We start from the raw sequence: 60,648 nt of genomic DNA, 5'->3' as shown, positions 1-60,648 counted from the left end.
CCAAGGGGAAGCCACTTGCACATGTGTCCATCAAATGTGGCATATACCAAGGAGACTCACTGTCCCCACTGCTGTTCTGCATAGGCCTGAACCCTCTCAGCCAAATAATCGACCGCACTGGCTATGGATACCGACTCAGAAATGGGGCCACCATCAGTCACCTCCTCTACATGGATGACATCAAGCTGTACGCTAAGAGTGAGCGAGACATCGACTCACTGATCCACACCACAAGGATCTACAGTACAGACATCGGGATGTCATTCGGGCTTGAGAAATGTAGCAGGATGGTGACAAAGAGAGGGAAGGTAGTCCACACAGAGGGGGTGTCACTCCCAGAGGGAACAATAGCAGACGTTGAGGACAGTTACAAGTACCTTGGTATCCCACAAGCAAGTGGCAACCTCGAAGAGGCAACAAGGAAAGCGGCTATGGCCAAATACCTGCAAAGAGTGAGGCAAGTCCTTAGAAGCCAGCTCAATGGCAAGAACAAGGTGCAGGCAATCAACAGCTACGCCCTGCCAGTGATCAGATACCCTGCAGGGATTGTAAGCTGGCCAAAGGAGGAGATACAGACCACAGATGTTAAGACACGAAAGCTCCTGACCATGCATGGAGGGTTCCATCCCAAATCCAGCACCCTGAGACTGTACGCAGGCCGGAAGGAAGGGGGCCGAGGACTAGTGAGTGTGGGAACCACTGTCCAGGATGAAACATCCAAGCTCCTTGAGTACATCAAGGACAAGGCCCCAGCAGATGAGGTGCTCAGAGAATGTCTCAGACAGTGGGGTCCAGAGGAAGAGGTGCTGGAGGGACCATCATGGCAGGACAAACCCCTACATGGGGCGTACCACCGGAACATAACTGAAGTGGCTGATATCAAGAAATCCTACCAATGGCTTGAGAGGGCTGGTCTGAAGGACAGCACAGAGGCACTGATCCTGGCTGCTCAGGAGCAGGCCCTGGGCATTCGAGCAATAGAGGCCCAGATCTACCACACCAGACAAGACCCACGGTGTAGACTGTGCAAAGAGGCTCCTGAGACAGTCCAGCACATAACTGCGGGGTGTAAGATGCTGGCAGGGAAAGCATACATGGAGCGACATAACCAAGTGGCGGGCATAGTGTACAGAAACATCTGTGCAGAGTACGGGCTGGAGACCCCAGGATCAAGGTGGGAAACACCTCCAAAGGTTGTGGAGAATGACCGAGCCAAGATCCTGTGGGACTTCCAGATACAGACTGACAGAATGGTGATGGCGAACCAACCAGACATAGTGGTGGTGGATAAGAAACAGAGCAGAGCCGTGGTGGTTGACATCGCAATACCAAGCGATGGTAATATCAGGAAAAAGGAACACGAGAAGCTAGAGAAATACCAGGGGCTCAAGGAAGAGCTGGAGAGAGCCTGGAAAGTAAAGGCATCAGTGGTGCCTGTGGTGATCGGAGCACTCGGGGCTGTAACCCCCAAACTGGAAGAGTGGCTACAACAGATACCGGGAAAAACAACGGACATCTCAGTCCAGAAAAGTGCAGTACTGGGAACAGCAAAGATACTGCGCAGAACTCTCAAGCTCCCAGGCCTCTGGTAGAGGACCCGAGCTCAATGAGGGTGAGAGAGACCTACCACCGTGGAAGGTGAGAAACAAATTTTTATTTTTTTTATATATATATGTTATATATATATATGTGTATATATATATATATATATATATATATATATATATATATATATATTGTGCACTTAGGCTTGCTGTAGTTCTCAGAGTCAGTTAATAAATATGCCAAAAAGCAACTGATTAAATTTCATCTTTTGTCTGCACTTTTTCACCCGAATGCAACGGTGGCTGTAACTAAAGCACACCGTAACTCAACAGGTTATGGGCCCAGAAGTTGTTCGGAAGATAAGTTAGTTTGTTCCAAAACGTCTAGAAAGTCACAACGGACCACGTGCTAACGGGACTGCTAATGGAGAAAAAGAGCAAGCTAACATGGCGGAGCAACGAAAGACAAGCAGGTTGCCTCAATTGACATTCGACGAAGATGAGACCAAGTATGAACTTTGGGAGACTAAAATGTTGGGACATTTTCATTTATTAGGATTAAAGAAAACAGTACTAGAAGAACCAAGGACAGAAGACGAAAGAGCAGCAGATCCTGGGATCAATAGCATTCCCATCCCTGAGAAGTCTGGAGTAGGTTGTGTACTGGCTTTGTGAGGCTGACAAGACACGATCATTTTTCTTTTGAAGATACTGGTGTCTTGTACATAGTACCAAAATAGTAGACATATACAGCACACAAAACCAGGCAAAGGAAAGTTGTTCAGACGTCTTTGTGCGAGGGCGCACAGCACCTGCCACACCATGTGCACTCTCCGCAGCCATCTCCCAAGTGAAGGTCTGTGAATGTGTGTGAAAGTCAATTCAGCTTCCCTTAGGTAAATCAGGATAACTCTACAAAGTGTTACATGTTTACTCTCAAAACTTTAATATAACTCTTGATTTACGGGTTAAACAGGAACTTTGGTCCAGTGTTACTTAATTAACATTTCCAAAAATGTTTAATTAACTCTAGAACAGATTGGACTCATGTAAACCCTGAGAAAATTTGAAAACTGATTCTGTGAGAGTCAATTTTAACACTCCACTTTAGTAGTTCCCCGCACACACGCACCCACACACACACACACACGCACACACCCACACACACGTACACACACACCCACACACACCCGCACACACACCCACCCGCACACACGTACACACACACACACCCACCCACACACATGCACACACCCACACACACACACACACGCACACACCCACACACACGCACACACCCACACACATGTACACACACACCCACACACACACCCACCCACACACATGCACACGCACACACTTTACACTTAGTCTGCTGTGGTGTTGTATGCATTCTATTGTGTTGTACTGTGTTGCATTGCTGTATCTATATGCTTATTGTATGTTGCTAATAAAAAATAAAAAAATTTATAAAAAAAAAAAAATAAAAAATGTGTGATGCTGTACATTTCACAGTGGATTTATTCAGTTGGATCATTAAAACTGTGACAGCCACAGACTGTGCAGATGTGACCGTACATTTCTTTAGAGTGGACACAATCTGGAGATTATTGGAATTACAGAATACATTCATGTGCACATTATGCATAGCTTCAATGGGAACACAGTTAAGTCTCATGTCAATAATAATCTCATGCTCAGTGTACAATACCACATTGTACAAATACATTTAAGTATATTTCATATCGTTAAAGGGAGAGCATTCTAGACATCCACAGATTCCACAGTCAGAACAGGTTGGAAATCATATTAAAGGAGAATATATATATATATATATATATATATATATATATATATATAATATATATAATATATATATATATATATATATATTTTTTTTTTTTTTTTTTCACATGGTTTCCAAATAAAGTGTGATTGGTGATGCTGTATTAAAGCTGGGGAAACCAACTGCTTTGTTAGAACCAAAAGTACAAATGCATGTTTCCCTCATAGAATATGTTAAAAACAGCACTCTGTGACGACATAAGCGCAGTCTGCATCCAACACCAGTGAAGCATTTGAATGATCACAAACCCAGAGTCTGCAGGCTGCCCTAAAGTGGAACTAACTCTGAAGTCTGCCTATATCCATCTCTGGAGGACTAAAGGGGAGAGTAAGACTGGAGGAGGGGCAAAAGCTGGAGGACAAAAGAGAGTGAGGGGTGAAGAGAGGCAGGGTCTGGAGGATGGACAGGAGCTTGTTTAGGGCTTTCTTTTCAGCCACAGATGAGAGTGAATCATGCTCTGCACTCACTACAGATCAAGCCCTCCTCGCCAGCTTATTCTTGAGGCTTCTTGAGGCTTCCTCCCAAGCAGACCACAGCACTAAAAGGGACACTGGAGATGACTGCCCTGTAGAACATGAGCAGGAGCTTCTGGCAAATTGGAGCTATGTCACGTGTCAATCACAAGAGTCCTAGGCAGATTCAGCTACGTTTGGAGAATGACCATCCTAATCAGCAGCAGGAACAACAGAGACATCATGTGACCCTACCGCTGTTTCATAAAAAACAAAACAAAACAAAACAAAAAAACTTCAACATCCACAAAACAGACTACAATCAGTGCTCCTCATTCTCCTCCTCTGCTCTAGTTTTAATGGCATTTCAGCCTAACACTGTACATAAATGACACCAGTGTTTACATATGATGCTTCTGTTGAATAAGAAATGTCTGCAATAAACCCCACAAACTGATCTGTAAACATGAACCATCACCTGTAGCTTCCCATTACAAACTCTGCAGCAATTGGCCATATTTGGAAACCTTCAGAAAACATGAGCAGTGGATTGTGGGATGTCTCATAGCTACTTACAGCTGGTTGGAAGCTCCCAATGTTCCTTAAACTAAAGATGCTCTGACAGAAAGCATGCAGGCTCCTTTTCCAAACTCCTTCCTAACTCTGGACTATTCAGACAGTCAGTCAGACAGGGGCTATGTTCCAGACTCAGGGTTTGAAATCAAGTACAATACAGAGCTTTTAAAATCAAGTCGACTGAACACATGGCAATGCCAGTAAAACAACAAACTGCCATACTCAGGTACCCCAGCTTTAAGGCAAGATAAATTTGTGCTAGTCTGCTAGTGTTGAACTAGTACATCACAGCAGGTAGAAGAAAACTCCCTCATGTTGTCCTTCACTCCAAAGTCCCCTGCTCTGGGCTCATACTGTCCATCTCCTGCTCCTCCCTCTGGACCTCTTTGGTGTTCACTGGGCTCTGATTCAGGCTCCTGGGGCCGGCGGCACGGTGCCGGCCCCTGCAGCACTGCCTCAGTCCAGCCCTGAAGGACGGGGAGTAGAAACCGTAGATGAGCGGGTCCAGGCAGGAGTTGAGGTTCCCAAAGACAAAGAGGCTGTGGTGGACGTATTCCGGGGTGTAGTCCAGGACACCGGGCTGGAACCAGTACCACACGCCCAACAGGTAGTATGGGGTCCAGCAGAGGACAAAAGACAACACGATTACCACGCTCATCTTCACTGTCTTCATTCTCGCTTTAGGGATCATGTCTGTGCCTGAGCGACGCAAGCTCCACTCTCCAGCTGCAACAAAGAGGACAATGTGTGAACTGTGTCTGTCCCTCACACTCATGTGGCACTGGACTTTAATCATGTGATGTTTGTGAACACGTCCACTTTTTGAAAATATGTTGGGACAGGCTGTCATTTTTTAAAGGTCCTATTGTTGCACTCTCAAATAATCCACACAAACTGTTCAGCTTTGCAACATTTAATTTATCCACTGGTTCAATACATGTGAGGCATGCAGGGTTACAACACCTGAGCGCAGCCAGGCCACACTCACGACCATGGGTAGGCATGTCTGACTTACTTTTAATGCTGAACCCCCAAATATCAGCACCACCCATTTCCTGCCCACACATGATGATGCTACATCAGTGTCATATTTACTATACAAATTTAATGACTTATCAGTGTTTATACTTGATAAATACCATATCATTTAACAGCAACATTGTATCAAAATATATTATGTAGCTGGACTACACTATATTATCCAAAATGTACTACTGTGAGCTTTAAGTCATGTTACAGTGTTGTTGCCACATCAAAAACTGACCTGGATTTGTGTTTTGTTTCATTCACACGTTTGAGTAATCCTTTATTATTAGTCTGTCTACATCTCAGGCTCGGGCGAACCTAACAGACGGAAGAACAGACAAAGGACGGTTGGGATAAGTGGCATGTTGTGTGTCTGGCATCTCTTTCCGTGGAGGACATCGAAGACATTTACCTATTCTGTACTATGATTACAGGACTTCTGCTAAATGAATTAGGCATTGCCCTGATTTTTCGAAAAGTTCAGATTACCGAGGTGGATGTTCTACAGTCCACTTGGCTGCCCATACTGAAATTGGAGGTAAAGCTGTGAGCTCTCAAACTGTGACTATGAGCTTATTTATTACTAACTTATTAGTTACACCACATTTTGGAAAACATCACGGAAAGGTTTGGGGTCATTGACTGGAACTTGGATGGGACTGTGGCCTTGGCGTCCGGATGGCTGCTGCCATATAGATAACTCCACGCCCCTCTCCTCCCTGGTGTCAAGTTTAGATGTAATGTTTTTACTCTGAGTTGTTTTTTGTGCACTGGTCCCATATTATGCCCTGAAAGGAGCACAGTCTGGGGGCTATCATCTTGTTTTCCTCCTCCCCCTATCCTTAAGTTATGCTGCAGTGTTTCTTCCTCAGCTCCCTGTCTTCAGGTCTGGTCCATGTCTAGTCTTCCTATGTCATATTGTATTGTGTGTTTGTAATGTACGGATAGGGTGACAGGTCCCATTTTGATTCCTCTGTATCTACTACATCTGAAGATATTGACAATAAAGGCATTCATTCATTCATCTCCAAAGCTCAACACGCCCCTTTCCACCTTGTGATGTCATGTAGTGGTAGTTTTTAAATTAACAGCTTCTATTAACTTTAGTTCAGTAGAGATTGGCATTTCCAGGTCTGAAATTATCCAAATGATTTTAGTGAAGGTGTGTGGAGTTTAAACACACTGTGTTAATAAAACAAATCATAACTCCAGATCTGTTTGTGAACATGAGAACTACATGAGAACAAAGATCAGAAAATAGTGCATATAGGACCTGAATCTTTTTCTTTCTATTTTGTGTATTCTATTTTTGTAATTTTCTTTTTTATTATTACTTAAAGTGACCAAATGTGGACAAAATGACAAATATACAAATTGGATTTAGTATGAGCATTGTACTTGTCAACATAATTCTACCACATGTACATAAATATAATTTTCTTTCACCAAATATTTATTTACTTATAATTTCTTGGTCTTTTGATTCTTTTGATCATGCATCATTCTCAAGTCATGTTAATTTAGCACATTTGGTGCAGCAAGGCTGGAAGCGTTGAGCATGCAGCACACAGTGCCAGCACGTGCCATTGGTCTGAGTGCAAGCTACAGATCCTTGCATTTTACAGTGAAAAACTACTACAAAAAACATTGCGACTGTCGATTGCAGCCAAAACAACTAGCGCCTGAATAACAACTGAGCTGTTATTCAAATAAAAAAATTTAAATTTGCTGTACCTTTGTGGACTGTGGCCTGGCGCTGGATGTGCAGAAGGATGCAGCTGTAGCACCACACCATGACCACCAGGGGGCAGACGTAGAGCGTGCTGAAGTGGAACATGTTGTAGAGTGTCTCTTGCCAGCGGTGTGAAAAGCTGCCGTGAGTGGCACACTGCGTAAAGTCCACATCCACCGCTTTACTCAGCCTGAAGAGAAACAACTACAGGGGGACAGCGGAGGAGAGGGGAGTGGAGCGAAGAGGAGGAGGGGAGAACAGGAGATAACGGGAGGAAAGAGGAAAGAGGAGGAGGGTAGAGGAGAGAGGAGGACGGGGGGAGGAGAGGGGTGGAGAGGAAGAGAGAAGATGAGAGAGGAGGGGAGGAGAGGTGGAGATTAGAGCAGAAAACCCACGGTGCATCTTAAAATAGTTTTTCACACCAGCCTCTTTTTTGATGCAGTGTTTTTTTTGGTGAGTCCTGTCAGATTCCTGTCATGACCACCAGAGGGCGTTTGAAAGTCTCAGAGCTCCAAGAGGGTCTGTCCCAGTGCTGCAGGTGAGTGTTTAATCAGAGAGGAATGTCTGCCCGCTGTGCACTGCGCTAATGCTAATGCTAATGCTCCACGGGGCCCCAGGAGGAATGCGGCGAGGCTGGACCCAGGACCCGCTCCTGTCACTGGGGACTGCACCACATTTCCAGGGGCCATTAGAGGAAGCACTAACACGGTCTGGGTGATTCATACATGACGCAGTACCAAGTTGATGGGTTCACACGTCATAACATGCAAACCATCTTCAAATAGGTAGATGGCAGGTGAACAAAGCTCACTTATAAAGCAGTAGTTTCCTTTTACCTTTAGTTCAGTAAAGATTGGCAGTTCCAGGGCTGAAATCATCCAAATGATTCTAGTAAAGGTGTGTGGAGTTTAAAAACACAGTGGCGATGAGTGATGAATGTTTTGTGTTTGAGAGAAGAAACCAGCCTAAATCTTCAGGGTTTGTGTGTTAAACGTGTGAAAGAACCTAAAACAACTCCAGGCTTGTTTGTGATGAGGAAACTACATTGGAACCTACAGTAGATCAGAAAAATGGGTAAAATGACCTTTAACTGTCACAATGCAAATATTTGGTCCTTTGTGTTACTGTCTCTGTTACTACTTCTCAAAAATGTTCCACAGAGATTCTGAGTGGGCTCGCCTGTCGACAGACCTGACCTGTAACATAGTCTGATGGCATCATCTACTTGATGAGTTTAACATTATATTGTGGAACATTCCAGGCAATTGTGTACATCCTACATCTTTAACATGGTAAGTACTGATCTCATCAGCAGTGGATTTTCTGATTGGACTTTTCCCATAAAGGCACACAGAGCCCTGCCCTCCACCTGAGATCATAAAGTCATCTACAGTAACAGAGAAGCCCCTCCTCAGATCAAATACACCTAAAGACTGTGTGCTCTGGAGCTGTGTTGCTATGGAAACAAAGTGCTGGAGCTACACCTTTTCATGCGCTGTCCTCTCTGTGCTTTCTCTCCTGCGTCCTTCTGTGCCTCCTCCAGTCCTGCTCACATTCACATGTTTTATTCATCCTGATGCATATCTCATATGACAGTGACGTGTTCATGGCTTTTCACTGCGCCTCAAATCACAGTAACTGCAATCTGAAGGCATGTTCTGTCCAAAACAAACACAAGACCTCCTGTGGGGGGGGGGGGGGGGGGTCCTTAGGCAAGACACTTCACTTTCATCGTCTAGTCTGAAAGTGGTGTGTGTGTGTGTGTGTGTGTATGTGTGAGTGATGGTGGTGGTCAGATGGTGCAGTTTGGCAGCTGTGTTTCTGTCAGACTGCCCCAGGGCAGTTTTGACTATAGTAATAGTTTATCACCACTGAGAGAGGAGTGAATGAATAATGCTCTGTAAAGTGTCTATGAGTGTCCAGAAAACATATGCATTATTATTATTATTATTATTATTATTATTATTATTATTAGTTACCTGTGGTGTGGCTAGCAGCACACTGAGCACCCAGGCGGCAGCGAGCATGCGACGATTGCGTTGGTGTGCACTGAGCGCGTGCAGAGGGCGCAGAATAGCGTGCTGCCGGTCCAGGCTAATGACGATGACCACATGTGCAGACGCGTGCATGCACAGCAGCTTCAGAAAACACAGGAGTTTGCACAGAACAGCGCCCCCTCTCCACTGCACTGTGATGTTCCACGCCGCGTCCATGGGCATGACCAATAGCGCCCCCATTAGGTGAGCCCCGGCCAGGCTGAGCAGCAGGGGACGCAGGTGAGAGGCCAGACCACGCGTGCGCCACACGCTCACCAGCACACACGTGTTACTGAGGGCGGCAAACACACACAGCACCAGTGTGGCCACCACGCGACACTGCGCCGCCACTGTGAACTCAGGCACCGCCCACCCATGCTCAGGCACCGCCCCCACCGAGCTGTTCACAGGTGTTCTCCCAGTGGGTGTGGTCACCGGAGGAAGGACCAGGAGGTCACCTGACATCTGTAACAGACAGGTGCAGACACAGCGAGGACAGAGTTACAGTGAAGTTGACATTAGGAGCAAGGTCCCCTTCCCCCAGTACAGGTAGAGTCTCTACTCTTAGGCCCAACCAAAGTCCAGTCAGTCACTTGTTTCTGTGTCCTTCTTTTACCCTGTCATCTACTTCTCAAACTGTCCACTATATTTGCTGCTCTTCCCCTTATGCGGGTCTTGTCCCTGTCCACTTGTCTCCTGTCTCCCTGTCCTCTTGTCCACGTGTGTAGGTCCTCTTTTGTGGCCCTGACACTGAGATAAGGCGCTCACTGAAAACAACAGTGATGCTAAAAGTGTTTCCATGACGACAGGTCAATCCACAGACAGGAAGAGGCAAGGCATGACAGTCCTTGCACTATCTGTGTCCTCTGCCCTGACCTTCATCAGATAAGACCTATGGACTCTTCAGTCCTGTCTGTCCTGTCTTTCTGTCCAATTGTCCTCCAGCCCCTCTCCTCTTCATCACCCCGTCTACCCCCGTACAGCACAGTATAACAGTACTGTTACTTGAGTAAGTTATGGTTTTATGGTTTCTCTTCCCACTGTGAGTAAGTCTACAGGTAACAAAAACTTTATGTTCCAGAGAATAACAAAAATGACACAGATATCAGCAGAAAACCAGCGTGTGGGGCTCTTCTGCACAACAGATTTCTTCAGCCATGGCCAGTTCTATGTTGCTGCCAGCAGAGTTTTTAGATCAAATAAACTTTGAATTCTTGGGCTAGATGAAGAAACTAATAAAAATTATTCAATTTCTGAGTAATATAGTTTATAAAAGCAGCTTTTAAAGAAGTCACAATGTAAAACATACTCTCAATCTCTGACACACAGTACAAACCCCTCCACAATCTGACCCATTTTTATTTGTGCTCTTCTAATAAAATCCACAGCTTTATTTTATTAGTGTCCACCTGTCCCCCTGGCTCCCTGTCACCCTGTCCACTTGTCCATTTGTCCACTTGACTGTCTTCTTATAATCAAACAGAACATTGCAAACCAAAGCCTTCCTGACCTCTCATTGATAAATTACTTTGTTGCATACCAGTAATAGAGTGTACATCTCCTGTTGTCATGGCGACTAAGGACAGAGCATTAGCGGAGAGTTAGCATATTAGCAGCTCTGACTTCTCTGTGTGTGTTAATGATGAGAGCCAATAATGAGGAAGAGGAGGTGGATATGAATTGCTAACAGATGTAAGCTGCCTTACTTAAAATGATCATATAAAATCATCATTTATTTTTGAATGTTTGCATTATTTAAAGGTACATTTCATAACTTTTCTGGCCTGACACCATGGACATGTCATTGGTTTGCCTAGAATGCTCCACACCTGGCTGATTTTAATAATGAGATTGTGTTCAAAGTTCCCATTTTAAAAAGTTTTATTTTTTTTATTTTTTTTTTTTACTTCTGAGTGGTAAGACATTATACATTTTTATCTTCGTGTTGCCTTTTATTGTTTTGAAAATGTTATATTCACTTAAAACCACATATGTTTTAAAAGCAGCACTTTTATTTTGACCTGATAAGGCTGTTAAAAGTCATATATTAATCCATACTAAATAGATACTCAATACTAAAAAAGTATTTTCCTGAAAGTCTTTAGAATGATGTAGAGCTGTATCAGAACAAGTAGAAGAGCATGTAGACTAGTATACACACATGGACCAACATGTTTGGTCTACTGGACCACTGAGGATTACACACATAAAAGGACACATGGGAATAGAAAAGAAAGTTCTGTGGTTTAATGTTGAAAATCACATTTAATTGGCTAAATAAAAAGTGTTTTTTAAATTATCATCGTGGTAATGGAATTGAGTATCGCGTCTGTTCCAAGTTTGAAATTTTAATATTGTGACATTACCAAGACTACCTGATACTAATTGTACTTGTTAGGATCATACTTTTACTTTAGTACTGTAGTTTTAATTGTACTCTAGTGTTGTGGCTGCAGCCCTGTGCGTCAGAGGAGCACATCTATTCTTTTATCACAAACGACACACGGCTGTGCTCCGGCTAAAAATAGCCCCCGAGCTGCAACCTGAGAATAGCCCCTCCCCTTACACTTCAACACAAATCTGATCTTTACACAATATTACAGTAACATTTATGTCATTCACCCACAAACTCTAGAACCCATTTTATACCTAATTAGACACACTTATTACTTATTTTCATATGAAACAATGACAACAATTGACATTTATTTGCTATTTAATGTCAAAGGGCCCACATTACACTGTTTTCTGATCTATATTATAATCATTGAAGACATGTTCAGCACACAAACCGGGCACATTTACCTTAGCTCTTCTCTCAAACAGAAAACACACTGTTCCTCCATGTGATGGCAATGCAGGAAATGCTCCACTGTGTTTTTGAACTCCATATACCCACACTAGAATAATTTCAGTCATTTCAGTCTTGGAATTGCCAATCTCTACTGAGCTACATTTAAAAGGAGCTGCAAACTTGAAAACTACACCTTTATGACATCACAATGTGGAACACAGACTAATAATAAAGAATTACAAGAGTCAATTTTGTATAATGTAGAGCCTTGTACCTCAAAAATGCTTACAGTGCCCACAGACTGACAAAGAAAAAGTCCCCCCCAACCCCCTGCACCCCTGCACATGCTGCCTGTGCTACTTCAATGTCACTTTTACCACAGAGCCTCTACAAATAGAACAGCATCTGCAAACATCTATTATTTGGTATAAACCTAGCTGAGTGCTGGTTTAGTCCTGGTTTATTCCTGGTTTAGTTCTGGTTTAGTTCTGGTTTAGTCTTGGTTTAGTCCTGGTTTAGTCTTGGTTTAGTCCAGGTTTAGTCTTGTTTAGTCCCGGTTTAGTCCCGGTTTAGTCCCAGTTTAGTCTTGGTTTAGTCTTGGTTTAGTTCTGGTTCAGTCCTGGTTTAGTCCTGCTTTAGTCCTGCTTTAGTTCTGGTTTAGTCCTGGTTTAGTCTTGGTTTAGTCCTGGTTGGTTTAGTCCAGGTTTAGTCTTGTTTAGTCCCAGTTTAGTCCCGGTTTAGTCTTGGTTTAGTCTTGGTTTAGTCTTGGTTTAGTTCTGGTTCAGTCCTGGTTTAGTCCTGCTTTAGTCCTGCTTTAGTTCTGGTTTAGTCCTGGTTTAGTCCTGGTTTAGTCTTGGTTTAGTCCTGGTTGCTTTAGTCCAGGTTTAGTCTTGTTTAGTCCCGGTTTAGTCCCGGTTTAGTCTTGGTTTAGTCCTGGTTTAGTTCTGGTTCAGTCCTGGTTTAGTCCTGCTTTAGTTCTGGTTTAGTCCTGGTTTAGTCCTGGTTTAGTCTTGGTTTAGTCCTGGTTGGTTTGGTCCTGGTTTAGTTCTGATTTATGGCTTTACCTGATCAGCGACTCAGCTCAGAAGTGCTGTTCATGTCTCAGTCTAAATGTGCAGGCTCTAGGGCTTCAGAACATCAGGAGAGGAGATGGTCTGGACTCAGTGGAAATGGTCTGGACTCAGTGTAGAAGATCTCGAAAGCAGAGAGAGTGAAGCTGAAATGGAAATGCACCTGCTTCTGCAGTGAGCCAGAGGGAAGGATGGGTGGGGCTTAGTGCCAGAGCGAAGGAATAGAGCAGGAGAGAAGGATAGGAGGAGGTGAGGAAAAGGGAGAGGAAAAGAGAGTGAGATGAGAGAGAGGGTGACGAGGAGAGAGTGAGGACAGAAAAGGAGAGGAGCGGTGGAGACAGGGAGGGGAAAAGGAGGAGACAGGGAGAGGAAAGGGATTGATAGGAGAGGAGAGAGAGGAAGAGGATGAGAGCAGGAGAGCGGGATGAGGGTTCAGTCTCACTCTGCAGGACAGTTTACAACAGAGTGAGATGTGCTGATGAAGCTGCACAGCACACGCCTGCATTTCCTCTGGAAACTCAGAGAAGTAAACCAGAACTAAAGCAGAACTAAACCAGGACTAAACCAGGACTAAGCCAGGACTAAACTTAACCAGGTCTTAAACAGGACTTACTAAATAATGAATCTGTATGAACCCAGAGCAGACAGTGTTAGTCTGCTGAGAGTGGAACATGAGGGCAGCGCCCTCTGCTGCGCACTGCGTCCAATTACAGCAACAAGCTGGAGCTGGAGCCGAGCATACCCGTGATGGAGCTTTGTTCTCTCTCTCTCTCTCTGTCTCTCTGTCTCTCTGTCTCTCTGTCTCTCTCTCTCTCTCTCTCTCTCTCTCTCTCTCTCTCTCTCTCTCTGTCTCTCTGTCTCTCTCTCTCTCTCTCTCTCTCTCTCTCTCTCTCTCTCTCTCTGTCTCTCTGTCTCTCTCTCTCTCTCTCTCTCTGTCTCTCTCTGTCTCTCTCTCTCTCTCTCTCTCTCTCTGTCTCTCTGTCTCTCTCTCTCTCTCTCTGTCTCTCTGTCTCTCTCTCTCTCTCTCTCTCTCTCTCTCTCTCTCTCTCTCTGTCTCTCTCTCTCTCTCTCTCTGTCTCTCTCTCGTCTCTCTCTCTCTCTCTCTCTCTCTCTCTCTCTGTCTCTCTCTCTCTCTCTGTCTCTCTGTCTCTCTCTCTCTCTCTCTCTCTCTCTCTCTCTCTCTCTCTCTCTCTCTCTCTCTGCTCTCTCTCTCTCTCTCTCTCTGTCTCTCTCTCTCTCTCTCTCTCTCTGTCTCTCTCTCTCTCTCTCTCTCTCTCTCTCTCTCTCTGTCTCTCTCTGTCTCTCTCTCTGTCTCTCTCTCTCTCTCTCTGTCTCTCTCTCTCTCTGTCTCTCTCTCTCTGTCTCTGTCTCTCTCTCTCTCTCTCTCTCTCTCTGTCTCTCTCTCTCTCTCTCTCTCTGTCTCTCTCTCTCTCTCTCTGTCTCCTCTCTCTCTCTCTCTCTCTCTCTCTCTCTCTCTCTCTCTGTCTCTCTCTCTCTCTCTCTCTCTCTCTCTCTGTCTCTCTCTCTGTCTCTCTCTCTCTCTCTGTCTCTCTCTCTCTCTCTAACTTTTTCCCTCTTTAAGTTTATGGAATCGTGTAGGTTTGTGGCCATACCGGCTTGTCAAAGCCTGATCCGTCAGATCTCAGAAGCTCAGCCGGGCTGAGCCTGGTTAATACTTGAATGGGAGACCACTGAAAAAATCAAGAGCCACAGGGGGGCCCCGTTTGTAAAAACTGTCACTGTGTCCTTGGGCAAGACACTACACCCACATTGCCTAGTATGAAAGCAATGAGTGCATGAGTGTTGGTGGTGGTGGTCGGATCTGATGGCACAGATTGACAGTCTCGCTTCTGTCAATCTGCCCCAGGGCAGATGTGGCTACAATAGTAGCTTACCTTCATCAGATATGGAGTGAATGAATAATGATCTGTAAAGCGTCTTTGAGTGTCCAAAAAAGCATAAAATTAACTGATGCATTATTATTATTATTATTAGCAAAGAAAAAGTTAAAAGTGTTAAAAAAACTCAACTAAATATTCTGAATATTTTATACTCAAATCCTCCCAGTATCTTTGCTTTGTGGACAGTGCTGCAAACCTAAACCATGAAGTCTCCTGAAATGTTTTTTCATTTCACAGCTGTGCCATGTCAAGGTGAAGAAATACCCAAACTGCAAAGCAGGGTTCTCATATTGAGTTTATCTTTTTGTTTGTTACATTCCATTTGTGTCAATTCTTGAGAGTGAAAATGTCATTTTCTGTTTTGTCCTGCCCTCAAAATTACAGAGATCTTTCTCAGTTGCTTTGGTTCTTTTGCATTCACTTAGTGCTTTTGTCAGAATAACCTGGATGGTTCAGCACAACACCATGGATCACCTGCAAAAGCTCAGATCTGTCCCAAAACACTTTACCCATGTGTCAAAACTAAATTCCTTTGTCATAGAAATAGTCCCTCCATCCATCCATTTTCTTCCACCTTCTTTCTTCTTCCCCGAGTCGTTCCCAGGCCAGCCGAGAGACATAGTCCCTCCAGCGTGTCCTGGGTCTTCCCCGAGGCCTCCTCCTGGTGGGACATGCACGAAAACCTCCCGAGGGAGACGCCCAGGAGGCATCCGGAACAGATGCCCGAGCCACCTCAACTGGCTCCTCTCGATGTGGAGGAGCAGCGGCTCTACTCCGAGCGCCTCCCATGTGACTGAGCTCCTCACCCTATCTCTAAGGGAGCGCCCAGCCACCCTGCGAAAAAAACTCATTTGTGCCGCTTGTATCCGTGATCTCGTCCTTTCGGTCACTACCCAGAGCTCATAACCATAGGTGAGAGTAGGAATGAAGACTAAATTGAGAGCTTAGTCTTTCGACTCAGATCCCTCTTCACCACAACGGTCCGATACAGCGACTGCATCACTGCAGATGCTGCACCGATCTGCCTGTCAATCTCACGCTCCATCCTCCCCTCACTCGTGAACAAGACCCCAAGATACATGAACACCTGCACTTGAGGTAAGGACTCTCCACCCATCTGGAGAGGACAAGACACCTTTTTCTGGTCGCGAACCATGGAGGTGATCTTCATCCCAGCTGCTTCCAGTGCACATTGCAGGTCCTGGCCTGATGAAGCCAACAGGACAACCCTGACTGCGCCTAGAAATTCTGTCCATAAATACAATGAACAGAACCGGTGACAAAGGGCAGCCCTGGTGGAGTCCAACATGCACCGGAAACAGGTCTGACTTACTGTCGGCAATGAACACAGCTCCTGCTCCGGTCACACAGGGACCGGACAGCCCTTAGCAAAGGACCCCGGACCCCAGACTCCCAGAGCACCCCCCACAGGACACCACGAGGAACACGGTCACACAGAGCAGCCCCACCAGGACACCACGAGGTGAGGCCAACTATATCTAGTCGGTAGCGCTCAACCCCCCGCACAAGCTCAGGGTCCTTCACCCCCAGTGAGGTGACATTCCATGTCCTCAGAACTAGTCTCCATGTCAGGAGATCCTGTCGGCAAGGCCCCCGCCTTCGACTGCCACCCAGATCTCTCTGCACCAGGCCCATATGGATCCTCCTGCAGGTGGTGGGCCCATGGAAGGGCGGTGCCACGCTGCTCGTTTGGGCCGTGCCCGGCCGGGCCCCCTGGAGGAAGGCCCGGTCACCAGACGCTTGCTGTTGAGCACCCACCCCAGGCCTGGCTCCAGGGGGGCCCCAATAACGTCAATCCGGGCGATGTAACTGGCCTCCATGTGGACATCATCATAAGGGACTTCTGAACCGTTCTTCATCTAACCTGTCCCCCAGGACCTTTTTGCCTTGCCCCCGACAACATAGCTTCCGGGATCATTCAGACACTCAGACTCCTCCACCACGATAAGGTGATGGTTCAAGGAGGGGTAGAAATAGTCATAGCCCTCAAAATGCATCGTCCATTTGGCCTTGTGTCAGCACTGCAGGTCAAAAGGCTAAGATGTTTTGTCACTATGGCAGAGGTCGAACTAACACAATACAATTATGGATAAAACTGAAAAAAATATATTCACAGTAAGATCAGCCTCCAAAGTTTGACATCACACACACTGCTCTCACACTGCCAAGAAAACTCTAATAATTTTATTCACACACATAAAGTCACTTTCACACATCAGAGTACAGAAAAAGAAAGCATATACAGTATTCTGTACATGTACCAAATATAAACACAAACCAAAAAAAAACCAAGTTGTAATCGCATCTTTCCAAACGTGTTCCTGGTTTGTGACGTAACGTGAATAGAACCTATAGGGTATTACTGCTCAGAGCTATCTTGAGTTGCTGTAGTGGCCACTCACACACTTCAGTGAAAAACTTTTTCTCATGTAATCACAAAACCTTTTACCTTTTAGATCATAAACTTTTTCTCAGCTCAAAGTCCTTCAGTTGTCTTAAAAACAGCTTTTTAATCATTACTTCCGGCTCCACTCTAGCTCTGATTGGTCAAAGTGAATACGTGATACACAAGACTGCGCTCCTTGTGCATGCTCATGTGCTTTGGCGTGTGCCCACAGGAGAACGCACAGATTTGCATGTTCAATTGGCAGGGAGCCACCAGAACCTAGACATGCACCACTGAGCTAGGCCCTTTGACTTGAATAGGTGCCAGATTCAAGTTTCTTTAAAAAATGCCAAAAATTCCCACCAAATGCATGGATGTGACGGAGTTGACCGAAAACTGGAGTTGTCAAAATGAGTGAACTCTACTGAAAACTGAACAAATATGTTTGGATCGAAATGAAAACAGATACCACATGTTTAACACTAACAACACTTCACAGGACTGACTATTATTTCACTTCTAACCATCAAAATCATTACAGGAAAGGAAAGCCCACTCTCCTCCTCCCTCAACTCCCAACTCCCCGTCTCTCAGTCACTTTGAAGTGCCGGTGTGTGTGTGTGTGTGTGTGTGTGTATATATGTATACATATATATATATATATATATATATATATATATATATATATATATATATATATATATATATATATATATATATATATATATATATACATATACACACATACACATACACACGCGCACACACATTTTTAGGAAGTGTCTTTTCAGTGTTCAGGAGCTGATTGGTGGAGGAGAAAAGGAAGCATGTGTCAGCTGTCAGTGACTCACGACGTCCAGTGTGTTCCATGTATCTCTTGTCTCAGTCTCTGTCTTTATGTCTCCAGCTCTCTGCAAGCCTGGTTGTCCCACTGTCCCTCTGCATCCTACTGTCCCTCTGTTTCTCTCTCTGTCCTCGGTAGGAACATGAATCCATGGGTGTTGGCTCTCCTGCTCTCATCAGCCTCAGGTCAGTACACTTACTCACTCAACTATGGAGTAAGAAAGCTTTCAGAAATGTTTGTGCATAGAATAGAAATCTGTGCGTATTTGGGAATTCTGTGCATATTTGGCTGTAGTTGTGCATAAAATAAATATTCATAAACTCTCGAATGAGTCCAGTCGTACATAAAATATATTGTGTGTATTTTATCCATCAGAATACGAATTGAAAAGTTACAACATCAAGAATTACAATTATGAAATGAAAATTTAAGATTACGCTTACATCAGTACGAACACGAATTCACACACAGGACTTTACTGTCAAAAATACATCATCACTTCACAGACATTATTTATCGAGCACAAGAAACATCAATCGAGATCAAGACTGCCATCCATCCTTCCATCCATTTTTTCTCGCTTATCCGGGGCTGGGTCGCGGGGGCAGCAGTCTAAGCAGGGACTCCCAGACTTCCTTCACCCCAGACACGTCCTCCAGCTCTTCCGGGGGAACCCAGAGGGGTTCCCAGGTCAGCAAAGAGACACAGTCCCTCCAGCGTGTCCTGGGTCTTCCCTGGGGCCCCCGTCCAGAGGGACATGCCTGGAACACCTCCCGAGGGAGGCACCCAGGAGGCATCCGGAACAGATGAATGAGTCACCTCAGCTGGCTCTTCTCGACGTGGAGGAGGAGGACAACAAGGTGTGTTGAGCTCCTCACCCTATCTCTAAGGGAGCGCCCAGCCACCCTGCAAAGGAAACTTATTTTGAGCGCTTGTATCCGCGATCTCGTCCTTTTGGTCACTACCCAGAGCTCATGACCATAGGTGAGAGTAAAAGGGAAGACTGACCAGTAAATTGAGAGCTTCGCCTTTCGCCTCAACTCCTGCTTCACCACAACGGTCTGATACAGAGTCCGCATTACTGCAGAAGCTGCACCGATCCGCCTGTCAATCTCACGTTCTGTCCTCCCCTCACTCGTGAACAAGACCCCGAGATACTTGAACTCCAGCTGCTTCACACTCGGCTGCAAACCGTCCCAGTGCACGTTGCAGGTCCTGGTTCAATGAAGCCAACAGGACAACATCATCTGCAAACAGCAAAGATGAGATCCTGTGGTCCCCAAACCAGACCTCCTCCGGCCCCTGACTGCGCCTAGAAATTCTGTCCATAAATACAATGAACAGAACCGGTGACAAAGGGCAGCTCTGGCGGAGTCCAACCTGCACCGGGAATAGGTCTGATTTACTGCCGGCAATGTGAACACAGCTCCTGCTCCGGTCATACAGGGACCGGACAGCCCTTAGCAAAGGACCCTGAACCCCATACTCCCAGAGCACCACGAGGAACATGGTCGAATGCCTTCTCCAGATCCACAAAGCACATGTGGACTGGTTGGGCAAATTCCCATGAACCCTCGAGCACCACGACCAGGACGAAAACCACACTGCTCCTCCTGGATCCGAGGTTTGACTCAGATCCCACCATCACGACTTCATCACCTCCTCGGAAGTCGTGACGGTGGGATTGAGGAGATCCTCAAAGTTGTCCACCACTAGACAATGTCCCCAGTAGAGGTCAACAGCTCTCCCCCCCGCACTGTAAACAGTGTTGGTGAAGAACTGCTTCCCCCTCCTGAGGCACAAGATGGTTTGCCAGAATCTCTTTGAGGCCATCCGATAGTCCTCCTCCATGGCCTCCCCAAACTCCTCCCAGCTCAGAGTTTTTATCTCAGCGACCGCACAGGCTGCACCCATCAGCTGCCTCAGGGGTCCCACGAGCCAACAAGACCCGATAGGACTCCTTCTTCAGCCTGACGGCATCCCTTACTTTTGGTGTCCACCACCGGTTTTGGGGATTACCACCACGACAGGCACCACAGACCTTACGCCCACAGCTCTGAGCGGCCGCATCGACAATAGAGGCTGAGAACGAAGCCCACTCGGACTCCATGTCCCCAGCCTCCCCCGGAATTTGGGAGAAATCTGGTCCAAGAAGTCAGAGAGTTGAAAGTCCCTCTGACAGAGGGCTCCGCCAGATGTTCCCAACAGACCTTGTGGGTTTATTTTCTTTCATTGATACTTCACTGTTAATTGAATCATATCAAAATGTTTCTTGTTATGTTTTCTTTTGGTTGCTGCCCTAAATCAAGGTCCAAAGGGGGGCGTATGTGAACCTGGTAGCCTGATCAATATGTCTGCAAAATATCCTGCAAAAACAAGTTTTATCAATATGTATGTGGACTTTCTTGCTAAAATGAGCTAATCATTAAGTTAATATTTCAACAAGATGTCATGTATCAGAGCTGTCTACTCTGCTGTCATTCAGAGACGCTGGCCACCGAAATCCTGTAATAATTTGAATTGAGTTCTGTAAGTTGCCTGCGCTAAAATAAAGAGATCGTAGATTTTTCCATCTCCTGAGGTTTTTTGCTTAAGAATTACTTGCGTGTCGCGTCTGGGAAAACTGACAATTTGGTGACCGCCGACGTGATAACGTCACCCAGACATGACCTAGATTAGACGCAACAAAATCAATACACCAGTCTCCCACAAATTTCCTGAAAAGAACATCACAGAAGAACGCGTTCAACAAAGAAGCAACCAGACAGCGACCTTTTTCTCCATAACTCTGTCTATTTGGTAGTTATAAACAAAAAGAAAAAGTGATTTTGCTTTTGGGACTTTTGTGCTATTTTAAGTGTGTGTGAGTGTTAATTTTAAAAGAACTGTAAAAATTAGTAATTGATAAATAATTGACTGTTAGTAGAATATGTGGCTTTAAAGCCAGGAATCGTGTATAACTTCACGGAAAAAAAAGTTGGTGAATCTAAAAAAAAAACAATAATAGTATGTTTTAGGCTTTAAATAATGTAAAGCATAATTAACAAAGTTAGTAATTAGAAAAGTGCCGTGTTAGGCTTTGCACGAGAGAAAAGGAAAAGCTTTTATAAGAAAACTATGTCTGTGGTTAAAAAAATTTACACAGAAAATAAAAACTAAAATTTTAATTAAGTTTATAATAAAAAGAATAAAACAAGTCGCACACAAACTAAAAGAAAGTAAAAGAAAATAAAGAAAGAAAAATAAACTAGAGCACGAAAGAAAGAGAGACTAAGAAGTAACATTAAGTAAAGAAGCAGTGCTGTGAAAATAAAATCCAAAAATGAGGCAAATGCTATGTTTGTTAGGGTTACTGACTACCCAGATTTTTATTATAAGTGCTAAGTCAGTAGAACAAAGTTATAGTCAAAATAAGCACGAAAGCTCTTGTCATTGTAAGATAAATTACGTATCGATACAACTTATTGGGGTGTTACATATCTCCTGCGGAGCAGAGGATATCGATGTAGTAAACGTAACAGGTAAAAAGGAAGTGATCGCGACCTACTCTCCTCATTACGGTGCTTTGTCGGAAGAGTGTGACTCTGTAAGCGTTATCAAACACCCCCAAAATGACAATACCGACATTAACTTCCAGTGTACGTGGAATAAAAGACCGAAAGAAGCCAAAATGTGATGTGTGTGTGTGTCCATACCCCAAGAAAAAACAGAGACGCATATTGAAAATATTTGCAAAAATAATACAAGTATATACGCTGTAAACACTACTACTAAGGTGAATATAGAAAATGTCACCACAGAAATGAATTTTGTAACCACGTCAGAGACAGACACAGAGGAGAGCGCGTCTAAAATAAATGTCATGCCATTTCCCATAAGATTAAAACTAGTGAAAGCAGATATAGAATCTTAAATTATCGAAATATTATCCACAACACCTGAATTTGTAACTGTCGAACCTACAAACCCATCAACTGAAAGAAGTAATTCTACTGTAACTGACCTACCTCCACAATTTGTAACACTAAATGCTACGTTTGCACGTAATACGACAGATGAATTTTTTAATGACTTAACGACTGCTTTTAATGGATCAGATATAACAAGTCTGTTTGATATCCAATCGATAAAAAATAAAATTAGTACTTTCATGGAGAAAATTACGTCTAGGAACAGGTCATAACCCAATGTACATGCAGGATGCAGATTTGGAGACTATGACTAATAAATTAAGAAGTGAACTATTGAAAGGGTTGTCTGAAAATATAACAAGAAATTTATGTCCCATTAAATATACCACTGAAATATTAAAGGACTTAAAAGGAGAATATGACATGTTAAAAAGTATGGTGGGAAGGAGTTTTGGCTATGCTTTAACTGCCTTAATTTTTTTTTTCTGATTTTAATTAGCATATTAATTATTGCTGTAATTTTGTGTATATGTTTGCCAAAGTTTGTTATAAACGGAGAGCGAGATTTAGATAGAATTATGTTATCACACCATCCTGATTTTGCTTCTGTATCTAGTTGGGATGAGGAAATAATAGATGAAGGCAGCTTAGAAGTTTAACTGGGTAATTTTTGGGGCATAAAAAGATTAAACAAAATAAATAGGTATTTATAAAACAGTGAATTTGACATTTCAAAATTGATTTGCGTCATAACCATATTTGGCCAGTGAGATTATACTAAATATACTGGAGTTGTCCACCTTTGCAGATAGACTATAGAGACTACATTTAAAATTCTTTGGTGACATTTTTTTTAGGTGCACTGACATTATGCCCGTTGGTTGGCATGGCTGAAAATGGCAAATTTGTGTGCTGTTTTTGTTTGTTGTGCGGCTGCTGCTGTGATATTTTGTATGTGTTTTCCTGTCTGTGTTTGTTGCATATGGTGAGCGGCATATAGCGTGCATACGGGGAGGTTAGAGTATGTACGCGGAAAGCTTAAGAGTGTGTGAGGCCTGGGAGGCGAGGACGGCAGAAAGAATTAGTAAGTTGATAAGTGGGTATGCGGTGTATAATATGAGTTTATGGGAATTCAGAAAAGTTGACGAGAGGGAGGTGCGACGTGTGCTGGAGAAGTGTGAAATGAATGAGGGTGTGATGAATCATGGAAATAAGCAAGTCGGTATGAAGGTGTGTGAAGTGGGTCAGCAGAAATGTAGTAGGAATTAAGTAAGCAGAGATGATGATATGTGAAATGTGTAATGGGGCATGGATACACTCTTGAGAAATACAACGTTATTCTAATTTAATTATATTTAATTGCATTTAGGGTATAGAATAACTTTAACCTATTTTGTATTTGCTTGTTTTCCTTAAATTTTAACCTCGTATTGTTAATTTAATGCTGACTAAGATTGCCTGTAGCTTTTATGTACGATTTATAGTTTAAATAGACAATATTGTTGAAAAATTCTAAAACAATATTAATATATTAATCAATGATAATTGGTAAAAAGAGAAGCTTTGAGTAGTCTTAAAGCAACATTTATTTTGAATCAAATTGACATTATTGCTTTGAATTTAGGGATAACCTGTTGTCACAATTAAACTGATAAAGTTCTTTCACATTAATAACAACAGGCTTGTGTGAAATTAGCTGAACATTTTTATTAAATCTAACATTTTATTTCTGAAGAGTGATGGGGCTGAAAGAGTGCTGAATGACTTAGCAGGGAAATTTGCAGATGTTTATTGAATGACTGAGGGGTGCACCCTAATTTAAAGTGTGACCAAAAAATAGTTGTTATTTTGCGTTGAAATCCATACGTCTTTACAGTTGTCAAAATTAATCAAAATCTCTACTCCGGTATTCCCTTATTACATTTATACATTTTTGAGCTGTCTAAACTGTCACGCTCCATAATTTGCTCCCCCTTTAATGTATTCTTACCTCACAGATCTAACATTAGCCCTGCTCTGTGTATTCTGTTTTATTTTATATACAGTTTAGAAGCTTTTCAATTGATGTGGCTCATAACAGAAGCTTATTTGCTTGAATGTTGTCACTTAATGATTACCGTCAAAATAAATTCATGTTTTTGTAAGCTTACGTTGATCAGATTTAGATGTTGTGGATTCTAGATTTGGAGGAGCAGACAGGACCAGTGTTTTGGACCTGATTTAGTCCCGGTGCAGCCCTAGTCTAGTCCTGGTTCAAGTCCAGGTCTAGTTCTGGCATCGATCCGGTCCTGAGGGAGTCAAAGGGCAAATGATAACACAACTGCAGTCAGTCCCGATTCAATCCTGGTCTAATTCTGGGTTGATCCTGGTTTAGGTCTGATTTGGTTTTAGTTCAGAGCTGGTTTTCAAGTTTTATCTAGTGTTAGAGAATGACGTATGAATGGATTAGACCTAGCTTGGTTCTTGGTTGAACCTGGTCTAGTCCTGGTTTACTTCTGAGTTAGACCTACTTTAGTCATAGACCAACACTGTCTTAAAGCTTGTTTGGGTTGGTATTAATTTGGCTCTGGTTTAGTTCTGTTTTCATTCCAATCTATCTTTGTCCTGGCCCTGCATAATTTCTAATTTAGTCCTTTAGTTCTGCTTTGGTTTTGGTTTATTCCTGGTTCTGCCCTGGTTTAGTCTGCTGCTCCAAATCTGTCTTTTGCTCAAATCTTAACTCTTTTCTGATTCTAGTACTATTTTTAACATACATTTTCTATAAGAGTTTGCGTTAAAATAGCTCTACATGAATTACTATTTCATACTGAATATTTCTCAAAAACAAAAACAAAAAAACAAAAAACTAAACAATGATGACATTTGAGTTTAACATCCTGCAATTAGATATTATGGATAAAAATTAATTAATGGTTACAAAATAAAACTGCTATTAGAAGACAATGCTAGAATTGTCAAAATAAATTGTAAATAAATAATCTTAATCAAAGCTGTACTTCAAATATTATCTGAATTAAACTTCTTTTTCTTTTTAGAAATCAGACTAAGGACAGGAAGTGAGCACGTGGGAGAAGCCCTTCGAGATCAAATAGCCCCTAGTGCCTACAGGTAGACTGTAAAAGTTAGATAATTCACAAAAGAAAAACTAAAGAAGAGGAATCTCAAGGAAGCAAATTATTCTAAAACAATTTACTATTATTTAAAAAAAAAAAAAAAAAAAAAAGGAAAGAACAGACTGCAAAAATAATAATAAGACTGGATAATAATCCACCCTACCAAAATAAAAAAAAATTAATTAAAACAATACAATTTGTAATAAATAGTAGCTGAAAAAATAACACTAAAATATCACAATGTCCCGATTCATAACATTAAAACAGCTTAAAGAGTTCTGGAGTAAAAAGGTGCTGGAAGAAGAAGCTAACCCGAAGAGAGCCCAAACACGTCTATTTACTGTCCGAAATGTCCTCAAGAAATATATAAGGAAGGGGATGGTACATGGAGGAAAAGATGCAATAGCCCCCACAGAGGAACAATGGAAGTTCATCAAGAGTTACTTTTAAGACAAAATCAAACAGTACAGATCTAAACCCGCCAATAATCTTATAAAAAGGAAAATAACTCAACTTAAAATACAGAAGTGCGAGAAGGAGATGAGACTGGCGATGAAGATGCAGAAATGGGCAAAAGAACAACCCTCACTACACGCTTGGGCCTGCCAGGTCTTTCCGGCTTCCTCCTCTGCCAGCGAACCCAACTCACAACCAGGTGGTGATCAGTTGACAGCTCAGCCCCTCTCTTCACCCGAGTGTCCAAGACACGCGGTCGGAGGTCAGATGACACGACTACAAAGTCGATCATCGACCTCTGGCCTAGGGTGTCCTGGTGCCACGTGCACTTATGGACACCCTTGTGCTCGAACATGGTGTTCGTTATGGACAAACCGTGACTAGCACAGAAGTCCAGTAACAGAACACTGCTCGAGATCAGATCAGGGAGACCATTCCTCCCTATCAACCCTCTCCAAGTGTCACTGTCGTTGCCCACATAGGCATTGAAATCCCCCAGCAGAACAACGGAGTCCCCGGTCGGTGCACTGTCTCGTTCACCGGGGTGAACTCCAACACACGGCGGCTGAGCTGTGGGGCAATGAGCAGGCCCACACCAGTCACTCCTTCGGGCTGTGCCTGGCCAACAGGTGCTCGCTGTCAAGCTCCCACCTCAGGCCTGGCTACAGGGTGGGACCCTGGTGACGCCAATCCAGGCGACGTATCTGGCCTTGTTGGTGCACTCAACATAGGGGCTTCTGAACCGTTCTTTGTCTGACCCCAGGACCTGTTTGCCTTGGGTGACCCAACCAGGGGCATGAAGCCCCCGACAACATAGCTCCCAGGATCATTCGGGCACTCAAACCCCTCCACCACGATAAGGTGACGGCTCAAGGGGAGATCAAGACTGTGCATGTGCTAAAGTTGTAGCAGAGGGTAAAACAGAGTAACGGCACAACAAGGAGCTACAACAGCGACCAACAAGTGGATTCATTCAAATTTATTGTAAAAATGTCTTGTCTTGTTACAGACATCACAGCCAACATTACAGTTTAATACAGTTTCCAGCATCAATTAATGTTCATGTTTACAGGCAACACCTTGTTATGTATTTTACCAGTAAGTATAACGTCACCGTGTCGTGTCGTGGATGGATTTGCTAGTTCTTTGTAAGTCATTATAACTCATAACTCACCCACTGTCTGTAACCAGGACAGTTTGACAGTGTTTGATGTAAACTGGAACATTTCAGTGTCCCGAGGAACTTTTGGTCAGCCTACTTCAGTGACCTGTGTCTGCGGATTGATTCATGCAAGAAATGCAGCTGAGATGAAGGTTAAGACTGACTGACTGCTCACTGTGGCTGTAGCTGTGAATGTTTTAATTTAAACAAGCAGAGAAGGCAGATATTTGCTAATTAGCCCTGGGATAACTTTATGTGTGATTTTTGCCAACTAGCTCCACTATGTTATCTACTAAGATATAGATGCAATTTCCCTTTCAGAGGAGGTGTTTCTACACAATATTACACAGCAGCATTCGGTTCCCCAATTCAATGTGGCAAGACAAGACATTTTTACAATAAATTTGAATGAACCCACCTGTTGATCGCTGTTGTAGCTCCTTGTTATGCCATTACTCAGTTTTTACTCTCTGCTACAACTTTAGTGCATGCGCAGTCTTGATCTCGATCGATGTTTCTTCTGCTCCATAAATAATGTCTGTGAACTGATGATGTATCTTTGACAGTAAAGTCCTGTCTGTGAATTCGTATTCGTACTGATGAAAGCGTAATAGTAAATTTTTATTTCGTAATTGTAATTCTTGACGTTGTAACGTTTCAATTCGTATTCTGATGGATAAAATGCACACAATATATTTTATGTACGACTGGACTCATTTAAGAGTATGAATATTTATTTTATGCTCAACTACAGCCAAATATGCACGGAATCCCCAAATATGCACGGATTTCTATTCTATGTGCACAAATACTTCTGAAAGCGTTCTTACTCCATACTCAACAGTCAACAGTTTTTTTCTGTGACTCTTTGGCCTGAACTCACACAAGTTTCCCACTGCATTGGAGCATTCAGCAGCAGCTCTATATCACACTGGGCTTTCAAGCATCTGCCCCACATCCTAAAGACCTTTCCACATCCTAAAGACTGTCCCACACCCCAAACGTGAATTTGTAACAAGACTTGAGCAATTCCACAGCCCACAGGAGCAGAGACACTAACTCTTGCACTCGCTGACTACTACTCACATTTCCATTTCCATTTTGTGACAGAAATCATATGCATGTGCATGGCTCTCTCTAAATTCTCCTGCTGTAACTTATCGAATGGGGAAACTTTACAACACCTTTAAATCTCTTCAGGCACCATATTTCAAACTTTATTTGGTTAAAATGTGTTTTTGAAAATTCAATTTACAAGAGATAATAATTAATAAAAAATATAATTTGTTTAGTTGTCCACTGCTCTGTACTTACTCCTGCTCCAGTTTTATTTTTATAACCTATGATATGCTTCAGCTAAAGCAACTTGGCAACATTGTGTAGTATAGTGTGTGTGTGTGTGTGTGTGTGTGTGTGTGTGTGTATATATATACATGATTATAGACATGATAACATGATCCACGGGGGTCATAGATTATACCTTTATAGCAGATACTATATGTCTTCATTAACTGCAGCCCTTGTTTTAACCCAGGCCCTCTGTAGTTCTTGCAGGTGATGATGGCTGGGCTCTAGTGGTCCAAGCGGAGGTCAGAGCTATGGAAGGCTACCCTGTGGTGCTACCCTGCTCCTTCAGCCACCCCCTGCACTCCCATCATGCCTCGCTGCAGGTGAGCTGGAGGCGGGGCCACGGGGCTGACTCTGTCGTGGTGTTCCACTGTGTGAGTCGGAGTGGAGCAGAGGGCTGTGAGCCGGAGCTGCACCAGGACCAGAGGTAACACAGTCCTCACCAGCTGTGTGGACACAGGCTGGAGGGCAGATGGAGGGCAGGGGCCTGTGTAACCTGATTCATTGTTTTGAAAGAAATATCCAAAATAGAAATCTACAAAGGTTGAACTTGCTATATTAATCTTAAAGCCTTTTCAACTCACACTCACAATTCGATGGTGAACCTTTCAGTAGAAAAGTTATAGTACAACTTTAAAATGATATTACGTTGAAACAAACTGTTGAAGCTCGAATCTTTTACCATTTTGTCAAAGCCTGATCTTGAGACAGTGGCTCTAGTGCAGGGCTCTCCAACCTTTTTCTTCCAGTGAGCTACTTTTACAAAACGAAAATTCCAGAGAGTCTATAGCGCTTTTCACAGACATTTTCTGTCCCCAAAGACACTTTACAGAGCACTATTCAGCATTATTCATTCACTCTATACTTGGTGATGGTGAGCTACTATTGTAGCCACAGCTGTCCTGGGGCACACTGACAGAAGCACAGCTGCCATGCCAATCGGCACCATCAGTCCCTCTGACCACACACACACCACTTTCATACTAGGCAATGCAGGTGAAGTGTCTTGCCCAAGGAGACACAATGATTGAATTGATTGTATTTAACTGATCTTAACTATCAACTGTTCTGGAGACCTGGAGCATGTTTTGGGTTAATGGGGGAAACTGGAGCACCCAGAGGAAACCCATCCATACATGAGGAGAAACATGCAAACTCCACACAGAAAGGCAAGGGCAACCTGAGGATCGAACCCAGAACCTTCTTGCTGTGAGGCATGAGTGCTAGACACTCAGCCACCGTGCTGCTATCATACCATGCTGAGAGCTACCAGTTTTAGCGGTCACAAGAAATTTAGTATATAAACGAGCCACAGCAAGCCTTAGATAATGTACAGTTAGATTAGTGTGACCAGACGTCCCTATTCACCCGGGACAGTGCCAGTTTTTAGCCCTGTGTCCCCTGTCCCAGAAAATTTATACAAAACCTCTGATTTGTCCCAGTTTTATAAAAGAAATGTCCCAGGTGTCCCTATTTTGGACCAATTTGATACCTGCCAGCTGTAGAGGCATTAATTGTCATTTGTTTAGTGAAAATACAGAAAAGCTGCTTGAAAATGACCAAAACCTGAAGAAAATGTGACTAGTCATGAATGCATAAAAGTTTTCCTTAGTTATGCACTCGTTTCATTATTTTATTATTACCAACTACCACAAACCAGGGGTGTCCCAGTTTTTTGTTTTGAAAATTTGGTCATCCATTTATTAATGCACAAAGTTAGACATCAAAATGATACATGTGCAATGGTAAAAGACATTTAATTCACCAAATTTTACTTATTCAACACAATATGTGTAATTCAGAAATCCCTTGGTGAGTTACTGGGAAGTGAAGAGCTGCTAGTCTCTCCCGAGCTCCAGGTTGGAGACTCCTGCTCTAGTGGAAACTGCTGGAGGCCGTGACCGCTGACTGGCAGTCTCTCTTCCATCAGACTGTCTCAAACATGTCAAACTCAAATTTGGTCCACAATATAATTATATTTGGCCCACGAGACCATATCAACATGTATGAGAGCTGGCTCACCTGCTACTGATAGGCTATAGAGACATTATTTTACACATAATTGTAAAATGTTGTTATTATTTTATATTTTGCTTGTTCTGGACTCAATGTTTAAGCAAAACTATTATTAAACATTTATTTTAATAAGAAATGGTTTAACATTACATATCTCAAAAGAAGAGAAAATATGCAGATGTTGTTGACATTTTTCAATAAATACGAAGTCTGACCCACGACTTAAGTTAGTACCAGTTTTTAATTTTTGCCTCTGTGAATTTGAGCTTGACACCCCTGGACTATCTGATTCATCATTCTGTTCTGAGTTCTCTGCTCTGTTTAAGCATAGGTATCGTCTGGAAGGAAATCCACGTGAACATGATCTGTCCCTGCGCATCAATGGCGCCACCCTGCAGGACAGCGGCCGCTACTACTGCCAGGTTGAAATCCAGGGCAAGGAGCACAGTGACAAGATGGGCACCAGAGTGAGGGTGGAAGGTAAGTGCAGTATATACAGGACCTTTCCGCAGGTTTTCTATTTTCTGAGCAGGAGCTTGCGTTTTGATGATACAAAACTTTTCAAACTTCATTTCCATAGGAAGGAATAGACCAAATACTCAATACCAATTCCAGTACCACAATGATAATAAAAACCCTCTTTTTAGCTATGGCCCTTTGAGATGCTGTAGGCTTTTTACACCATATGTGGCAACATACGGAGTACAAGACCTTCCAGACGAAATACCCCTCCTACCTAGAGGGAATGGTACATGTCATCACCAACCTAAACAAGAGAACGAAGTAAGAGTGAAGCCTTTTTGTTTACCTGCTTCTTCCTGGACGCTGCTGTGATGCTGCAGGACACAGAGGAGAGACGCTTTTGACACTTTTCTTTCAACAAACGAATGTGATTTTTTAAAACAGTTTCTGCTGTGACTCAGCATTCAGAGGGTGACTGTTCTCTTTTGTGCAGAATTGCAATTGAGAGATTTTGAGCAATTTTTTTTTACTATGGGGTCTGCTAGTGATCATTCATCCAGGCGCCCCAAGGAAAACAAGTTAAAGGAGTTTATTTCTGTTCTGTGAATGGACATTTTTGGTATTGATACCTGCTCAAATAAGCATCTAGTTGCAATACTAGTTTTAGTATTGATTAGTATCTGATTTTCAGTACATTAGACAAACCAAGCAGGAGCTTTATTGTGAAATATTGTAAGGGTTCTGCTTATGCACTCCTTCAGGTGGGACATAGGTCTCTTCAGTTTGTGTGTTTGCCTCATTTAAAGTTCATTTAATCTTACATTTTTGTCCTCATTTGTTTAGAACTTTAGAACAGAAAGAGTCCTGTTATAGACCTGGTTTAGATCTGGTGGGACTTGGAAAGCAGATATTTTTTATGATACTTGTTTAAGAAGTTTGAGAGCTGTTGCCCTAACCCATATTATATTAAGAAAATCCATTTTGTCTGCATTTTATGGCAAACTTCGTAATTTCTTCTAATAAGACAAATATCTTCTTCTTCAGAGGTGTTACTGACTGCTGTGACAGGCCTCTGATCTGTTCCCAGGTGTGCTCAGTGTGACTGATCTGTCAGATCTATCAGACTGAACACACCTACCATCGTGTGGTGCTCTCTGGAGAAGAGAATCCCATGAGGGAGCCGAAGTAAATGCCCCTTATCTCTGTTGATGGTCTCTATCTTGTCTCTATCTTTTGTATTTGTGCATTTTGAGTTTGTGTTTTTACAAATTCAACATGGATATGAGAGGCTAATGAAATGGAAGCTGAGCACATGGACCATGAACAGGACCAGAAGCATCTCCTACTGCAGCTAATAAGCTATTCTACTTCTTACAATATTTGTCTTAGAAGAAAACACAAACTGAATTGCCTTGCTCTAATTTGATGGTTTTGTGCTCTGCCTGCAGCTCCTCCAAAGATCCTCTCCGTGACTCTAGAGGGCAGCTCTGACTCTGGGTACAGCGCAGTATGCCGGGTGCAGGGCTCTCCCCTCCCGGATGTGCAGTGGCTGGACCCGGACGTGTGGCTGCAGGGCTCCGGGGCCGAGGCTCTGGCAGAAGGGTCCCACTACCACACAGAGGGCCGCGTGCAGGACCTCCGCCCGCACACACACTATACGTGCGCTGCCACCAATCCACTGGGGCGTGACCAGGCCACTCTCTACTTTCTCCAACCCCCACCCCTGTGCGCAGGGGGCCTGGAGCCGCTCACCCTGCTCCTGTCCTTCGCCCTAGGGTCAAAGTTGGTGCTGCTACTGGGGGCGGGGCTGTGGATGGTGAGGAGAGGGACCCTGCAGTGCCCCCAGTGCCCCAAGTTAAAAGCAATTTTTAACCTTAATTGAACTGCGTTACTGCACAATACACTCACTAGAATCATAAGTTTTTGTTTGTTGTTGTTTTTGGAAGTGAAGTATTTGAACTGTGTGTTCATCTAATCCACTGCAGAACAAAACAGTAGGCCTACAGCGTACTGAAAAACACGCATGTTTATTCACTAGGGTCCCACTTCCCTGTCTGGATGATTTTTTTTTTTGATATTCATTCTTTTTGGAGTTAAAGCTGTATGTAGGCTCTGTATCATGTGTATGGCTTTGCAAACATTTAACCTACAGCCATGAAATAAACTGAAAATCTAATGTACATGTCTAAATTCCTTTGAGCTGTGGATTAGTGTCACTTACTAATACGTCATCACGCTGGGGGTGTTTTACATTTATCTCTTTCATGGACACTGAGTTTTTGGATTGTCTGAAAATCAAGAAAAATGCAAAATAGATTTAAACAACACATTTTTAAGAGCCTGTGATCAATACAAACATTCTGTTTAGGTCTGATTTTCAACAAAAAGATGAGGGTGAAAAACTGGCAGTCACATGACAGCTCTGCTCGTCACAGAAGAGGTGAAAGATGAAAGTCAGATTCTTCAAAACCAGTACATTGTAATGCTTCTTCTCTGCCACAAGATGGAACTCTGTGAGAGGAAATCTAATTCTGTTGTGCTCTGCTCCTGACACAGAGACACACAGGACGGGCTCTTCAACGGGTAACAGTCAGTGAGGAAACTATAATGCTCAGGGTCACACACCTTCAGTACATCAAATCTACCAGGACAGATATGTACATAGCACACAAGTAAACCCTGCAAAATACTTCTGAACGAACATCACAGTATAAACATTATAAAAGGTGCAGCTTGTAGTAAGAAAATCTCACATGGGTGAAACTGTCCTTTGATGCTCTCGTATCACGATGATGATACCACTGTTACTTAAAAGTCCGATATTATGCAAAATGGACTCCTCTGAGCTTTAAGTCGAGTTCTAATGCCAATCCCTCTTCAAAAACAGACATGGAGTTGTGTGTTGTTTCATCCACACTTGTTTGAGTAACCCCTGTTAGTCTATCTACATCTCCAAAGCTCCAAATGCTCTGTTGGAATGAAGAGGTAGTTTTCAAGTAAACAGCTCCTTTTACTTTTTTTTTTCAGTAGAGATTGGTGATTCCATGGCTGAAATAATTCAAATCAAATGAAATCAAATCAAACTTTATTTATAAAGTGCTTTTCATACAAAACTGTAACACAAAGTGCTTTACAGTGATTAAAAACAGTCCCACATTTCCATCCACCCACCAACCCAATACCCACACCTGCCCGACCCCACACAACCAGACAACCCAAACACACACATGCACTCACACACACACACAAACACACACAAACATGGTAAAATGCATAAAACGATACATAGTAAGATGTGAGGCTGAATACAGGACCCAACAGCCACAGCCGACCTCTGCTCCTGGTGCAGAGGCTCCTACAGAGGAAACATTAGAAATCCTAAAAAAATACCTAAAATAAATAAATATAATAAAATATATACACTAGAAACAAGTATAAGATTTCAATCAAAAGCTAAACTAAAAAGGTGGGTCTTAAAAACATGAATGTTCTCTTTGGCCCTGAGCTCCTCCGGCTGCAGTTCCATAGACAGGGGCCGTAGTATTGGAAAAATGCCTCTCCATGAGTGTGTGTCCTGACTTTGGGAATGACCAGGAGCTGCTGCCGGAGGAGCGCGGGCTTCGTGAGGGTTCGTAGGGTAAAACCAGTTCTGAAAGATAAGAAGCCCCAAGACCATTAAGACATTTAAAAACCAGTAAAATAACTTTAAAATCGATCCTGAATCTCACAGGGAGCCAGTGCAGTGATTTTAAAATGATTACAGTGAAGGTGTATCTGGTCTGTGGAGGAGATTTCCATGTCTTTTGTCCATTTAAGCCTCAGTATGTGTTTAAAGTGTTGTGATGCTCCCTGCAGAGGCCACGCATGTCACACTCACAACATGGACATGTTGGACATGTTTGGACATAATAAATGTACACATATACTGTAGGCTCATTGAATTCCTATAAGCAAATATCTCATATTCAAATATCTAATCATCTTTTACTACAGTTCTGTAGTTTAGACTAAACCAAGGACAAAAGTGCAATGTACATTTGTCTTTTGAAGCAACCTTCTGTACTTTTATTCTTTTTATCATTCACAAAACTGATTAATAAAAAAGTACTTTCAATACATAGTACTTTGATATCTTGACTTTGACAGTACTTTTACTTCTTGGTCTTGTCTTCATTGTTTTTACTTAACTCTAGTAATGAAATGCAGTACTTTGCCCGCCTCTCCCTGTGTGGGTGGGTGGGTGTCCTGAGGGCACCTGGAGGTCAAATTCTCCTGACCAAGACCAGCTCAAGATCCCACTGTGTCTGATGAGGTGTCTCAGCAGCACTGAAAAATGGGTCAAATGCAGATGACAAATTTTTCCTATGTGGTTTTTCAAAGTGCATTTTTGAGCATTAAAAAAGTTAGATAAACAAGTTCAATGCCATACTGTAGACCATCTAAGACAAAGCAACAAAAACAGGTCACACCTCACCAAAAAGTTATAGTACAACTTTATGTCACAAAACTGACTCTTGTGAGCTTTAAGTCATGTTAAAATGTTGTTACCTCCTCAAAAACAGACCTGGAGTTGTGTTTTGTTACATCCACATGTTTATTTATTTATTTATTTTTATTTTATTTATTTATTTCATTCATAAAGCATAAAAAGACATCGACAGTGTCACAACATCAGACACACAAGAAATGAATGAAAAGGAGCAGAAAGAAGAAAAAATCTTATGTTATCTGCCCCCCTTTCCTTTTTCAAGACAAAACATCAACACTGATAGTTACGAAACATTCCATATCAGTTCAGGCACAATTACTGATCAACTGCAAACAGTAATCTTCATTATTATACACAACAACTTAGTTTTCTTTTTCATACATACACACTGCATTCGATTTTATATGTTTTTTAAATGTCATCATTGTACTTGATTCTACAGAGTTTGAGAAACTCTTCATTATTAGTCTGTCTACATCTCCAAAAATCTAAATGCTCTGTTCCACTTTGTGATGTCATGAAGTGGTAGTTTTCAAGTGAACATCTCCTTTTACCTTTCGTTTAGTAAAGATGGGCAGTTCCAGGACTGAAATGATCCCAGTGAATCTAATGAATGTATATGAAGTTTAAAAACACAGTGGAACATTTTCTATATTACCACATGACATCACAAGGTGGAATAGAGTGTTTTCTATTTGAGAGAAGAAGAATATACAGACATACAGATTCTGTGTGTTAAATATGTGTGAATGAAACAAAACGTCACATGTGAAAGAAAAAAAAGTCCAGCTCTGTTGTTGGTGAAGAAACTGTAACATTTTATTTTGGGTACACTTCTTAACATCTAACTACCTGCGAATTAGCCTAGTTCTGGATGATTAATTTGTCATTAATTAGTATTTATTCAGTCCTTATTAATGTCTAATTCCCCATAAGTTTATTCTGCTGTTAGTTAGACATTTACAAACACTTCCCTGTTAATACACTCCTTATTACTGCTTATTACTGAGACTAAGCCATTTTTGTCCATGAATTGTGATTGTAATAAGATTTTGGTGTTGTTCAGGACTAGTACACTTCAGTCATGCATTGTAACATGCTTATTAACAGTTCACATATGAATAGGTAGTTGTACAAAACAATTATTAATGAACTGTTATATTTGATGTAATAGATCAGATTTTATTTGAACCGTAACAGTTGATGAAATACATAGACATAAATATCAACATTTGTATTCAATTGAAAATATTTCAAAATGTAGCATATAGAGAAATAAAAACTCATCTCTGTCTCAATCTAAAGCATTCAAGAATTTATACCCTCAATAAATCCCTCAGTGAATACAGTTACTTTGTCAGTTTGTCTTCAACTTACTGATTGCGGAAAATCAGAGTCATGAAGATAGTTAAAGCAGTTGTTATGTAACTTTGATTGTACTGTAAAGTGTACAGTGTTAAAACTGTACAGACTGCTACACATGACATGTTTCTGTTTTTATTAAAGTATCATTCATTTCAGTTAAAATTTCTATTTTATTTATGGTAAATAAATATAATGAAATACGTGTATTCTAATATAGCTGATTGAGGTAAAGGTGACCTAGACTAGAATATACTTGAAAACAATGTAATTGTTCATAGTTATTTTATTTACAACCACTTATTATCACTTATTCATATGTGAACTATTAACATGCCGGTTACAATGCATGAATGAAGTGTGAAGAAAAAACACTTTAGAATAGTGACCATATTCATTTTAATCTGTGTCAAACTCGTCATTTATTAGCTACAATCAAAACTTCATTTTAGAATGGAGAAAATATTCAGAGCTTCATTCTTCATTCAGACTTCTTTCATCATTAGTTGGACTCTATTAACACCTAATATGGAGTGTTTCATTTACATGAGTAAGCTACATTTATTAAGTGCAAATAAGTAAAAACTACATTTCTTGTGCTACTTATTAGAATCATAATTCATGGACAAAAATGGCTTAGTATCATAGTAATAAGCAGTAATAAGGAGTGTATACATAGGAAAATTGTAAATGTAAATGTAAATTAGACATTAATAAGGACTGAATAAATACTAATTAATGACAAATTAACCATCTACAACTAGGTTAATAAGCAGGTAGTCAGATGTTAGTAAGTGTACCCAAAATAAAATGTTACCTCATCTTTTTGTAGCTTTTAAACATCTTATAATTGTTTCCTTCTCATTGACCCTCTGAAGTTGTATTTATTGATTCATGCATGTTTGAGTCATCTTTACTTAATTCAATTTAATTTACTTTATTCAAGACGTCATTGCTCTGATCATCATCCCGCCGGTGGTGAAATGAAAGTCCATCGGAGCAATGACGTCTTGAGTGAAACTGTTGACGAAGCAAAGCGTCCCGGAATTTTAACATCGGACTATTCATGATCTTGTTCTGAGAGAGAGATAGTTGTGTGAATACTGGTGCAGGTGTGACAGCCCTGACCTGCAGCTCATCTGTGTGTGTGACCCCTGCACATTCTGGCCCTCACACGAGCTCCAGGGGCCCACTGACACTGCCCATAGCCCTGTGTGTGTGTGCGTGCGTGTGTGTGTGTGTGTGAGCAGAGGGGGGCTGTGTGCATGTATGGGAAACACAGAGGAAGTGTTGGTGCAGAAAATCTCCCCTTGACCCCTGGCCCTTCAAGCCCCAGTACAACCCCCACCACCCCTCCTCCCACATACACACACAGACACACACACCCCTACACACACACACACACACACACACACAAAGACACACACACCCAACAAAAACCACTAAACACCACATGCACGGCCACCGCAATTTGTACGATTTCACAGCTCACTGGAACTCTGAGGCTCTGACAGCCGAGTGTGAGAGGGCAACTAGAGGAGAGGAGAGAGGAGAGGAGGATGGAGAAGAGAGAGAGAGAGAGAGAGCAAAGGGAGGAGAGGAGAGCGGAACAGGAGGATGAAAAAGAGAGAGGGAGAGGAGGAACAGCGGGAGGAGTGAGAGGATGGAGAAGAGACAGAGAAGAAGGAGCAAGAGGGTGAGGAGAGATGACTGGAGGAGGACAGGAGGGAGGAGAAGAGAGAGAGGGAAAAGAGGAAGAGAGGGGGAGAGAGAGCAAGATAGAGCACAAAGGAGAAGAGGAGAGGAGAGAGGGGAGGAGGACAGAGAGGAGAGTACAGGCAGAGTAGAGGAGAGAGAGATGAAAATGGAGAAGAAAGGAGAGAGAGTTGAACTGATAGATAAAAGGAGAGAGGGTAAGGGCAGAGGAGAAAGAGAGTGAGAGAGAAGAGAGAGAAGAGAAAGAGTACAAAAATGACTATGTGACGATGCCAAATCCTTAGTGTATTACCGATTAAGAAAATAAAACTGGAAGAAGAAGTTTACATCACAGTGGGAGTGCACTGGTGGAGGTAAAAATGGGGTTTGATCTGCAAAACGGTGTTTGGAAAAGAAGTGATTAAAGATGACTCTAACATGCATGAATCACTCCAAACACAACTTCAGAGGGTCAATGAGAAGGAATTCTTGCAAACAATTCTAACATCTGGTAAGTCCATTTCACTGTCTCATTGAAGTTAAAAACAACATATTATGTTTAATAAGTTTCACTTTTGTTTTTGACACTCTTAATCTCCTCTCCCTTTGCTCCCTGTGTTAAGTCACTCCCTCTTCAGTGCGCCATCATAACAGCCTGCATCCCGCTAATGAAACTACTGCACCTCACATCAGGTTTGTCCAGTTGTTGTGTTTTGCATCATGCTTTTGTGTATTTATAGAGAATAGTTGTGTGACAGCATGGGTGAAACAGGGCAGTGAGTTTGTACTGTTGCTAACTGTAAGAAGAGTTTGATTAGATTAGAATAGATTACACAAACACACATGGATTTTATTATTATTAATCATGTTTTAAGTAATCACTGCATTTATCTAGTGTCTTTCATGACACCCAAACTGCTTTACAGAGCATCGTTCATTCACTCCACACTCGCTGGTGTAAACTGCTGTTGTAGCTGCAGCTGCCCTGGGTCACTCTGACAGACGTGAGACTGCCAATCTGCACCATTGGCCCCTCCGAACACTACCATCACTTCACACACTCCACTTTCTTAGACAATGTGGATAAAGTGCCTTGCCTAAAGACACAGAGACACCTGATTTTCCCAGTGGTCTCTCATCCAAGTACGACCCAGCCCCAGCCCTGCTGAGCTTCTGAGATCTGACAAGATCAGGCTTGGACAAGCCACTATGGCCATATGAGTGACATCTAAAACCTCTTCACTGTGTTTTTGACGAGGAGATAAAATGGGAGAAAGTTTCACAAAGTGGATTTCAAAGTGTTCCCGTTTGTAACACGCTGCAGTCTGCAGATGAAAGTAAAATAAGTAACTTTACAATATGGACATGTTAAACTGCAGACTTGTCCTCAGTCAGTCTGCCTGTTTAAAGGGGCACATGTTGCCACTTCTTGTGCAAAGTTCATACAAAATACACCAATTTTAATCCTCAAAACAGTGAAAATGTCAAATGTGTTGCATAAACGAGTTTCCTTCCTTTGAACGAACAACAAAACTGCAGCTCTGGAACAAAATAATTTAGTAAAATATACCAAAATATACTCTTGGCGATATAGCCCACGATATCGATACTGTATCACCACATTAAACAATATGATGTATTGATATTTTGGTGTTTTTGCACACACCCATTGAAAATGTATACAGTACTTAAAATTTTAGCAACTAAAATTCTGAATAAAAAAAAAAAAATCAAACATATCTTTTGAAAGTACAAAAAATAAAGAGAAATTCAGCACTATTTAAAAATCAAAATATGATAGAAAGACCCACCCTCCACAGCAGCTAATGGGCCGGACACTCTGATCGTGCAAGAGAAAGAGTAGAGAACGAGAAAGAGAAAGTGGACAGAGGAGAAGTAATGAAGAGAGGAGGGGGAGAGAGGAGGAGGGACTGCAGGAGGAGAGAAAATAAGAGCTGAGAGACAGACAGAGAGAGAGAGAGAGAGAGAGAGAGAGAGAGAGAGAGAGAGAGAGGATGGACAGAAATGAGAAGAGTGAGTAAGGGCAGAGGAGAGAAAGAGGGAGGGAGAGAGAAGAGGAGGAGAGTGAGTGAGATTAGAGGAGAGAAAGAGGAGGACAGATAGAGAGGAGGAGAGGAGGTGGCCCCTCAACCTACAGCAAAGGTCTCCAGGGTCAAAGGGCAGCAGTAAGCTGTCTGATTGGCTGCAGAGTCAGACTAATCAAATTAGCATCCCCCAGTGAGTCCCAGGAAACGCAAGTGCTAAATCACTTTTCACTCAGATGTCCTGGACTCTTTATGGGCCTCCCTCTTCAGACACACACTGGGGGGAACAGGTTTAGGTTTGGTTATAATTGCAAATGCTGCAAAACTCCCATTAAAGACTCAAACCAGGTAAAAGACTCAAACCAGACCCGGGTGCAGACTGAACTGACTGAAGGCTGATTGATTGTTCTGTGTCGACTTATCGCACACTGCCACCATCACCTTGTCACCGTCGTTTTTGATTTATGGATCTGCATCCAGGTGTATGCGCCAAGAAGTAATTCACCGCCACAACACTAGGAGGCGAGGATTTAAAAATGTTTTTCGTGATTACAAAATGAAGCGGGAAAGTGGAGTGCCGGAAATGTATGTAGAGTGGATGTAGAACGGACCAATCACAGCCCTTTATGTCTGCATTGCTTTCCTTGCTGTCTGCTTTTTGACAAGTGGTCAGAAAATGTCTGAGGTGCATGTTGGTCAACATAGATGCTCTGTAGAGGGGGTTCACAGTGATGCAGACTCTCTGTGTCGTGATACGAACAACAATAAATTGCATGCAAGCTTCAAAGGCGTGAAACACAATATGCTTACATGAAGTGGCATTAATTTATGTGCCTGCCGTGAGATATGGGTGTAAACAGTTTTAACCAAGGTTGCAATGTACGCTTTTGCACCCTGTAGACTCAGGCCGGGCTCAGGCTTTCTTCTATCCTCTATGTGTACATCTCAAGATGTAACAATAATCCACAATCTCTGAAACTTCCTTCAAATTAGTTTATTCTGACCAATGCAATTTGTTTCTATAGAAATTCTCAGCAGAGTCATGGTGGTGGAGCTTTAGCCTCCCTTTGCTCTACTGGTGGAGGGGCCCTCAGAACATGTTTATGGGCCATCAGTCAGGTCTTTAATCAGGCCGCTCTCCTTGGCCTTGGCGGTGGATGACTCTGACCCCCGACCCTCCCGGTCGTCCATCCCAGGGGGCTGTCACTCCACCAGGCTCATGCTAATGCAATGCTTTTACTCCACATCCACATGGATCCAGGTGTTTGTGCCATCCAGGCTGATCCCTCAGGCTGATCCCTCACGCAGATATTTGAGAAAATGAGAAGGATTGTGCTAATGCTAATATTGAGGTGGGCTCTACTCACTATACTCATAACCTTAACTTCTACTTGAATAATGAGAAGTTCTGTCAAGATACTAACACTTCAAACTTGATTTCAATACTAAGGAACAGACTCGAGACTCAATACTTATTGTGATACTAAGATGACACTCTTTCTATGGACAATAGAACGTGCTTTTCGGCACCAAATCATGATCGTTTCTTTTATGTGGCCTTATATAGGTGGCAGGGTGGCTGAATGGCTAGTACTCATGCCTCACAGCAAAAAGGTTCTGGGTTCGATCCCCGGGTCACCTGGGCCTTTCTGTGTGGAGTTTGCATGTTTTTCCTCGTGTCTGGATGGGTTTCCTCCATGTGCTCCGGTTTTCCCCATCAACATGCTACAGGTCTCCAGAACAGTTGATAGTCAAGGTCAATTAAAAACAATCAATCAATGAACCTGTCTGCAGACTACAGGTGGAAATTAGCACTGATGCTACAACCTGATGTGCAATACATCTCTCCTGTTAAGGTAAATGCAAAAATTGTGCACTGTCCCTGTCTCAAATAAATAAATAAATAAATAAATAAATAAATAAATAAATAAATAAATAAATAAATATGTGTGTAATCCTTCAGTGGTCCATGGATGTATACTAGTCTATGTGCTCTTCTACTTAGGTTCATTTCTGTCCTGTTTGGACAACCCCAGTAGTGAGTAATATATTATTATATATTCTGGGGTTGGTCCTGGTTGGATGGTAGACTGCTGGGACCACCTTATGCCATAGTGGTGAAGTGCTTAGAGTGCATATTGCCATTGTTTCCATGAGCAAGACACCCACTTCCCTCCAGTATTTTATAAATGGGAGTTTTGCTGTGGTTGTAGAGTGATGTTAACATGCACTTCCTGATTAACAGTTGAACAGGCGTGCTCACTGTGTACTGCGCAGTACTCTGCAGTACACTAATACTGCCATGTGCTGTGTATTGGGGACGTCAGCTTTTTTATGCTGATCAGTGTAGAGGTCAAAAGCTTGAAAGACCTTGGATTCACGCGGGGTTGTATGGAGAAAGGGGGTGGAGGGGTGTTACAGACTCTACTGCTTCAACTACCTCAATACTTCTAAAAAAAAACACAACCTTAGTTTCCTAATGTTTAGTTCACAAAACCTTTAAATATTGATCAGAAGGGTTCTATGTGGTTCTACTTAGCCGAGTTCCTTGTTAAGTGTCACCTGTGCTGGGTGTGCTGGGTGTTACCTGTACTGGGTGTCACGTGTGCTGGGTGTTACCTGTACTGGGTGTCACGTGTGCTGGGTGTTACCTGTGCTGGGTGTCAGGTGTGCTGGGTGTCAGGCGTGCTGGGTGTCATGTGTGATGGGTGTCGTGTGCTGGGTGTCAGGCGTGCTGGGTGTCAGGTGTGATGGGTGTCAGGCGTGATGGGTGTCAGGCGTGCTGGGTGTCAGGCGTGATGGGTGTCAGGCGTGATGGGTGTCATGTGTGATGGGTGTCAGGCGTGATGGGTGTCAGGCGTGTGGGTGTCATGTGTGATGGGTGTCAGGCGTGCTGAGTGTCAGGTGTGATGGGTGTCAGGCGTGATGGGTGTCAGGCGTGATGGGTGTCAGGCGTGATGGGTGTCATGTGTGATGGGTGTCATGTGTGATGGGTGTGAGGTGTGATGGGTGTCAGGCGTGCTGGCTGTCAGGCGTGCTGGGTGTCATGTGTGATGGGTGTCAGGCGTGCTGGGTGTCATGTGTGATGGGTGTCAGGTGTGATGGGTGTCATGTGTGATGGGTGTCAGGTGTTTTAGAGGCTTCTAATGAGATTGAGCAGAAGTGTCATTGAATCAAAACCCAGTGATTTTCATCCCGTACTGTGGAGCTAAGACGTCCTTGACACACAGATTCTTAAGCGTGACTTTATAAGAGGAGATTTTCAGTGTGCTCAATGTATTTTTGGTGTGCATCAGTAGATTTTGATTAAAGCCCATTGACGTGACTGGCTGACCCGCTCCAACCTACTGCATCGGGTCAATGGCTCTCACCTTGACCCCAATTACATGATAAGGTTACTTTAGCTGAGCCCCCACCTGCCCCCTCCTGCCCCCACCTGCCCCCTCCTCTGTGTGTGGGTTGGATAGAGGTTGTGGCTCAGTGGGTCTTACAAGCCTTTGGCCACCCTTACACACCCTTATATATATACTTTAAATATACAGGATATGAAATAGCTGCTGAGGGAAGGGACAGGAGAGAAAGAGGAGGGAGAGCAGAAAGAGAGGAGAGAGTGTAGAGGGAGAAAGAGAGTGTTGGGGGGAGACAGTAGTGAGAGTGTAGAGGGAGAGAGGGGAGAGAGACTATAAAAGGAAGAGAGAGTGTAAAGGGAGAGAGAGAAGAGAGTGTTGGGGGAGAAAGAGAGTGTTGGGGAGAGCTATAGTGTAGAGGGAGAGAGACTATAGAGGGAGAGAGAGGAGAGAGTGCAGAGGGAGAGAGAGTGTTGGGGAGTGAGTATAGAGGGAGAGAGAAGAGAGAGAGGAAGGGAGAGTGTTGGGGGAGAGAGATAGTGTAGAGAAGGAGAGTGAAGAGAATGTTGGGGGAAAGAGAGGGTAGAGGGAGAGAGAAAATGTTAGGGGTGGAGATAATGTAGAGGGAGAGAAATTATAGAGGGAGAAAAAGAGGAGCGAGAGAGTAGAGAGTGTTGGGGGATAGAGATATGGTTGAGGAGACAGTAGAGAGAGAGTATAAAGGGAGAAAGAGGAGAGAGTGCAGGGGGAGAAAGAGAGTATAGAGGTGAAGAGAGTGTTGGGGGAGAGAGAGAGTGTTGGGAGAGAGAGAGTGTTGGGGGAGAGAGAGAGAGTGTTGGGAGAGAGAGAGAGAGTGTTGGGAGAGAGAGAGAGTGTTGGGGGAGAGAGAGAGAGAGTGTTGGGAGAGAGAGAGAGTGTGTTGGAGGAGAGAGAGAGTGTTGGGGGAGAGAGAGTGTGTTGGGAGAGAGAGAGTGTTGGGGGAGAGAGAGTGTGTTGGAGGAGAGAGAGAGTGTTTGGGGAGAGAAAGAGTATTGGGGGAGAGAGAGAGAGTGTTGGGGGAGAGAGAGAGTGTTGGGGGAGAGAGAGCGTTGGGGGAGGGAGAGAGTGTTGGAGGAGAGAGAGAGAGTGTTGGAGGAGAGAGAGAGTGTTGGGAGAGAGAGAGAGTGTTGGAGGAGAGAGAAAGTGTTTGGGGAGAGAGAGAGAGTGTTGGGGGAGAGAGAGAGTGTTGGAGGAGAGAGAGAGAGAGTGTTGGGGGAGAGAGAGAGAGAGTGTTTGGGGGAGAGAGAGAGTGTTGGAGGAGAGAGAGAGAGTGTTGGGGGAGAGAGAGAGTGTTGGAGGAGAGAGAGAGAGAGTGTTGGGGGAGAGAGAGAGAGTGTTGGGGGAGAGAGAGAGTGTTGGGGGAGAGAGAGAGTGTGTTGGGGGAGGAGAGTGTTTGGGGAGAGAGAGTGAGTGTTGGAGAGAGAGAGAGTGTTGGAGGAGAGAGAGAGTGTGTTGGGGGAGAGAGAGTGTGTGTTGGAGGAGAGAGAGAGTGTTGGAGGAGAGAGAGAGAGTGTTGGGGGAGAGAGAGAGAGTGTGTTGGGGGAGGGAGAGTGTTGGGGAGAGAGAGTGTGTGTTGGAGGAGAGGGAGAGTGTTGGAGGAGAGAGAGAGTGTGTTGGGGAGAGAGAGAGAGTGTTGGGGGAGAGAGAGAGTGTTGGGGGAGAGAGAGTGTTGGGGAGAGGAGAGAGAGTGTTGGGGGAGAGAGAGTGTTGGGGGGAGAGAGAGAGAGTGTTGAGAGGAGGAGAGAGAGAGAGTGTTGGGAGAGAGAGAGAGTGTTGGGGGAGAGAGAGAGAGTGTGTTGGAGAGAGAGAGAGTGTTGGGAGAGAGAGAGAGAGAGTGTTGGGGGAGAGAGAGAGTGTTGGGGGAGAGAGAGAGTGTTGGAGGAGAGAGAGAGAGAGTGTTGGGGGAGAGAGAGAGTGTTGGGAGAGAGAGAGTGTTGGAGGAGAGAGAGAGAGTGTTGGGGGAGAGAGAGAGTGTTGGGGAGAGAGAGAGTGTTGGGGGAGAGAGAGAGTGTTGGGGAGAGAGAGAGTGTTGGGGAGAGAGAGGTGTTGGAGGAGGAGAGAGAGAGAGTGTTGGAGGAGAGAGAGAGTGTGTTGGGGGAGAGAGAGAGAGTGTTGGAGGAGAGAGAGAGAGTGTTGGAGGAGGAGAGAGAGAGAGTGTTGGGGAGAGAGAGAGAGAGTGTTGGGGAGAGAGAGAGGAGTGTTGGGGAGAGAGAGAGAGAGAGTGTTGGGGGAGAGAGAGTGTTGGGGAGGAGAGAGAGAGTGTTTGGAGGAGAGAGAGAGAGTGTTGGGGAGAGAGAGAGTGTTGGAGAGAGAGAGAGTGTTGGGAGGAGAGAGAGTGTTGGGGGAGAGAGAGAGTGTTGGGGAGAGAGAGAGTTGGGAGGAGAGAGAGAGTGTTGGGGAGAGAGAGTGTTGTGTTGAGGAGAGAGAGAGTGTTGGAGGAGAGAGAGAGTGTTGGGGAGAGAGAGAGTGTTGGAGGAGAGAGAGAGAGTGTTGGGGGAGAGAGAGAGTGTTGGGAGGAGAGAGAGAGTGTTGGGGGGAGAGAGAGAGTGTTGGGAGAGAGAGAGAGTGTTGGAGGAGAGAGAGAGTGTTGGGGGAGAGAGAGAGTGTTGGAGGAGAGAGAGAGAGTGTTGGGGGAGAGAGATAGTGTTGGGGAGAGAGAGAGTGTTGGGGGAGAGAAGTGTTGGGGGAGAGAGAGAGTGTTGGGGGAGAGAGAGAGTGTTGGAGGAGAGAGAGTGTGTTGGGGGAGAGAGAGTGTGTTGGGGGGAGAGAGAGAGTGTTGGAGGAGAGAGAGAGAGTGTTGGGGGAGAGAGAGAGTGTTGGAGGAGAGAGAGAGAGTGTTGGGGGAGAGAGAGTGTTGGGGAGGGAGAGAGAGTGTGTTGGAGGAGAGAGAGTGTGTTGAGGAGAGAGAGAGTGTTGGGGGAGAGAGAGAGTGTTGGAGGAGAGAGAGAGAGTGTTGGAGGAGAGAGAGAGTGTTGGGGAGAGAGAGAGAGAGTGTTGGAGGAGAGAGAGAGTGTTGGGGGAGAGAGAGAGTGTTGGAGGAGAGAGAGAGTGTTGGGGAGAGAGAGAGTGTTGGGAGAGAGAGAGAGAGTGTTGGAGAGAGAGAGAGAGTGTTGGGGAGAGAGAGAGTGGTTGTTGGAGAGAGAGAGAGAGTGTTGGGGAGAGAGAGAGTGTTGGGGGAGAGAGAGAGTGTTGAGAGAGAGAGAGAGAGAGTGTTGGAGAGAGAGAGAGTGTTGGGGAGAGAGAGTGTTGGGGGGGAGAGAGAGAGAGAGTGTTGGGGAGAGAGAGTGTTGGAGGAGAGAGAGAGTGTTGGGGGAGAGAGAGAGTGTTGGGGAGAGAGGAGTGTTGGGGGAGAGAGAGAGTGTTGGAGGAGGAGAGAGAGAGAGTGTTGGGAAGGAGAGAGTTGTTGGGGGAGAGAGACAGTGTTGGAGGAGGAGAGAGAGAGAGTGTTGGGGAGAGAGAGAGTGTTGGGGGAGAGAGAGAGTTTGGGAGAGAGAGTGTTGGGAGGAGAGAGAGTGTTGGAGAGAGAGAGAGAGTGTTTGTGGGGAGAGAGAGAGTGTTGGGGGAGAGAGAGAGTGTTGGGGAGAGGAGAGTGTTGAGGAGAGAGAGAGTGGAGGGGGAGAGAGAGAGGAGAGTGTTGGGGGAGGGAGAGTGTGGGAGAGAGAGTGTTGGGGAGAGAGGAGTGTTTGGAGGAGAGAGAGAGTGTGGGGGAGAGAGAGAGTGTTGGGGGAGAGAGAGAGTGTGTTGGGGGAGAGAGAGAGTGTTGAGAGGAGAGAGAGAGAGAGTGTTGGGGGAGAGAGAGAGTGTTGAGGAGAGAGGAGAGTGTTGGAGGAGAGAGAGTGTTGGGGGAGAGAGAGAGAGTGTTGGAGGAGAGAGAGAGAGTGTTGGAGGAGAAGAGAGAGAGTGTTGGGGAGAGAGAGAGAGAGAGTGTTGGGAGAGAGAGAGTGTTTGGGGAGGAGAGAGGAGAGAGAGTGTTGGGAAGAGAGAGAGAGTGTTGAGAGGAGAGGAGAGAGAGAGAGAGTGTTGGGGAGAGAGAGAGTGTTGAGAGAGAGAGAGAGAGAGTGTTGGAGAGAGTGGGGAGAGAGAGTGTTGAGAGAGAGAGAGAGTGTTGGGAGAGAGAGAGTGTTGGGAGAGAGAGAGTGTTGGAGGAGAGAGAGAGTGTTGAGAGAGAGAGAGAGAGAGTGTTGGAGGAGAGAGAGAGTGTTAGAGGGAGGAGAGAGAGAGTGTTGGGAGAGAGAGAGTGTTTGGGAGAGAGAGTGTTGGGGAGAGAGAGATGTGTTGGAGGAGAGAGAGAGAGTGTGGGGGAGAGAGAGAGTGTTGGGGGAGAGAGAGAGTGTTGGGAAGAGAGAGAGGAGAGAGAGAGTGTTGAGGGAGAGAGAGAGAGAGTGTTGGGGAGAGAGAGAGTGTTGGGGGAGAGAGGAGTGTTGGAGGAGAGAGAGAGAGTGTTGGGGGAGAGAGAGAGTGTTGGGGAGAGAGAGAGTGTTGGGGAGAGAGAGTGTTGGGGAGAGAGAGAGTGTTGGGAGAGAGAGAGTGTTGAGGGAGAGAGAGAGTGTTGGAGGAGAGAGAGAGTGTTGGCGAGAGAGGAGTGTTGGAGGAGAGAGAGTGTGTTGAGAGAGAGAGAGTGTTGAGGAGAGAGAGTGTTGGGAGAGAGAGAGTGTTGGGAGAGAGAGAGAGTGTTGGGGGAGAGAGAGATGTTGAGGAGAGAGAGAGTGTGGAGGAGAGAGAGAGTGTTGGGAGAGAGAGAGAGTGTTGGAGGAGAGAGAGAGTGTTGGGGAAGAGAGAGAGTGTTGGGGGAGAGAGAGAGTGTTGGGAGAGAGAGAGAGAGTGTTGGAGGAGAGAGAGTGTGTTGGGGGAGAGAGAGTGTGTTGGGGGAGAGAGAGAGTGTTGGAGGAGAGAGAGAGAGTGTTGGGGGAGAGAGAGAGTGTTGGAGGAGAGAGAGAGTGTTGGGGGAGAGAGAGAGTGTTGGAGGAGAGAGAGAGTGTTGGAGAGAGAGGGAGAGAGAGTGTTGGGGAGAGAAGAGAGTGTTGGGGAGAGAGAGAGAGAGTGTTGGAGGAGAGAGAGAGTGTTGGGGGAGAGAGAGGAGTGTTGGAGGAGAGAGAGTGTTGGGGAGAGAGAGAGTGTTGGGGAGAGAGAGAGTGTGTTGGAGGAGAGAGAGGTGTTGGGAGAGAGAGAGAGAGAGTGTTGGAGGAGAGAGAGAGAGAGTGTTTGGGGGAGAGAGAGAGTGTTGAGGAGAGAGAGACTGTTGGGGGGAGAGAGAGTGTTGGAGGAGAGAGGGAGTGTGGAGGAGAGAGAGTGTTGGGGAGAGAGAGAGTGTGTTGGAGGAGAGAGAGAGTGTTGGGGAGAGAGAGTGTGTTTGGGGGAGAGGAGTGTTGGAGGAGAGAGAGAGTGTGGGAGAGGAGTGTTGAGAGAGAGAGTGTTGGAGAGAGAGAGGAGTTGTTGGGGAGAGAGAGAGTGTTTGGGGAGGAGAGAGAGAGTGTTGGTGTTGGAGAGAGAGTGTTGGGGAGAGAGAGAGAGTGTTGGGGAGAGAGAGAGAGAGAGAGAGTGTTTGGGAGGAGAGAGAGAGTGTTGGAGCGAGAGAGGGAGAGTGTTGGGGAGAGAGAGAGTGTTGGAGGAGAGAGAGAGAGTGTTGGGGGAGAGAGAGAGTGTGGGGGAGAGGGAGAGGTTGTTGGGGAGAGAGAGATTTGTTGGGAGAGAGAGAGAGTGTTGGGGGAGAGAGAGAGTGTTGGGGAGAGAGAGAGTGTGTTGGGGGGAGAGTGTTGAGAGTGTTGGAGAGAGAGAGAGAGTGTTGAGAGGGAGAGAGAGAGTGTTGGGGAGAGAGAGAGAAGATGGGGGAGAGAGAGAGTGTTGGAGGAGAGAGAAGTGTTGAAGAGAGAGAGAAAGTGTTGGGGGAGAGAGAGAGTGAGAGAGAGAGAGAGAGAGAGAGAGAGTGTTGGGGAGAAGAGAGTGTTGGAGGAGAGAGAGAGTGTTGAGAGGAGAAGAGAGTGTGTTGGGAGAGAAAAGAGAGAGAGAGAGTGTTGAGAGAGAGGAGCTGTTGGAGGAGAGAGAGAGTGTTGGGAGGAGAGTGTGTTGGAGAGAGAGAGTGTTTGTTGGGGAGAGAGAGAGTGTTGAGGAGAGAGAGAGAGAGAGAGAGTGTTGGGGGAGAGAGAGTTGAGAGAGAGAAGAGAGTGTTGGGGAGAGAGAGAGTGTTTTGGAGAGAGAGGAGTGTTGTGAGAGAGAGAGTTGTTTGAGAGAGAGAGTGGGAGGAGAGAGAGAGAGTGTTGGAGGAGAGAGAGAGTGTTGAGAGAGGTTTGGGAGGAGAGAGAGAGATGTTGGGGGAGAGAGAGAGTGTTGAGAGGAGAGAGAGAGTGTTGAGAGAGAGAGAGTGAGAGAGAGGAGAGAGAGAGTGTTGGGGGAGAGAGAGAGTGTTGTGTGAGGAGAGAGAGAGTGTTGGAGGAGAGAGAGAGTGTTGGAGAGAGAGGAGTGTGTTGGGGAGAGAGAGAGTGTTGGGGGAGAGAGAGAGTGTTGAGAGAGAGAGAGAGAGAGTGTTGGGAGAGAGAGAGTGTTGGGGAGAGGAAGTGTTGAGAGGAGAGAGGAGAGAGAGAGAGAGAGAGAGAGTTGGGGAGAGAGAGAGTGTTGGGAGGAGAGAGAGAAGTGTTGGGGAGAGAGAGGAGTGAGGGAAAGAGTGTGTGGGGAGAGAGATTGTTGAGAGAGAGAGAGAGAGTGTTGGAGAGAGAGAGAGTGTTGAGAGTGTTGGGGAGAGAGAGAGAGTTTGAGAGAGAGAGAGAGAGAGTGTTGGGAGAGAGAGAGTGTTGGGAGAAGAGAGTGTTGGGGGAGAGAGAGTGTTGGGAGAGAGAGAGTGTTGGAGAGAGAGTGTTGGGGAGAGAGAGAGTGTTGGGGGAGAGAGAGAGAGTGTTGGGGGAAAGAGAGTGTTGGGGGAGAGAGAGTGTTGTTTGGAGAGGAGAGAGCGTTGGGGAGAGAGAGAGAGGTTGGGGAGAGAGAGAGAGTGTTGGAGAGAGAGGAGAGTGTTGTGGAGGAGAGAGAGAGTGTTGGGGAGGAGAGAGAGTGTTGAGAGAGGAGAGAGAGTGTTGGAGAGAGAGAGAGAGTGTTGAGAGAGAGAGAGAGAGTGGGGGAGAGAGAGAGTGTTGGAGGTGTAAGAGAGAGAGTGTTGAGAGAGAGTGTTGGGAGAGAGAGAGTGTTGGGGAGAGAGAGAGTGTTGAGAGTGTTGGAGGAGAGAGAGTGTTGGGGAGAGAGAGAGAGTGTTGGGGAGAGAGAGAGGTGTTGAGGGAGAGAGAGTGTTGGGGGGAAGAGAGTGTTGTGAAAGAGAGTGTGGAGGGGGAGAGAGAGGTGTTGGGAGATGAGAGAGAGGTTGAGAGAGAAGAGGAGGAGGAGGAGTGTTGGGGAGAGAGAGAGTGTTGGGAGGAGAGAGAGAGTGTTGGAGAGAGAGAGAGTGTGTTGGGGAGAGAGAGAGTGTGGGGGAGAGAGAGAGTGTTGAGAGAGTGTTGGGGAGAGAGAGAGTGTTGGGGAGAGAGAGAGAGTTGTTGGGGCAGTGTTGGGGAAGAGAGAGAGGTTGGGGGAGAGAGAGTGTTGAGAGAGAGAGTGTTGGGAGAGAGAGAGTGTTGGGGGAGAGAGAGAGTGTTTGAGAGGGAGAGAGAGAGGAGAGAGAGAGTGTTGGAGGAGAGAGAGAGAGTGTTGGGGAGAGAGAGAGTGAGAGAGAGAGAGAGAGTGTTTGGGGAGAGAGAGAGTGTTGGGGAGAGAGAGTGTTGGGGAGAGAGAGTGTTGAGAGGAGAGAGAGAGAGTGTTGAGAGAGAGAGAGAGAGAGAGTGTTGAGAGGAGAGAGAGTGTGTGTTGGGGGAGAGAGAGAGTGTGTTGGAGGAGAGAGAGAGTGTTGGAGAGAGAGAGAGTGTTGGGGGAGAGAGAGAGAGTGTTGGAGAGAGAGAGTGTTGGAGGAGAGAGAGAGAGAGAGAGAGTGTTTGGAGAGAGGAAGAGAGAGAGTGTTGGGAGAGAGAGAGTGTTGGAGAGAGAGAGTGTTGTGTTGGGGGAGAGAGAGAGTGTTGAGAGGAGGAGAGAGAGTGTTGGGAGAAGAGAGTTGGGGAGAGAGAGAGTGTTGAGGAGAGAGAGAGTGTTGGGGGGAGAGAGAGTGTTGGGGGAGAGAGTGTTGTTTGAGGAGAGAGAGAGTGTTGGGAGAGAGAGAGATGTTGAGAGGAGAGAGAGAGAGAGTGTTGGAGGGAGAGAGAGAGTGTTGAGAGGAGAGAGAGAGTGTTGGGGAGAGAGAGAGTGTTGGGGAGAGAGAGTGTTGGAGGAGAGAGAGAGTGTTGAGAGGAGAGAGAGAGAGAGTGTTGGGGGAGAGAGTGTTGGAGAGGAGAGAGAGAGTGTTGGGGAGAGAGAGAGAGTTGGAGAGAGAGAGAGTGTTGGAGGAGAGAGAGTGTGTTGGGGGAGGGGGAGAAGGTGTTGAGGGTAGATAGAGAGTGTTGTGGGGGAGAGAGAGAGAGTGTTGGGAGAGAGAGAGTGTTGGGGGAGAGAGAGAGTGTGTGTTGGGGAGAGAGAGAGTGNCACCTCGCACCTGACCCACCTTCTGCCACTCTGACCAGACCACCTCACTGACCCACCCTCTGCACCACCTGACCCACGCCACCTACCCACTCTCTGCACCTGACCCACTCCACCCTTTGCACCTTTGCACCAGACCCACCTCTGCACCTGCACCTGACCACCTCTACACCCCCTCTGACCTGACACCTCTGCACCTGACCCACCTCTACATTTGACCCACCTCTGCACCAACCCACCTGCACCTGCACCCACCTTCCGACCCACCTCTGCACCTACCCACCTCTGCACCTGACCACCTCTGCACAGAACCACCTCTACACCCACCTCTGCACCTCCCACTTTCTGCCCACCTGCCACCTAACTCACCTCTGCACCTGACCCACCACTGCACCTGACCCACCTCTGCACCATTTGACCCACCTCTACATTTGACCCACCTCTACACCAGACCCACTCTCTGCACTGACTCACCTCTGCACCTGACCCACCTCTATATTTGACTCACCTCTGCACCAGACCCACCTCTACATTTTGACCCACCTCTGCACTAGACCCACCTCTGCACCTGACCCACCTCTGCACCTGACCCACCATTCTGCCCACCCCTCTCACCTGACCCACCTCTGCACCAGACCCACTCTCACCTGACCCACCCTCATTTGACCCACTCTGCACCAGACCCCTCTGCACCTGACCTTCCTCTGCACCTGACCCACTCTCACCTGACCCACCTGCACCTACCTCCACCTACCCACTTGCACCTGACCCACCTGCACTCTGACCCCACTCTACATTTGACCCACCTCTACATTTTGACACCTACATTTGACCCACACCGACCCACCTCTGCACCTGACCCATCTCTTATATTTGACCCACCTCTGCACCAGACCCACCTCTGCACCTGAACCATCTCTACACCAGACCCACCTCTGCACTTGACTCACCTCTGCACCTGACCCACCTCTACATTTGACTCACCTCTGCACCAGAACCCACCTCTACATGACCCACCTCTGCACCAGACCCACCTCTGCACCTGACCCACCTCTGCACTGACCCACCTCTACATTGACCCACCTCACCTGCACCTGACCCACCTCTGCACCAGACCCACCTCTGCACCTGACCACCTCTACATTTGACCCACCTCTGCACCAGACCCACCTCTGCACCTGACCCATCTCTGCTCCAGACCCATCTCTACATTTGACCCACCTCTGCACCAGACGCACCTCTACATTTGACCCACCTCTGCACCTGTCCCACCTCTACACCTGTCCCACCTCTACATGTGACCCACCTCTGCACCAGACTCACCTCTACATTTGACCCACCTCTGCACCAGACCCACCTCTGCACCTGACCCACCTCTACATTTGACCCACCTCTGCACCTGACCCACCTCTGCACCTGACCCACCTCTACATTTGACCCACCTCTGCACCAGACCCAACTCTGCACCTGACCCATCTCTACATTTGACCCACCTTTGCACCTGACCCACTTCTGCACCTGACCCACCTCTGCCCCAGACCACCTGCACTGACCCACCTTCTGCACCTGACCCACTCTGCACCTGACCCACCTCTACATTTGACCCACCTGCACCTAAACCCACCTCTGCACCTGCCCACCATTTGACCCACCTCTGCACCTGACCCACCTCTACATTTGACCCACCTCTGCACCAAACCCACCTCTGCACCTGACCCACCTCTACATTTGACCCACCTCTGCACCTGACCCACCTCTACATTTGACCCACCTCTGCACCAAACCCACCTCTGCACCTGACCCACCTCTGCACCAGTCCCATCTCTGCACCTGACCCACCTCTAAATTTGACCCACCTCTGCACCAGACCCTCCTCTGCACCTGACCCATCTCTACATTTGACCCACCTCTGCACCTGACCCACCTCTACATTTGACCCACCTCTGCACCTGTCCCACCTCTACACCTGACCTACCTCTACATTTGACCCACCTCTGCACCAGACCCACCTCTGCACCTGACCTTCCTCTGCACCAGACCCACCTCTGCACCTGACCCACCACTACATTTGACCCATCTCTACATTTGACCCACCTCTGCACCTGACCCACCTCTGCACCTGACCCACCTCTGCATTTGACCCACCTCTACATTTGACCCACCTCTGCACCAGACCCACCTCTGCACCTGACCTTCCTCTGCACCTGACCCACCTCTACTGACCACCTCTACATTTGACCCACCTCTGCACCCCAGACCCACCTCTGCAACCTGACCTTCCTCTGCACCAGACCCACCTCTGCACCTGACCACCACTACATTTGACCCATCTCTACATTTGACCCACCTCTGCACCTGACCCACCTCTGCACCTGACCCACCTCTGCACCTGACCCACCTCTACATTTGACCCACCTCTGCACCTGACCCATCTCTGCACCTAACTCACCTCTGCACCTGACCCACCTCTGCACCTGACCACCTCTAGACCAGACCCACCTCTGCACCTGACCCACCTCTGCACCTGACTCACCTCTGCACCTGACCCACCTCTACCCACCTGACCCACCTCTGCACCTGACCCACCTCACCTCTACATTTGACCCACCTCTGCACCAAAACCCACCTCTGCACCTGACCTACCTCTGCACCAGTCCCATCTCTGCAACAGACCCACCTCTACATTTGACCCACCTCTGCACCAGACCCACCTCTAGACCAGACCCACCTCTGCACCTGACCCACCTCTGCACCTGACTCACCTCTGCACCTGACCCACCTCTGCACCTGACCCACTCTGCACCTGACCCACCTCTACATTTGACCCACCTCTGCCACCAGACCCACCTCTTGCACCTGTCCCACCTCTACACCTGATCCACCTCTGCACCTAACTCACCTCTGCACCTGCACCTGACCTGCACCTGACCCACCTCTACATTGACCCACCTCTGCACCAGACCCACCTCTGCACCTGTCCCACCTCTACACCTGATCCACCTCTGCACCTAACTCACCTCTGCACCTGACCCACCTCTGCACCTGACCCACCTCTACATTTGACCCACCTCTGCACCAGACCCTCCTCTGCACCTGACCCATCTCTACATTTGACCCACCTCTGCACCAGACCCACCTCTGCACCTGACCCACCTCTGCACCTGACCCACCTCTACATTTGACCCACCTCTGCACCAGACCCACCTCTGCACCTGACCCACCTCTGCACCAGTCCCATCTCTGCACCAGACCCACCTCTACATTTGACCCACCTCTGCACCTAACTCACCTCTGCACCTGACCCACCTCTCTGCACCTGACTCACCGCTGCACCAGACCCACCTCTGCATATGACCCACCTCTGCACCTGACCCACCTCTACATTTGACCCACCTCTGCACCTGACCCACCTCTGCACCTGACTCACCTCTGCACCTGACCCACCTCTAAATTTGACCCACCTCTGCCCCAGACCCACCTCTGCACCTGACCCACCTCTGCACCTGACCCACTTCTGCACCTAACTCACCTCTGCACCTGACCCACCTCTGCACCTGACCCATCTCTACATTTGACCCACCTCTGCACCTGACCCACCTCTACATTTGACCCACCTCTGCACCAAACCCACCTCTGCACCTGACCCACCTCTACATTTGACCCACCTCTGCACCTGTCCCACCTCTACACCTGACCTACCTCTGCACCTGACCCACTTCTGCACCTAACTCACCTCTGCACCTGACCCACCTCTGCACCTGACCCATCTCTACATTTGACCCATCTCTGCACCTAACTCACCTCTGCACCTGACCCACCTCTGCACCTGACCCACCTCTAGACCAGACCCACCTCTGCACCTGACCCACCTCTGCACCTGACTCACCTCTGCACCTGACCCACCTCTACATTTGACCCACCTCTGCACCAGACCCACCTCTGCACCTGACCCACCTCTACATTTGACCCACCTCTGCACCAAACCCACCTCTGCACCTGACCTACCTCTGCACCAGTCCCATCTCTGCAACAGACCCACCTCTACATTTGACCCACCTCTGCACCAGACCCACCTCTAGACCAGACCCACCTCTGCACCTGACCCACCTCTGCACCTGACTCACCTCTGCACCTGACCCACCTCTGCACCTGACCCACCTCTGCACCTGACCCACCTCTACATTTGACCCACCTCTGCACCAGACCCACCTCTGCACCTGTCCCACCTCTACACCTGATCCACCTCTGCACCTAACTCACCTCTGCACCTGACCCACCTCTGCACCTGACCCACCTCTACATTTGACCCACCTCTGCACCAGACCCACCTCTGCACCTGACCCACCTCTACACCTGATCCACCTCTGCACCTAACTCACCTCTGCACCTGACCCACCTCTGCACCTGACCCACCTCTACATTTGACCCACCTCTGCACCAGACCCTCCTCTGCACCTGACCCATCTCTACATTTGACCCACCTCTGCACCAGACCCACCTCTGCACCTGACCCACCTCTGCACCTGACCCACCTCTACATTTGACCCACCTCTGCACCAGACCCACCTCTGCACCTGACCCACCTCTGCACCAGTCCCATCTCTGCACCAGACCCACCTCTACATTTGACCCACCTCTGCACCTAACTCACCTCTGCACCTGACCCACCTCTGCACCTGACTCACCGCTGCACCAGACCCACCTCTGCATATGACCCACCTCTGCACCTGACCCACCTCTACATTTGACCCACCTCTGCACCTGACCCACCTCTGCACCTGACTCACCTCTGCACCTGACCCACCTTTAAATTTGACCCACCTCTGCACCAAACCCACCTCTGCACCTGACCCACCTCTACATTTGACCCACCTCTGCACCTGTCCCACCTCTACACCTGACCTACCTCTGCACCTGACCCACCTCTACATTTGACCCACCTCTACACCTGACCCACCTCTGCACCTAACTCACCTCTGCACCTGACCCACCTCTGCACCTGACCCACCTCTGCACCTGACCCACCTCTGCACCTGACCCACCCTGACCCACCTCTGCACCTGACCCACCTCTACATTTGACCCACCTCTGCACCTGACCCACCTCTACATTTGACCCACCTCTGCACCTGACCCATCCTACATTTGACCCACCCTGCACCTGACCCACCTCTGCACCTGACCCACTTCTGCACCTGACCCACCTCTGCACCAGACCCACCTCTGCACCTGTCCCACCTCTACACCTGACCTACCTCTGCACCTGACCCACTTCTGCACCTGACCCACCTCTACATTTGACCCACCTCTGCACCAGACCCACCTCTGCACCTGACCCACCTCTGCACACCAGTCCCATCTCTGCACCAGACCCACCTCTACATTTGACCCACCTCTGCACCTGACCCACCTCTGCACCTGACTCACCTCTGCACCTGACCCACCTCTACCCACCTCTGCACCTGACTCACCTCTGCACCAGACCCACCTCTGCATATGACCCACCTCTGCACCTGACCCACCTCTACATTTGACCCACCTCTGCACCTGACCCACTTCTGCACCTGACTCACCTCTGCACCTGACCCACCTCTGCACCTGACCCACCTCTACATTTGACCCACCTCTGCACCTGACCCACCTCTACATTTGACCCACCTCTGCACCAAACCCACCTCTGCACCTGACCCACCTCTACATTTGACCCACCTCTGCACCTGACCCACCTCTACATTTGACCCACCTCTGCACCAAACCCACCTCTGCACCTGACCCACCTCTGCACCAGACCATCCTCTGCACCTGACCCACCTCTACATTTGACCCACCTCTGCACCAGACCCACCTCTGCACCTGACCTTCCTCTGCACCTGACCCACCTCTACATTTGACCCACCTCTGCACCAGACCCACCTCTGCACCTGACCTTCCTCTGCACCAGACCCACCTCTGCACCTGACCCACCACTACATTTGACCCATCTCTACATTTGACCCACCTCTGCACCTGACCCACCTCTGCACCTGACCCACCTCTGCACCTGTCCCACCTCTACACCTGACCCATCTCTGCACCTAACTCACCTCTGCACCTGACCCACCTCTGCACCTGACCCACCTCTAGACCAGACCCACCTCTGCACCTGACCCACCTCTGCACCTGACTCACCTCTGCACCTGACCCACCTCTACATTTGACCCACCTCTGCACCAGACCCACCTCTGCACCTGACCCACCTCTACATTTGACCCACCTCTGCACCAAACCCACCTCTGCACCTGACCTACCTCTGCACCAGTCCCATCTCTGCAACAGACCCACCTCTACATTTGACCCACCTCTGCACCAGACCCACCTCTAGACCAGACCCACCTCTGCACCTGACCCCCCTCTGCACCTGACTCACCTCTGCACCTGACCCACCTCTGCACCTGACCCACCTCTGCACCTGACCCACCTCTACATTTGACCCACCTCTGCACCTGACCCATCTCTACATTTGACCCACCTCTGCACCTGACCCACCTCTGCACCTGACCCACTTCTGCACCTGACCCACCTCTGCACCAGACCCACCTCTGCACCTGACCCACCTCTACATTTGACCCACCTCTGCACCAAACCCACCTCTGCACCTGACCCACCTCTACATTTGACCCACCTCTGCACCTGTCCCACCTCTACACCTGACCTACCTCTGCACCTGACCCACTTCTGCACCTGACCCACCTCTACATTTGACCCACCTCTGCACCAGACCCACCTCTGCACCTGACCCACCTCTGCACCAGTCCCATCTCTGCACCAGACCCACCTCTACATTTGACCCACCTCTGCACCTGACCCACCTCTGCACCTGACTCACCTCTGCACCTGACCCACCTCTACCCACCTCTGCACCTGACTCACCTCTGCACCAGACCCACCTCTGCATATGACCCACCTCTGCACCTGACCCACCTCTACATTTGACCCACCTCTGCACCTGACCCACTTCTGCACCTGACTCACCTCTGCACCTGACCCACCTCTGCACCTGACCCACCTCTACATTTGACCCACCTCTGCACCTGACCCACCTCCGCACCTGACCCACCTCTACATTTGACCCACCTCTGCACCAGACCCACCTCTGCACCTGACCCACCTCTGCACCTGACTCACCTCTGCACCTGTCCCACCTCTACCCACCTCTGCACCAAACCCACCTCTGCACCTGACCCACCTTTACATTTGACCCACCTCTGCACCAGACCCTCCTCTGCACCTGACCCATCTCTACATTTGACCCACCTCTGCACCTGACCCACCTCTACATTTGACCCACCTCTGCACCAAACCCACCTCTGCACCTGACCCACCTCTGCACCTGTCCCACCTCGACACCTGACCTACCTCTGCACCTGACCCACCTCTACATTTGACCCACCTCTACATTTGACCCACCTCTGCACCTGACCTTCCTCTGCACCTGACCCACCTCTGCACCTGACCCATCTCTGCTCCAGACCCACCTCTACATTTGACCCACCTCTACATTTGACCCACTTCTGCACCTGACCCACCTCTGCACCAGACCCACCTCTGCACCTGACCCACCTCTGCACCTGACCCACCTCTACATTTGACCTACCTCTGCACCAGACTCACCTCTGCACCTGACCCACCTCTGCACCTGACCCACCTCTACATTTGACCCACCTCTGCACCTGACCCACCTCTACACCTGACCCACCTCTGCACCTGACCCACCTCTGCACCTGACTCACCTCTGCACCTGACCCACCTCTGCACCTGACCCATCTCTACATATGACCCACGTCTGCACCTGACCCACCTCTACATTTGACCCACCTCTGCACCTGACCCACCTCTACATTTGACCCACCTCTGCACCAGACCCACCTCTGCATCTGACCCACCTCTGCACCTGACCCACTTCTGCACCTGACCCACCTCTGCACCAGACCCACCTCTGCACCTGACCCACCTCTACATTTGACCCACCTCTGCACCAGACCCACCTCTGCACCTGACCCATCTCTACTTTTGACCCACCTCTGCACCTGTCCCACCTCTACACCTGACCTACCTCTGCACCTGACCCACCTCTACATTTGACCCACCTCTGCACCAAACCCACCTCTGCACCTGACCCACCTCTGCACCAGTCCCATCTCTGCACCAGACCCACCTCTACATTTGACCCACCTCTGCACCAGACCCACCTCTGCACCTGACCCACCTCTGCACCTGACCCACCTCTGCACCTGACCCACCTCTGCACCTGACCCACCTCTGCACCTGACCCACCTCTACATTTGACCCACCTCTGCACCAGACCCACCTCTGCACCTGAGCCACCTCTGCACCTGACTCACCTCTGCACCTGACCCACCTCTACAATTGACCCACCTCTGCCCCAGACCCACCTCTGCACCTGACCCACCTCTG

At 46.5% G+C, this 60,648-nt stretch overlaps 2 protein-coding genes and 1 non-coding gene across 4 annotated transcripts; 2 read left to right on the top strand and 1 right to left on the bottom strand.

The window, feature by feature from the left end:
* Positions 1-3,452: 3,452 nt before the first annotated feature.
* LOC110169971 (gonadotropin-releasing hormone II receptor-like) lies at positions 3,453-9,677 on the bottom strand. 2 transcript variants are annotated; one of them, XM_020935577.2, is made up of 4 exons: positions 9,156-9,677; positions 7,179-7,380; positions 5,851-5,856; positions 3,453-5,144 (listed from the first exon to the last, which is right to left on the bottom strand). In XM_020935577.2, exons 1-4 carry the CDS (start codon positions 9,675-9,677, stop codon positions 4,741-4,743), a joined length of 1,134 nt encoding a protein of 377 aa, XP_020791236.1. In that variant the 3' UTR covers positions 3,453-4,740. The 2 variants fall into 2 exon arrangements, with proteins under 2 accessions (XP_020791236.1, XP_055020122.1); XM_055164147.1 differs by lacking the exon at positions 5,851-5,856 and having other exon boundaries at positions 9,156-9,395.
* An 8,600-nt stretch (positions 9,678-18,277) lies between these two features.
* si:dkey-11p23.7 (V-set and Ig domain-containing protein) lies at positions 18,278-32,759 on the top strand. Its single transcript, XM_020935578.2, has 4 exons — positions 18,278-18,413; positions 28,416-28,644; positions 30,565-30,713; positions 32,144-32,759. The coding sequence occupies exons 1-4, from the start codon at positions 18,371-18,373 to the stop codon at positions 32,575-32,577; spliced, it is 855 nt and encodes a 284-aa protein (XP_020791237.2). The 5' UTR covers positions 18,278-18,370; the 3' UTR covers positions 32,578-32,759.
* LOC129411946 (U11 spliceosomal RNA) lies at positions 31,132-31,263 on the top strand. The gene has a single exon (XR_008633510.1). It is a non-coding gene; the product is annotated as a U11 spliceosomal RNA (small nuclear RNA).
* Positions 32,760-60,648: the final 27,889 nt, after the last annotated feature.

This window comes from Boleophthalmus pectinirostris, unplaced genomic scaffold (genome assembly GCF_026225935.1).
Source record: "Boleophthalmus pectinirostris isolate CB_2022bp ecotype Guang Dong unplaced genomic scaffold, ASM2622593v1 HiC_scaffold_6, whole genome shotgun sequence".
Lineage (NCBI taxonomy): Eukaryota > Metazoa > Chordata > Actinopteri > Gobiiformes > Gobiidae > Boleophthalmus > Boleophthalmus pectinirostris.
This window is presented reverse-complemented; position numbering and strand designations above follow the sequence as displayed.

Coding starts and splice junctions, on each gene's coding strand:
- si:dkey-11p23.7 (XM_020935578.2), top strand. CDS start 18,371: ATGAATCCATGGGTGTTGGCTCTCCTGCTCTCATCAGCCTCAG. Junction 28,645..30,564: donor GAGCTGCACCAGGACCAGAG/GTAACACAGTCC, acceptor GTTTAAGCATAG/GTATCGTCTGGAAGGAAATC. Junction 30,714..32,143: donor CACCAGAGTGAGGGTGGAAG/GTAAGTGCAGTA, acceptor CTCTGCCTGCAG/CTCCTCCAAAGATCCTCTCC.
- LOC110169971 (XM_020935577.2), bottom strand. CDS start 9,677: ATGTCAGGTGACCTCCTGGTCCTTCCTCCGGTGACCACACCCACTGGG. Junction 7,381..9,155: donor TGCTGCTAGCCACACCACAG/GTAACTAATAAT, acceptor GTCCCCCTGTAG/TTGTTTCTCTTCAGGCTGAG.